The 72,089-nt window shown below is 41.6% G+C and overlaps 1 protein-coding gene, 1 long non-coding RNA gene and 1 pseudogene across 2 annotated transcripts; 2 read left to right on the top strand and 1 right to left on the bottom strand.

Annotated features, from left to right (window-relative positions):
• Positions 1 to 24,907: 24,907 nt before the first annotated feature.
• LOC131249727 (uncharacterized) lies at positions 24,908 to 33,243 on the top strand (annotated as a pseudogene).
• An 8,070-nt stretch (positions 33,244 to 41,313) lies between these two features.
• On the top strand, positions 41,314 to 56,982 carry LOC131249055 (uncharacterized). Its single transcript, XM_058249618.1, has 7 exons — positions 41,314 to 41,613; positions 41,727 to 41,758; positions 45,455 to 45,552; positions 45,714 to 45,796; positions 55,139 to 55,216; positions 55,314 to 55,421; positions 56,370 to 56,982. The coding sequence occupies exons 1-7, from the start codon at positions 41,530 to 41,532 to the stop codon at positions 56,667 to 56,669; spliced, it is 783 nt and encodes a 260-aa protein (XP_058105601.1). The 5' UTR covers positions 41,314 to 41,529; the 3' UTR covers positions 56,670 to 56,982.
• A 4,713-nt stretch (positions 56,983 to 61,695) lies between these two features.
• LOC131250132 (uncharacterized) lies at positions 61,696 to 66,185 on the bottom strand. Its single transcript, XR_009173086.1, has 3 exons — positions 65,963 to 66,185; positions 64,435 to 64,496; positions 61,696 to 62,513 (listed from the first exon to the last, which is right to left on the bottom strand). It is a non-coding gene; the product is annotated as an uncharacterized LOC131250132 (long non-coding RNA).
• Between the last annotated feature and the right edge of the window lie 5,904 nt (positions 66,186 to 72,089).

Here is a 72,089-nt window from a genome sequence, read left to right as displayed (position 1 = left end):
AAGAAGAGAGTGAAGGAAGGTGGTGTTCATGGTGGGGCCCAAGGGAGCTCAACCTTGCAACTCTCCATCTCTTCTCCAAGAAAACCTCCACCACAACCACAAGAATCGTCCGTTGGTCATATAGGTAAAATCCCTCCCCCCTTTTTCTTGAAATCCATGTATTGAGAAGGGGTTTGCATGAGATTCTAACATGCAATGCTTTGTTTTAGGGATTCCGGCCAATCAACCCAAAATCCACACTCCTAGGTCATTTTCCAAGTCTCCAACGATCCATAGGTGCGGACTATTGATCTTAGGTGGCCTAGCACCAATTCTAATATGAGATTAATGATTTTGGTTGCTTAGATATCATATTTGGAAAATTTAGAGAAACCCTAGGAGTTGTAGGTTTGTTGAAATAATATGGAATTGTTGCTTGACTCTTATGATGATTGATTTTGCCTCTCACATGACTTGATGTATGGTTGACAATATGCCCATGGTTGCTTGATTCTTTTCCTCACATGTGGTGTTGCTTTATGTGTATGATTCATAACCTTGTGCACATGATTTCTTGGGATGGAGGAAGTGTTTAACTTCCTCACACACTCACACACTCATACACTCACACGCACCTTAGTTATTAACAATGTATATTTGCTTGCGAGGATGTCCGTATTGTATGGATGGAATGCATAATTATAGGATACTATTATGCTTGATGATTTTTGGATAGTTGGCATGCTATGAATCCCCTCACCCTCCTTGGGTTGGTCAGGAATTTGAGAAGTGACGGTAGTCCCATCGGTTGGACTATGCTATGGCTAGACCCATGCGTTTGGGCGGGTGTGTTCGGGTGGTTGTAGTTCGACTACATGGGTCCCTTGTGCCCGATGTCACTCGCCTCATGCTCGCCCGACTCGGGTGGTCTAACCTACTATTTGACCAACCTTGTTTATTAACCCTGTTTGCTCACACATGTATGGAACCTGGAATACCCTACAACCGTTGTCGCTCATCAATAATCCACTTGAAATTTGGTCCACAGCCTCGTGAGCCGGGCATGGTGGAATGGGACACTATGTCCAAGCTGTCGGCCTATGCTGGGGTACCGCGCCTCCCCGTAGTGACTGCGAGCGATCCCTTTCTCTTGGCACTCCTCATGTGCTTGAAGTCGGGGATGAGGAACCCGACGGGATCACGGACCGCGGGGTCTCGGCCTCACGCATTGGGGGGTCTTGGCCTCGCAACCCGTTTAGGGCATTGATACGTGGGGTGTACCAGAATCCCCAATCTGCTGGATGAATGGACCTAACTAATAACTCGGCTAACACGATCATTGCATCGCACTAGTTAGGTGGCGACTCGGCAGTCGAGGTCGCACTGAGGGAGTGTTGGCATTGGCGATCGTTAGATGGTGTCGCACGAGGGAGCGTTGTGTGAGGGCATGCATCATGTCATGCTGCATACATGCGCATTAATAAGATTACTTAGACGTGTGTGATTGTTTTCCTTTCATTGATGTCATATTATAATTGATGCATGTGATAACTTAAGACTAATAGCACCCACTGAGTTGATCACTCACTCCCACTCTGGGACGGTGTTTTAAAACACCAACCAGACCCGTTTGTAGATGCAGGTCGTTCAGGGGCAGAGGAGCCTGGTGAGGCGAGCTTCGACGAGGAGGATGAGCTGTCCTACTTCCAGTTGATGGACGGTTCTTCGCCAGCTGGATCGGCAGGATTGGGTCACTGAGCGGGGGGCTTAGTCCTATTCTTTTGGTCTTACTATTCTTTTGAGATTTTGATGGGTACCGTCTTATGCAACCCATGTATTCTTTCGGTCATGTATATATGTATATATATATATATTTGTATTCGGTTTCTTTCATTTCAGTGGACTTGTGTGAATGTACTTCATGTTCCAGGAGATTCCAGGCTGCGCATTTAGATTGGATTGCATTTTAATGAAAATTGGCTATAAGTGACCTCGGGAACTCGGGAGTCGACTATATGCACGACCCCCGATTTTCAGGGCATTACACTGAGACTTGTACCCTGGTGACCGCACCGTCGCCGCGGTTCCAATGTCGCATTTCGTGCACCGAGGCGATGCCCGGGCCGGGAGATGCGAGCCCACATTTGGATCGAGGAAAATGTTGCTCGTTGCTAAACCCAAGAGAATCTCTACCCAATGTCACATCCACCAATCAATCAATCCCATCATGTCAAGTACACCATTACCTCACACCCATCCCCAAGCAACCCCTAAAGTCAAAAATTCTTACATAGGCTCATACCCTTTCTTACACAATCTACCTCAAAGTCAACAAATCTCTCACCTCACCCATCACTCACCATATCCATCACCCATCTCTCTCTCTCTCTCTCTTTACAACCCTCTCTCTCTCTCTCATTTCTCAACTCACTTTCCCAAGTAAGAAAAAAAAACCACACGTCCAAGCTCTTTCACCCTCCAAGAGAGCTTTGTGTGTGGCCCACTTCTACCCTCTCATCTTCCATCTCAACCATCTAAACTTGATCTCTTCCATTAGGATCGAAGCTAAGGAGCAAAGGAAGCCAAGGGAGCAAGAAGAAGACGGTGGGTGATCTCGGATATTTATTTCTTTATCCTTTTGTAATGTAAGGGCCCACTTAAGATGAGACCCACCTTGATGTAGGCTTTGTATCAAAGAGGGGCCTATAGTGACTGGCCCCCTCCATCCTCGCCGATGTCTCTCTCTCTCTCTCATGTATTGTGGACCACACTATGATGTTTGATCCATGCCGTCCCATCCGTAGGGCCCACCTTGCTGACTATCTTTGGGTGGGCCTGGATGTAGGAGAAACACAAATATTGGAATCAGGTGGGCCACGTCCATGTGGGGCCCACATGATGCTTGTGTTGTGTGCACACTGTCCAGCGTCCAAGGACGCTGGACGTGGGCTAGCAATGAAGTGTGGACTGACGTGGACGTGGGGCTAACCAGTGGAGTGTGGCTGACAGTGGGAGTAGCTAACAGTGAAGTGTGGTTGACAGTGGGACTAGCTAAAATTGAAGTGTGTACGAACAGTGGGTCCATGAGACCCATCCACGCCCTCCACCCCACATGTGGGGCCACACCATAATGTATGTGTTCTATCCAAACCGTCCACCACCCTGGATAGTGGGACCCACGTCCATGTGGGGCCCTCCTTGAGATGTTATCCATGCCCAGATCGATAACTCTAGTGGTAGGCTAAGTGAAAGGTACCTCATTTCAACGCAGAGGTCTTGGCATTTAGTGCCTGTGCAGGTGGCTAGCAGGGAGGTGTGTGCTAACGGTGGGGTCCATGGGACCCATCCACGCCCTCCACTGCGACTGTCCAAGCCGTCCATGGGCCTGGACGTCAGCATACATACATACATACATACATACATATGGTGGGCCCTACGTGGGACCCACCCACGTGTGATGTGTGGATGTCCAGGTCGTCCAGGGCCTGGACGTGGTTGGTATATTAACTATAATATTAATATATTATATTATATTATATTAATACATATAACATAATATATTATATATTATATTATAATATAATATACTTATTATATCTTGAAGTTGTGGTGGCCCTACGTGAGACCCACCTCTCCCTTCAATGCATAAAGCTGCATTGGCAGTACCTGTACTTTAAATATATATTATATATATTATATATTTTATAACATACTTAAGGGTGGGCCCTATAAGGGACTCACCCTTGTTGTTCTTTAAAGTAGCTTTAGCTGCATGTACCGCAGCTATATAGCTGCCCTGTGACGTGTAGACTTGCTGTTGTATATGGCAGCAAGCTCCGTGGGTCCCACCTACTACATCCATGCTGTCTATCTATGGGACCCACCATGAGGCGTGCGTTGTATCCAAACCGTCCAACCATTTGAGATATTATTCTGCGGCATGAGCAAAAGAATGGGTCAGATCTAAAGTTCAAGCGGACCCCACCATCAAAATTTAATGGGGACAGTAACATCCACTGTTCAAACTCCTAAGGACCTCAGTAGTTTCCAATTAAATTGATATTTATTTTCATTTCATCTATCTCTATGTTAACTTATGAATAAGTCGGATCTCAAAAATACATAAGGGTGGGCCCGATTTGATATACATGAGGCCCATCGATGCGGCCTATTTGATATACATGAAGCACATTGGTGCAGCCCAAATAATGCGACCCATGTGATGTGGTTCACTTGACATATGAAGCCCATGGGCGAGGCCCATTGTGATATATTCGAGGCTCATTGTAATGTATTCGAGGCTCATGGGCAAGGCCCATTGTGATATAATCAAGGCCCATGGGCGTGGCCCATTGTGATTCATTTGAGGCCCTTATATGAAGCCCAATGCGATATATGAGACGCCCATGAATGGGGCCCAACGTGATGTATGTGTGACCGATACGTTGTGTATGAATCACTAATGTGGGTCACTCCTTGGGAGCAATGTTGGTTAGATGTCCACATTGATGGACGATGATGGTTGGATGTCCATATTGTGACCTTCCCTTAGCCGTGTTAGGCCCATTCTCATCATTCTCTTAGTGGGTTAACCCAAATAAGTGGGCCCCATTCACCATGGACGGATGACTCCGTGCTACTGGATTCGATATAACCACGGCCGATGGCCGATCTTTATATTATGGTTGATCGGCTGTTCATCTATGGACCTCGCCTTGTTTATGTGCTGGTTATCGGTGTCGATTATTGATGCTGATTATCGGTGCCGATTATCGATGCTGATTATCGGTGCCGATTGTCGATGTCAATCATTGGTGCCGATTGTCGAGGCCGATTCCAATTATTGAGGGTCGAGGCCGATTCTGATTGTTGATTACCGATTCCGATTATCGAGGGTCGAGGCCGATTCCAATTGTAATTATCGATTTCGATTATCGGGGTCGAGGCCGATTCTGATTGTGATTACCGATTTCGATTATCGAGGTCGAGGCCGATTCTGATTGCCGATTACCGATTTTGATAATCAGGGTCGAGGCTGATTCCGATTGCCGATTACTGATTCCGATTATCGGGGTCGAGGCCGATTCCGATTGCCGATTACCGATTTCGATTATCGAGGGTCAAGGCCGATTCTGATTGCCGATTACCGATTTCGATTATCAGGGTCGAGGCCGATTTCGATTCCCGATTTCGATTATTGAGGCCAATTTTGATTATCAAGGCTGACTTCGATTGTTAAGGCCGATTGTCAAGGCCAGATATTGAGGCCGATTGTCGAGTCCCATTGTGATGTATATGTGACCCGTATTTGAGGCCCATTCTGCTGAGCATTCAGCCTCGACTTGATGCATTTGAGGCCTATGTAATGTATGTGAGGCCTATGTGATGAGGCCCATTATGGTGCATTTAAGGGCTAGGCGATGGAGCCCATTGTGATGTGTATTAGGCCTACGTATGTGGCCTATTGTGATGTATTTTTAGCCCATTTGATAAGGCCCATTATGATATATTTATGGCCTGTATGGCGAGACTCGATATGGTGTATATGTGACCCTTGAGTGAGGCCCAATGCAATGAAGGTGCATACCGATGTAATGTGCAATTTCACTATAATGTATGTAATGATATTTATGTGGGCCACTGCTTGGGAGCGATGTTGGTTAAATGACCACATTGATGGACAATGATAGTTAGATGTCCACATTGTGACCTTCCCATGGGCCCATTATGAGGCCCATTTTTTTATGAGTAGGCTGTCTAGGCCTATCCTCGATATGAGGAAAGTACATCATTATCATATAACATGCTTAGTATAGCTTCATGACCCATGCCATGCCCATCACACCATCATCATATAGCATGCTTAGTATAGCTTCACAACCTATGCCTATGTGTATCATATGTATGCCTGATATGAGGAATGATTGATCATAGTACATACCATTAGGTAAATTATTATGGAACTCCCTGAAAGGAGGAGTTGGTCACATGAGCGCGTGGTACGTGCAGGGTTGATGCATGACCGGATGGTATGACTCATGTATCTCGCATTTTGTGATATGACCACGGTATGCCCTAGCGACATCAGGGCCGTAGCCTCCACAGGCATAGCGTGGATTGCCAGATAGGACACCGAAAATCCGTTCTATATGGGGTGCTATAGATATCCTTGGGTGAAAGTCCCAGAACCCTCTTGGTTCCAGAGGTTGTTATAACGTCTAGACCGAGTGGATGCATGAGCGTATGAGGGCCGTATACCGTTAGGTCGCGTCTCCCAATGTGTCGTGGTCGGTTGGAAAGGGGTACGACCTTACCTGCCCGAGAGGAGGCGACAATGCTAGGCTGAGTCTGACCAGCTCGAGGAATGGGTCTGCTATCGACGAGCTGGGCCCAATATTGGCAAGCGGATAGTGAAGTCTCTTCCACTCACCTTGTTGCGCGCGATGAGGCGACAATCTGGTTTAGAGTGTAATAGACCCCGATGATTTTTCAGAGAATAACTGTACTGATATGTGGACTTGTTGAGAAGGAATTGTATATTCATTCATTCATTCATTCACTATCCACTCGGGTTTGTGGTGCGTAACTATTTGTTACATGTACCTTCGCGTGGCCAGAATTTCGGTTGAGCGCGTGACTAACCTGAGATCAGGAGTTTATCACATTGAATCTGATTATCCAAAGTTAGGTATGAGACTGGTTTGGATAAGAATCCCTTATGGTGGACCCCGTAGCCTGCGATACTACGTACTATCATCCCAACTTCACACCCTAGCATGGTTATTTCATTCGCACCACATATTATATTGCATCCGCAGTACTTAGCATTTTGAGTTACTATGTTTTTGCACTTATATGGCGTAGACAGACTTAGTAGGATTTACATATTGTATTGTACCATCGGCATCTGATATTTTGGCTCTCTTTGACTCCTCATTTGTATAGTTGATCTGTATTGCGGACTCTGATATTGTATGACTCATAGACTTACCGGTATAATTCCGCTTACTCTGATATCGTATCTTGTCAGTATTTCCGTTTATTCCATTGTATGATTTATGGCATTGTATTGCATACTTGACACTTACCTTGTACACACACTTTCACCACCCTCTAAGCTTTCTATAAGCTTATGCACGATAGATGCGTGCAGGTGGCATCAGGTTGTAACAGTGTTGAGCTTGGAGCGTACTGCAAACTTTTGAAGCTTCGATTTTTGACATATGTATTTCCCTTTTAGCACTGTATTCAAATGTTTATATTATTGGATATGTGATGATGATGTTGCCTTTGTGATTTGAGTAAACTTGTGGTTATGCTTGTTATGAAACAAATGTACGTTAAAAATCCTCTTCGTAGGATCCTAGGATCGGAAATCTGGCGTATGAATGTTGGAAGCCGAGAATAGGATACTACGGAGGCTGTCGGCACCGGATTCGGCGATCGAGATTCTTGTGAATTCGATTTTCGAATTTGAGGCGTGACATATAATAAATACATCATTTTAAGGCTATTTAACTTTGATCTTATTTGAACCAATAATATGACTCGGAGCTTGAGGAACGTCGGCAATCTTCTTCGCACGACACGTACCCACACCATGATTGAATAGAATGTTAGACCATTTGGGCCTACCCATCCGAGCCGACTTTCATATACCATGTGAATTTAGAGGTTTTTAAGCATACATTTATGGGGTGGCTTACCTTAGTGTTGAGTTTAGTGGTATGATTTTTTAGATCAAAGATAAACAAATGATGATACACCCGATGGATGGAGTGAATTTTTATGCATGTTAAGTAGTTTACCACAAGTTGGAAAAGGTGCCCTAACTAGCAAGAGTTTTCCAAGGCAAGAAAGAATGACCCTATGGTACAGGGTTAGATAACTATGTTAGTTTTTCACTGTTAAAAAGGGGTGGCGAATAGTGACTCATCCTCGCACATGTGGCATTGCTGTACAACCAACCAAATATGCATCTCACAAACAGATCTATTGGAAATGTTTAAGTTATGTCTAGTGTTCCACATTTCCTTTCTTAATCATTTCCAATGTGACGTGGAAGACAATACAAAAGAAGTTTGAGCATAAGGTCAGAGCCATCTCAAACAAAAGTGTTGAAGAGTAGGTAACCTTGGAAATGGACGCGGATTGTGCCCTACCCCGCCAGGGGCAATTCTGTGGGTGGGCCCACCGTAATGTATCTATTTATTCAAGTTGTCCATCTCTTTTCTCATATCATTTTAAAGCATGAACACAAAAAAATAAAGCAGATTCAATGCTCAAGTGGACCACACCAAATAATAAGCTTGGTTGCATTAAATGCACAAAACATTAAATGCCAGTTGCATTAAATGTAAGAGTCATATGTGGTGTGGTTCATTTGAGCGTTAGATCTACCTCATTTTTGTGTTAATGCCTTAAAATGATATGAGAAAAGGGATGAATGGCTTAGATAAATGGATACATCATGGTGGGCCCACTTATAGAACTGTCTGATCGGGGCTAGAGACGGGCAGGGGTAGGACGCAATCAGCGTCTCCTAGGTAGGAGGTTAGTTGGGAGAAAGATGTGACACCGTGGAAATCTAAGGACCTAAGCAAAATGTATCTAGAGTCAACAGGGATGTTGACAATTTTAGGTTGAAGAAGCATATAACCTTGTGTTCAATAGCCATGTGCAAGCATGTTGTTGGATGTTGTCAATGTATGATAGATGGATTCAGTAGGATGAATTGTGGGTTAGCATGATACAAATGGAGTGTGTTGCAACAATATAAATTGCACTAATCTACACTAGGAAAACTACACCAGTGAAAACATTTAGGGGCTGTTTGATTTTTAATTTTCCTGATAAATACATGGAAATAAGTAATTATGACTTACTCCAAGTGTTTGAAATTGGCCAGGAATTATGTTTTGAATTTTGGTCCATAAAAACCATGTCATTACCTATTTAAATATGTGGGGCCCGTCATGATATATGTGACTTATCCACACCATCCATCCTTTTCAACAGCAGATTTTAAGCCACGAGGCTAAAAATTAGGCAAATATAAAGCTCATGTGGACCACGCCTTAGGGAACAATGATCATAAAGTTGTCAATGGTTGAAAGTTGTTTTCTCCCTAGGGGCCACATTGATGTTTATTTATCATCCAACCTGTTCATAAGGTCACACAGTCATGGATGAAGGGGAAACAAAAAGATCAACTTGATCCAAAACTCCTGGGGTCCTCAAGAAGCTTTCAATGACAGGAGTTCTCCAATTTTTTCCTGTGGTGTGGTCCACTTGAGATTTGGATCTACCTCATTTTTTGTCTCATGCACTAAAATGAACTGGCTAAAGTGATGGATGGTTTAGATAAGACATACACATCATGACAGGCCCCACAATTTAACATTTTCCTACTCAGGTGACGCCAGGAATGTTATAAATGAAGATGGCTGTCAACATCAACTTGGAAATCCAACCAGAAATACAAAGGTAGATAATCATTACCTATTTACCTATAATTACCACTATAATTAGAAAATCAAACAACCCGTTAGTCATTGGGGATTATGAGAGTTGGCACTCAGTCATTGGGCTTGGCACACCTATTGACTGAGGACCTTAAACGCATGACAACCGTTATAACTGCTTATAACTTTTTATAACAATATTCATCTCCTTTAAAAGATGACCCCAACACATTATAAAGAAGTCATGGGTGATTGTATCATGTAAATTACATTATCTTTAGGGAGAAATCATAAGGTTGGGTTGTTATCTGTAAACTTTGTGTTGCTTCATGTATGCTTTTGAGTTCCCTCCATTTCTTATCCTTTGTTGGGTTGTTTAACTCTACTAAGGATAAAGATTTTTAGATTGATCATAAAGTAGATTTTGTTTTCTATTATGCTTATGATAGTTCCCATGGTGGCACTTATATGAACCATCCATCATGCATGAAATACCTTGCTATTTCCAATTCAAGGCGGTAGAGAAGTGGCTTTAATTTGGGTGGGCAGATAATATGTTTTATATGTTGGAAGATTGAAGCCATGCCAACATGAGTGATACAATTGGGCATCTTTAGTTTCATTAAAGAGAATGCAAAAAATGAAAAACAAATAAATGTATAACAATTCTATAAAATGACATAAAGAAAATGCTTGATACAAGGTTGAAACATGCCATCAACAGAACTACCCTAACCCTTATTACAATTGTCTATAATCACACACTATTAGGGCCTATTTGGAATACAAAATAAAATGGTATTGAATTGCATTAGGTGGAATTAACAACGCCATTATTACATAATGATTACATGTGTGGAAATACCATAGTATTTTGACTGTCTGATCCCACATTTGAGATTAAGTTCTTCCTCCGAAAAAAAAACATTATATTAAAGAAAACTTTTGTTTGTTGGACCATGGAATTGTAATCAATAGAGTAGATTTAACAACTGAAGTCAATCACTTATTTGCATATGCAACTCAATTGTCATGTGTAAAGAGTGCATATGAATGGATGGCATGGATAAAAACACATGCATCAACATGGAGGTAGCTGTAGTGGATTTTGAGATCCACCATAAATACCGTTGTATTTCCTTATGGGACTAGATGATAAGATACCTGGATTAATGTAGTCCTTCCCATCAAGTTACTTGCACTAGAAGGAATTTACATTAGATCAAATGCGATTCTATAACACCTAATCCTACGTTCTAACATGCTTAAAGGAGATTTGAGTAGCCTCTCTCTCTCTCTCTCTCTCTCTCTCTCTCTCTCTCTCTATATATATATATATATATATATATATATATATTCATTTTTATATCCATTAATTAAATGGATGACTAATTAAGAGCATTCAATTAAAGTGGCTTGATGGGGCCATCAAGTGTAGGCCCCACATGATGGATTGTTCACCTTAATAATTTTACATGTTCCAATTAATCAATATAGATCATACACTTCCAAAATCATTCATCACTTAGCATCATCTAATTAGTGTGATTTAAGAGGGATGGGCGTTAAAGGTAGGCCTCACGTGATGGTTGGTCCAGGCAAATGATGAGACTTTGTTAGATAGTTATGATCATCCAATCCAAGTGATTGGGAGGGATGGACCGTGAAGGGTAGGTTCCAAATGATGGATGGTCAATGTCAATGATCAACCTTTTTCCATGAATCCATTTCCATAGCCATTAGTTGGATAGTTATGATCATCCAATCCAATGATTTGAGAAGAACGGCCCACGTGAACTCCAAAATATGGACGATCCATATTAATGATAAATTTTTATTTATTTATTTATTTATTTTTACAGTATTATCAATATTCATACCCATTTCCATAGCATTAATTGGATGGTTAGTATCATCCGATCAAAGTGATTTGAGAAGGGATTGGTCATCAAGGGCAGACCTCAAAAATTGAATGTTCTTACCAAAGATCAAACCTGTTCTAATATAATATTGATCATCGGTTTCCATATCCATTTCGTTGGATGGTGAGAATTGTATGATCAAAGTGATAATGGATGGTCCATATTAGTGATTTGACATTTTTTCTTATTATCCATATGTATCATCTATTTCCATAACCATTAATTGGATGATAAGGATTATCCAGTCAAAGTGATTTGAGAGGGATAAGTCATCAAGTGAAAATGGAACTTGAGTTAAGTTTCACTCGAACTTGATTGGACCAACCTTAGCCTGACCCCTTGGGAGAGCTTGGTTAATGGATTTTATATTTCCTGGCCTAATAATTCCTTGCTTCTTCATAAAAATTTTTAACGTACACTTCTTTTGTCTTTGCACTCCTCCCTAGCTTTTTCTAAATAATCTTGTCCCGATTTAAAATGAGGAATGAGAAACTTATATAATTAAACATAATTTTATGGCTTGTTTGATTATTAGCGATTTTTCATACTTACTATGTTTGGTAGGGAATGTTAGAGTTGACATAGTATTTCTTGAGGAGTGATAAATTCTGTTTGATTGATACACTGGTTTTCTAGGAAAACTCTATAAATAATGTTTTAATTCTCCAATATTTCATGGCAAGTTTTATTTTAATTTTTGGAAAAACTCAGGAATTGAATTTTTAAGGAATGTAAAAAATCACCAAAGAAGTGTGAATTGAACTTATTTTTCATAAAAGCTAAATAATAACTAAGTTGAGAAACATAAAAACTAATAGCCAAACACTTGAAACTTTTTTCAAAATTTCCCAAGAAAACATAAAATTGGGAATGAACTTCCAACAACCAAATGGACCATGTATTACACATATAATATAAATGATCATATTTAATGCATGTGTAGTATAATATAAGATATTAAATTGCTAATATTAGTACAGTGTGCCGGCTCAATTCTATAAACTTGACTCAACCCAACCAACTTGATTAAATATGACCAACCCAATCCAACCTAAGATGGGTTTGGGGTTAACGATATGGTACATTGGGTTCTTGATCATCAGTTAGGTCGTTCTTGATAATTAGTTAGGTATTGTATTGGTTGACCACATGTTACCTTTAGTGGCCATGTGTTAATTCAACTAGGTTAGGTTGGTCTTAGGTTGACCCTCAACTCGACCCAACCACCTGATTGCACTCCTACCATTAAGGGTGGCCCCCACATTATGGAAGACCCATGTTAATAATCATACCTTTTCTAGTATAATCATTATGGATGATTCGTTTCCTTGTAGCTATTAATTATATCATTTATGCTCATTTCCTAGATCCATAAGGTCAAAACCTAGTTTATTATTATTAACACACGCACGCTGACACCTTAGTGGAATTTCACCACCTATGGGTACTCGAACCCTTGACTAGGTGTTGAAACTCTCGAGAGTCTACCACCTGAGCAAGATTAAGGATCCAAAACCTAGGTTGAAATAGATTTGAACACTTGTGTACCTTGGTATAAACAAACGTGCGAGAATAACTTTCGTTGACTCTCTGCTTGGAAGCTAAATGTGTTGTCTCTTGCTGGTAGATTGAACCTTACCGAGGTTTCTTTATCCAATTTATCTATTTATTATATTTCTCTATTTCAATGTCCAAAGTCTGTTATCTTGAAGATTGACAAATTAAGTAGAGATTTCCTTTCGAAAGGTGGTGTTTCTGCTGGAAAATGCCCTCTTATAAAATGGAAGGAAGCATGTTCCCCTTATTTTGAAGGGGGTGCGGATATTAAAGATCTAGAGGTGGTAAATAAAGCCCTTTTGGGTAAATGGGTGTGGAAATCTGGAGTAGAGAATGATAGTTTGTGGCGCAAAATTGTAACTACTGAACATGGGGTTTATAATGAAAGATGGTGGACAAAAATTCTACACTATACAGAGCTTCCTTCCTTTTGAAAGGAATTGAGAGGATAGTTCCGTTTCTTTGAGATAAAATTCATTTCTCCCTAGGAAATGGTAGGAGAATTAAATTTTGGTTGGATATTTGGTGAGGCTCCCCTACCTTGTCTTAATCATTTATGGGCTTGTGTTTTTATCTGAATACAAATATCTTGGTCATTTAATGATATGTTGGGGATAATGATGGAGGGGCTCGGGCCCCCTTGAGAAGGAACCTTGATGATTTATAAATTACTGATCTCACTCTTCTTCGAATTCATATACTGACTTTTCTTCCTACCGTAACATCAAGATAGTCGCTGGTTGGGTCGAGTTATTTCTCTATGTGCTCGTTCAACAAATCCATGTTGGTTCCTGTAGTGACTAGATCCTCCTCTCACACGAGACCTTTATACATGGTCTTACGTGGTGCCTCCCAGAGTGGCAGCATTTGGATGGTTGGTGGGTCGGAAAAGATTATGAATGATAGACAATTTATGAAAAAGAGGGATGCTATTCCCAAATGCTTGCCTTCTTTGACTTCAAGTGAATGAATCACTGGACCATCTATTTATCAATTTCCCTTTTATCATAGACATCTGGGGGAGTGTTTTTACCTGACTGGAGTCTCTTGGCCTAGTTTAATGGAAGGCCTCCTTAGTAACTGGCACAGGGAATCAGGGGGAACAGTTAGCAAAAGAAAATGATGCATTCTTCTCCATGCGGTGTTTTGGGCTCTATGGGCAAAAAGAAATAACCATTGTTTTGGGAACATTGTGGTCTCAAGGGTGGGGGTTTTCTTGATGGTTTTAGTTTTCTTTAGAGATTGGGTCCCTAGTTGTTTTTGTTTAGGGAGTTGGGCAGCTTGGGAATGACTTTGTATTTTATTTTATGTTTTCTTTTTATTTTATTTTATTTTCTATTTTTTGGGAGTTTTTCTCTTTATGTGTTGTTTCGTTTCCTGTGTGATTAATAATATTCTTACGTTAAAAAAAAAAACTCATATTTTAAAAAATAAACCAAAATAGCAAATATCTTGAAAAACTTACATACAAAGGACACTATAATCATACATAGTACAAACAAATGCATTCAAAACTATTTTACAATAAGGGATGTTAAAATGCTTGTAAAATATATCTTATATCAAATCTTTACATGTGTTAAGAGTTTCATATGCAAATTATTATATTCTATTATATTGGGTCCATTTGAGCTGCCAACAATTTTGGAAGTAACTTTGAATAACTTTCTCTCTCCACATTTACTACAATTAGTTACTCCCTTAAGTTAACACTTTATGCCAGCTGGAGCAGTTTTCTCGAAACAAGGGGAGGCGGACGCCCGTCTTTGATTATTTACCTGCCCACTATGATGTGTACGTGAGATCCAGTCCAACCATTAGATGTGTAATCCTACGCCTAGAGCCTAAAAATCAGGCTGACCTGTGATTCAAGTAGGGTCTCACCAATGAAAACAGTTGGGAAAGAGACGTCCACCCTTAATTTTTACAGCGCCCACCATGATGAATATGTGAAATCCACTCAAATCATTAGATGCCACATTAAAAGGTAGGCTTGAGGCCAAAAATCAAGCCCATCTGTGATTCAAGTGGGCCACATCAAGGCAAACAATTTGGAGGGTGAACTTTTCCCCATAAGCCGTTTCTGATCTTGTGGTCCACCTGAACTATGAATGAGGACCACATGGGGTTAACCAACTTATGGTTGGGGTAAATTTCACATTAACACTATTGTGAGGCTCACCCAAGTGGTGGTTCCTTTTCGAAACTAAAGGTGAAACAAGTCTTTTGCCCGTATTTATTTACATTAATTAAGTCATTAATTATAGTAGCTAGGTGGACATATGTGAGCATATATGTACCATTGGGGACCGTTGGGACAACAAAAAGGGATTTATGCAAAAGAGGGTTTCTCACTTGCATTAGGGCTCATCGGACGCTCCAGGTATTTGTGGCCTAAAAAACTGTTATCAATGTTTACGTTGTGCCTAGGTGTACTCTTATTATTATTTATTATTTTTTTATTTTTAGCTTGTTAGTACACCCCACTATCAGTTCACACTTCACTGTTAGCCACCCCCACTAGGGAGCGATACCAAGACCTCAGTGTTGAAACGAGGTATCTTTTTGTAACGTCCCGTCTGACTAGCACAGTATCCTGGGGTGTCCACGTAGGAATTGCCGCAGGACCCTTCGTTTAAACCACTTGTGGTAGGGTACCACATGAAAAATTTATTAAGGATTAGCCAAATTGAGTGGACCAGACGGGTCATGGCAAGACCAAGTGCGGGCCACCAAGCCAGATGACCATTTACACTTAGCAACAGCCCGTGCAGGCTATACCGCGACGCGGGAAGGTTAGAAAAATCTAAAAATCTAGGGAACCATAAAGCTGACTGGGCTTGTGGACCATTGCGGACCAAGGACCCAGTGGACACCCAGAAGTGGGATCTAGCACTGAATAAATGCACCCCACCAATGCCAGGACCGAAATCTGGCGCTCGCAAATGAAACCGAGATACCAGGCTATCCAGTCATCGGATCTCTTCTACATTTTCGGTGGAGGCCTAATAAATTTTCATACACCCATCCACGAACTCTGGGACCCAATCGAGGAACGGTGACCTTTGATCACAAATCGGATCCGTACGACCAAACCCCATATTCGATCGTCTTTAAATTTTGCATGGCCCTTCATTGGGCCATGGAGTATCTATCCTATAAGTCTCATGGCCAAAGGGCCACCAAAACCGCTCCAATCACCAAAATGGACCCCACAGAACCATTTAAAGGTCGGGATCGCTTACTCAAACCCTATATCCGTTCATCCATTTATCCCTAAAATTTACACGGGCCCTAATTGGGCCATAAGACACCTAACCACCAAATTTGGTGGCCAAAGGAGTGTTAGGGCCACTCCAACACCAGTAGTGAGTCTTAGTAGGCTATTTTGAAAATTTGAGGAAACTTAAGGCCAAAGGGCCCAAGTCTAGGAAATAAATCCCTAACCCTCATCTCATAACTCCCACCACAATTACCATTGTCAAGGGAGTTAAGGGAGAGCAAAGAGGAGAAAGGGAGAGTGGAAGAGAGCTAAGGTGGACCCTAGATCAAGGTGGGGCCTAAGAGAATCAACCCTTTCAACTCTCTATCCCTTCTTCAAGGGGAACTCACCACCACAACCTCAACAATCGTCCGTGGGACATTTAGGTAAGATCCTTCACCCTCTTTTCCTTGAAGTCCATATATTGAGAAAGGATTTGCATGTATTTCTCACATGCAAGAACTTGTTCTAGGGATTCTAGCCGTTCAACCCGAAGCCCTCATTCCTAAGTCGTTCTCCAAGTCTCCAACGACCCATAGGTGTGGACTATTGTTCTTAGGTGGCCTAGTACCAATTTTAGTACGAGCTTAATGATTTTGATTGTTTGGATGTAATATTTGAAATTCTAGAGAAAACCCTAGGAAGCGTATGTTTGATGAAATTGTATGAATTTGCGTGTTCGTCTCTCTCTTGATGTCGTTCTTGCCTCTCACATGATTTGTATATGCATGATTACATAATTATGCCTTGCTTGATTTCTCCATGTATTGTGCCTCATAGTATGTATGATGTCATTTCTCTTGTGCATACGATTTCGTAATATGGAGGAAGTGCTTAACTTCTTCATAGACCCACACAACTCACATGCACATGTTTCACGATAGCAATAACTTGCTTGTTAAAAAAATTGATTCATATACTTGAGATGCATGAGAACATGATGTTAATATGCTAGGTGGTAACTTTGATAGTGGTATGTTAGGGATCACCAACGCACTATCGGGTTAGTCAGGAACAGGATGAGAGACGGTAGTCCCATCGGTAGGACTATGCTATGGCTAAACCCACGGGTTTGGGCGAGTGTGTTCGGGTGGCTGTAGTTCGACTACATGGGTCCCTTGTGCCCGATGTCACTCGTCTCACGCTCGCCTGACTCGTGCATTTAGCCTACTGACTGACTAACCTTGTTTGTTAACCCTACTTGCTCATACATGTATGGAACCTGGAACACCCTACAACCGTAAGCAGCCTACCAATAACCGATTACTACTGGTCCATAGCCTCGTGAGCTGGGCATGGTGGAATGGGACACTATGTCCGAGTTATCAGCCTACGCTGGGGTACTGTACCTCCCCGTAGTGACCGCGAGCGATCCCTTTCCTTGGCACTCCTCATGTGCTTGAAGTCGGGAATGAGAAACCCGATGGGATCAAGGACCGCAGGGTCTAGACCTCACACGTTGGGGGGTCTTAGCCTCGCAACCAGCTATGGGCATTGATACATGGGGTGTTTCAAATTTCCCAACCTGCTGGATGAACAGACTTAACTAAGAACTCGGCTAATATCATCACATTGCATCGCACTAGTTAGGGTGGCGACTCGGCAGTCGAGGTCACTCTGAGGGAGTGTTGTCATACGCGATCGTTAGATAGAGTCGCTCGAGGGAGCGTTGTGGAGAGGGCACGCATCATATCATTTATCATGCATGCGCATTAACAAGATTAGCTAGGTGTTATGATTGACTGCTTTTCATTAAGTTCCTATTAAAATTGATGCCTGTTATAACTTGAGGTTAATAGCCCCCACTGAGTTGATCACTCACTCCCACTCTGGGACGGTGTTTTAAAACACCAACCAGACTCTTTCTTAGTCGCAGGTGACGAGGAGCACGAGGAGTCTAGCGGTGCGAGTCTCGATGAGGAGGACGAGTTCTCCTATTTCCAGCTGATGAGCGGGACCTTATCGGATCAGTAGATGGGCCGATGGATCGCTGAGCAGTGGGCTCAGGTCTATTCTTTTGGACACATTATTCTTTTACGATTTTGTTGGGTGACGCCATGTGTGACCCCCTTTTTTCTTTTGGACATGTATATATATGTATATTTGACCCCCTTTCATTTCAGTAGACTTGTGTGCTTGTGCTCATGTTCCAGGAAATTCCAGAATGCGCATTTAGACTTAATTAACCGCATATCAATGAAAACTGGTCATAAGTGACCCCAGAAACTCGGGAGTTGAGTATATACCCGACCCCCGATTTTCAGGGCGTTACAAGTTGGTATCAGAGCATGGTTTGGAGGTAACTGGGTCATGGGTCATGAGCTCGCTAACGCGTCCGCTGACTTGAGAGGATACGTATTAGATAACGCAACAGGGACTTAGGACGCTAGGAGCCATCCCGAGCCTTAAACCGAAAATCTTAGATGAACGGTAGAGACTTACTAGGAAATAGGATTGGGTGGTGAGAGAAAGCATGGATGCGAAAAAATGAATCGGGGAGTCGGGCAAGACCTCAACCCATCGGTAGGAACGAGCAGGGAATCGAAAGATTTGAAGGTTGAAGCCAACATCCGCATACGAATGATCTAGTTTCGGGCCAAATTTAATAGTTCCGACCCACTTGAGGATAGAGACTTAGGGGTGAACGAGATTTTTCCAAAATTAGTGGAATGGGGGAAACTAGGATTTTGGCCGTAAACCGAGGGGAAACTCCCGAAACCACTTGGCCCATTACATAGATTAGCTTCTCCTACCCCAAATTCATATATGGCATGTCTCAGGAGGCCTTACTGGCGCCCGACAAGTCGAAAGACAACGGGACCCAAATAGGGCACCGGCGTGGCCACGCCCAAGAGTCCAGCGTGCTGGCGTGCCCACGCCCAACCCCAATCCACTGCCCACACCCATCGGCGTGCCCACGCCCACTACCCACGCCCAGCCCCAGTCCACTACCCACGCCCACCGGCATGCCCACGCCTAAGCTCCAGCGTGCCGGCATGGCCACGCCCAGGCCATATTCGAGCTCTCTCTCTATGTACACCTTGTACTCGTGTGGGGCTCACCTTCCTTGCAAATAGAGGCTCAATAGCCCTATTTCCTCTCATTTCCTCCCTCTCTACTTCTCCCAAACATTAAGAAAAGCCTCTCCCTTTTCCAAAATCTCAAATCCCTCATCTCTCCTTCATCACAACCCATCATCACCTCTTCCACATCTCCATCTCTTCTTCCTCATTCCCAAACTCTTTGTCTTAAGAACCCATTATCATTCCTCCCGTTCTCATTTCCAAGAACCACTTCATTCTCACTTTGAAAACCCATTCATAAGCCTCCCTCCCCAAAATCCATTCGAGAACCCAATTCTCCAAACCGCCTTCTCCTCTTTTTCAAAACTCATTTCTTTTTGTTTGTTTCCATCTATTTACTCTCAACTCATTCCCCAAATCCCTCTCATCACCCATATTTCCTTTTAGACCTATTCACCAAAACCCCACTCCTTTCACTCTCTTCTTCCTCATTTTCGAATTCCACTTCCCAAAACCCTTCTTACCCATTTCTTTAAACCCCCATCTCAATTCCCATTCTCCAACTCCATTCCTCATAGAACCCATCTCAAAACCTTTCTCAAAGCTCATATCTTCAATCCATCTCCAAATTCATTCCTTCAAATCCACATTCAACCCATTCCAAGACCATTCAAAGCCCATTCCTAAAACAAACTCCCAAAACCATTCCCTCCTCATCCCTAAAACCCTTGCAACAAACCAATACCTTTCTCAAACATTCTCACCCAAACTCGTCTCAAGCTCCTATCACAAAACCAACCCTAAACCCATTTTCCTATTTACTCACTCTCAACAACCATCCCTCTCTTTGCCAAAGAAATGGCGTTTCTAGCTACCATCGACGCCTTTTTCTCCATCCCGGTGATTCTTTCACTTATGGGGAAGAAAAGACTGGTAATTGCCGAGCTGGGGCCGAGCCGAGAGAGGCGAAGCAAGCAAAAGGCCGATCCGAAGGGAAAGGAAGTAGCAAAAGTCTGATCCAAGCGTAAGAACGACTCCCAAGGGGCTCCTGCGGCCCAAACGTCCCGACCATCCGTTGAGGATAGGGGAAATTTTCGCGTTCGCAGTTCACCTTCGAAGCCTCTGTGGAGGAGCATCTGTTAGATAAGTACGCCCAACTCGGTCGGCTTGTGCAGAAAGGATGGGGTCCAGTGTTCTATGGAGACTCTCAGGCAGATGAAGGTCAAGCTAGGGCCTTCTACTTGCGGATTAGAAACCCTCAATTCAAGCCATTGGGCTTTGATCTAGTAGTGGGAGGCAAGAGGTTCCTAATTGGGGTGGAGGTCATTGCTAGCATACTGGGAGTGCCACTAGGGAGGTGCTAATCGACAAGAATGAGTTGGATGCGAGTTAAGCCTGTAAGGAGAGGACCCGCTTTTTGTGTGGACGGTTGCCCACTGGAAGAGGGGGAAGCAAGAGGTCAGTCTGAGCTCGACCAACCTTAGGCCAGAATACCGAGCGTTTCACCGCATTTGCACCCAAAATGTGTATCCGTGGCTACTGAACTGCTTTGAGTGCTCCCGCTATATGGTAAAGTGCCTATATCAGGTAGGACGGGGAACAGATGTGTGCCTCTCTAGCATAGTACTCCACCAGATTGTACGGGCTGCGAGGTCTATAAGGAAGAGTTCGTGCCTCCCATTTAGTCGCCTAGTTTGTCGGTTTGCTCAACAATATGGAGTAGGCGGATCAGATGGGAACCTGTTACCGACTTAACTACTGGGCGATGGCATATTAAATAGGATGGGAATAGGCCCGAAGCAGCGGCAAGCCCGCATCGACAAATATGGGGATGCTGACGAAGAAGAAGAGGAAAGTGATGGGGGTGACGAGAGCAATGATGAAAATGAAGGTGAAGACGAGGGCGAAGTAGAGGGAGTTGAAAGAGTTGGAGGTGGGTCCTCTGCCGCTCTAGGCATACGTGAGCGCTTGGATGCGCTCAAGGCAAAGGTAGCAGAGATCAAGGAAACCCAAGCGAGGAACCAAGCGAAACAGGAGAAATGGAACAAGAAGATGTATCGAGCCATAAAGGCCCTGATCTGCTGCAGCAAAGGGGAAGAAGCACTCCCGCTTTCGCCCGACTCAGACGAGTAGCACCACGACTCTATTGATGATTAGTAGTCGGTTTTAAGTTGTTTAGGTCTAATCTTATGTACTGATGGATGCATATGACTTTTGCTTAACAAGCTTGTTTTTCTTCTTCGTTTAGCATATCTAGTAATCTGTGTAATCCATGTTGTAGCATGTAACTGGCCATGTTAATGGCATTTTGAAATTAATGCTAATGTATGGATCGTCATGAAGTTCTCTTCGCTAGAAATGTGCCTTGCCTGTGTTGCTATTATAGTCATGAATAACAGGCTATAGGTCTAGTATGCCTAGTGTACGCGATGTTCTAGTGACTAATACTAAAAAAAAAAAAATTTATCCAGGAAATGCCTCCGAGACCAAAGGGTCGATACGTCTACCTTCCTCACGACAGCCTAGTCGATAGGGACCTCCTCCCCGACAATCAACAAGGCCCCCTAGGTATGAATGGATCCCAGAACAGGGGTAGTACTACCCAAGAGGAGGCCCCGATTGCTCCGCCACCGCAAACCGCGACACCCGAACCTCCTACGCCACAGGTTATGAATCGAGTAAACCAGATGTTGCTTCTCATACAACAACAATAACAGATGACGGTCACTAATATACAACAATAACAGCAGATGATGGCCATTATAATGGGGGCCATGGCCCAGAACATGGGTATGCCGCAACCGGCGCAACCCGGCTTAACTGCACCCGCCAACAACATGAGTAACCTATTTGAGCGGTTTCAGCGGTACAGACTACCTACGTTTGCAGGCACCCACCGCCACGAGGAAGCAGAGTACTGGCTCAATCGAGTCACCAAATTGCTTAGGCCCTCCATTGTACAGAAGCAGAGAATGTGGAACTCCTCTCCTACCTCTTTGAGAAAGAGGCTGACCTATGGTGGGAGAGCGTCCTCCGCTCTATCCCCAAGGACCACGTGTGGACGTGGGAGGCGTTTGAGGCCCGCTTCAATGAAAAATATCTCCCTCAGACATACCAGCATGAGAGAGAATGAATTCCTCCGCCTCCAATAAGGAGGAATGATTGTAGCACAATATGAGAATCGGTTTACAGAATTGTCGCGTTACGCTTCTTAGATGATCGCCAACGAGGCGATTAAGATGAGGTGATTTTCAGCGGGGTTGAGGAGCAGCATCCGCTCCAAGATGTGTTGTGCCAGCATCAGAATATATGCCAAGCTCGTCGAGATGTCGATACGGGCGGAATAGGATGAGGAGCGGGTCACATGGAACCGTACACAGCTAGGGCCACGAAATAGGATGGAGGGACCGTCCTCTTCTTTTTCGGGAAAAAGGCCACACCCTAACCTCCGCCCCAACTGGCAGCCACACCGGTCCCTTCTGCACGACCTGCCCAGACATGTAGCTACTGTAAGAGGGCGAGTCACTCTGAACCCTGTTGTTTTACCAGAATGAGGGACTTGGCTTCACGCCACCGCAACGCAACACCAGGCCCCCACAGCGGGCCTTACAGATTCCGCCCCTACGGGCAATGGGGCCTAGCCAGCAGTTTCACCGTCTACCACCACCTCAAGTTAGGCCACCACAACGGCTCATGCAGCTGCCGAACTTTCCATAGCAGGCACGGGTGCATGCCTTAGCGGCTAATGGCCAAGATATAGTTATTCCCAATCATATGGCCTTCGAGGTGACGGCTCATGTTCAAGGTACTCCCATATTTCTGCTAGTGGACATTGGAGCTACTGTTTCTCTCGTATCGCATGCAACCGTCAAGCACTTAGGCCTACGCCTCACTCCTATCATAGGGGTGAGAATCATTGCCATCGCTGGAACTATTTCTGAAGCGACGAGGATGTGTTGTGATTGCCCCATAGACTTGGGGGGCAAGGTGGTACTCGTCGATTTGATCGCAACTAAGATTTTCCATTACGACGTCATCTTGGGTATGGACTGGTTGACATCGATGAAGGCGAAAGTTGATTGTGAATCAAGGACAGTGATAATATACGAGGGTGACTAAGTTCCCTTCACGTTCCTATTCCAGGTCAGCCACTAAGAAAAAAATTTGTGTTATGCTTCATTGGAGGAGGGTTATGTTGGACCCTCGATAACGGACACACCCATGGTCCACAATTTTTAGGACATGTTTAAGACTATACCTGGACTTCTGCCTCGATGTGAGATAGACTTCACGATTGATCTGGTTCCGAGTGCCAAGCCCATCTCCTTGCCTACTTACCGCATGCCCCCATGTGAGATGGAAGAACTACGGACTCAAATCGACAATTTGCTAGAGTTAGGCTTCATCCGACCCAGTGTGTCGCCATGGGGAGCCCCAGTCCTATTTGTAAAGAAGAAGGACGGCTCTTTACGACTATGTGTGGATGACAGGAGATTGAACCAAGTGACAGTTCGGAACAAGTACCCGTTGCCCAGAATCGACGATTTATTCGACTAGTTGAGAGGTGCTCAATATTTCTCAAAGATCGATCTACACTCAGGGTACCATCAGCTGTGAGTTAGGGACGAAGATATACAGAAAACGGCCTTCAAGACTTGTTTTGGTCATTACAAGTTCCTGGTTATGTCGTTCGGGCTCACCACTGCCCCAGTGGTCTTCATGGACCTCATGAATAGAATCCTTAGGCCATTCTTATACAGATTCGTCATCGTGTTCATCGATGACATATTGATTTATTCAAAGAGCCGTGAAGAGCATGAAGAACATTTAAGGGCAGTCTTCGAAACCCTAGAGAAAAATCGACTGTTTGCACAATTTAGAAAATGTGCCTTTTGGAAGAATGAGGTTAAATTTCTGGGACATGTAGTGTCCAAGGAAGGGATATCTGTGGATCTCGCCAAGGTGGCAGCGGTACAAGATTGGAAGTAACTGAAGTCGGTTACGGAAGTGCGAAGTTTTCTTGGTCTTGCAGGCTATTATCACAGATTCATTAGAGACTTCTCGAAGATAGCCCGACCGCTATCCCAGCTAACTCGGAAGGACCTCAAATTTGCCTGGAATGAAAAGGCGGAGGCGGCCTTCCAAGAGTTGAAAGATAAACTGACATCGCCACCGATACTTGTGCTACCTGAGCAAAGGGTCAGGTATACCGTTTATACGGACGCCTCTCAAGTAGGGTTGGGTTGCATGCTCATGCAAAAGGATAGGGTGATTGCGTATGCATCCCGGTAGTTAAGGAAACACGAGGAGAACTACCTTACACATGACCTCGAGCTTGCGGTGGTAATTTTCACATTAAAGATATGGGGACACTATCTTTATAGTGAGAAGTTTGAGCTCTTTTCTAACCATAAGAGCCTCAAATACATCTTCACCCAGAAGGACCTGAACATGAGACAGCGTCGCTGGATGGAAATGTTGAAGGATTTCAAGTTCGATGTCTCATATAACCCTGGCAAGGCCAATCTGGTGGCGGACGCTTTGAGTCGCAAAAAGACAATCGAATTTGTGGCCCCGCTAATGGTGAGAGAGTGGGATATGGTGGAATTCGTTTGGGACTTCGACACAAAGCTAACCGTGGAGGAGTCGTACGAGGTCATAGCTCACATTTAGGCCCAGCCACTGGTTGACAGTAAAATCATGGAAGCCCAGGAGGGCGATGAGTTATTGAAGAAGATGAGGGAAAGAGCAAAGAAGGACGGGAAGTCTGATTAGAGGATCGGTACTGATAGGGGATTGCGGTACCGAGGCTGCCTTTGTATTCCAAACCTTCAAGGACTACGAGAAGAAGTTCTAAGTGCCGCTCACAATTTTGAGTTGGCGATGCATCCTGGTAGTATAAAGATATACCAGGATCTGAAGCTAACCTATTGGTGGGACAACATGAAGATGGAAATAGCGGAGTATGTGTCCCGATGCCTCACCTGTCAACAAGTCAAGGCTGAACACCGCCGACCACCGGGCCTATTGCAGCCCATGCGTATAGCAGAATGGAAGTGGGACTTCATATCCACGGACTTCATTTCCGGTTTGCCCAAGACAAGGAAGGGGCATGACTCGATATGGGTGATTGTGGACAGCTAACCAAATCAGCCCATTTCATGCCAATCAAGATATCTAGCTCTGCCGATGATTTAGCCAAGCTGTATATCAAGGAAATCGTGCGACTCCATGGTGTCCCGTTGGAAATTGTGTCGGACTGGGACACACGATTCACGTCGATCTTCTGGACTCGCATCCAAGAGGCCATGGGAGTGAAGTTGAAGTTTAGCACTGCCTTCCACCCACAGACAGATGGGCAAACCGAGCGTGTGAACCAGATTTTGGAAGACATGTTGCGGGCTTGTGTCCTGGACTTTTAGGAGAGTTGGGACGATTGTCTCCCATATACCGAGTTCGCCTACAACAATAACTTCCAGGCTAGCATCGGTATGACGCCTTACGAGGCTTTATATGGGTGTCCGTGTCGAGCCCCGCATTATTGGGAGGAAATTGGCGAGAAGAGTTTGCTAGGACCGGATTTGGTGCGGATCACGACTGAGAAGATTGGAATTATCTAACGCCGCCTCTTAACGGCTCAAAACAGGCAGAAGAGCTATGTCGGCACAAGGCGGAGGGATTTGGAATTTGAAGCTGAGGACCACGTATTTCTCAAGATCTCCCAAATGAAGAGCGTTTTACACTTCGGCAAGAAGGGAAAACTCGCGCCACGGTTCATCGTGCCATTCCAGATTTTGGACGGAGTTGGTGCGGTTGCCTATCGCTTGGCCCTACCTACGCCCCTCGCTGGAGTGCATAACGTCTTCCACGTATCAATGTTGAAGAAGTACGTCCTCAATCCTTCACATATCATTAAGTGGGAGCATGTGGAACTCAAGAAAAATGCCACTTACATTCTCCGACCCACTCGAATGCTTGATAGGAAGGAGCAGGTCCTAAGTAACAAGGTCATCCCATTGGTCAAGGTACTATGGACCCATCACGATGAAGAAGAGGTCACTTGGGAGACGGAAGCAGAAGTTCGCAAGCATTACCCAACCCTACTTCAGCAATACGAACAGGTACAAATTTCGAGGGTGAAATTTATTTGTAAGAGGGGTAGATTGTAACTTCCCGTCTGACTAGCACAGTGTCCTAGGGCATTCACGTAGGAATTATCGCAGGACCCTTCGTTTAAACCACTTGTAGTAGGGTACCACATGAAAAATTTATCAAGGATTAGCCAAATTGAGTGGACCAGACGGGTCATGGTAAGACCAAGTGCGGGCCGCCAAGCCGGATGACCGTTTACACTTAGCAACAGCCCGTGTGGGCTATACCTCGACGCGGGAAGGTCAGAAAAATCTAAAAATCTATGGAACCATAGAGCTCACTGGGCTTGTGGACCATCGCAGACCACGGACCGAGTGGACCCCCAGAAGTGGGATCTGACACTGACTAAATGCACCCCACCAATGCCAGGACCGGAATCTGGCGCTCGCAAATGAAACTGAGATACCAGGCTATCCAACCATCGAATCTCTTCTACATTTTTGGTGGAGGCCTAATAAATTTTTCTACACCCATCCACGAACTCTGGGACCCGATCGAGGAACGGTGACCGTTGATCACAAATCGGACCCGTACGACCAAACCCCATATCCGATCGTCTCCAAATTTTGCATGGCCCTTCATCGGGCTATGAAGTATCTATCTTATAAGTCTCATGGCCAGAGGGCCACAAGAACCGCTCCAATCACCAAAATGGACCCCACAGGGCCATTTAAAGGTCGGGATCGCTCACTCAGACCTTATATCCGTTCATCCGTTTGTCCCCAAATTTTACACAGGCCCTAATCGGGCCATAAGACACCTACCCACCAAATTTGGTGGCCAAAGGAGTGTTAGGGCCACTCCAACACCAATAGTGAGTCTTAGTAGACTGTTTTGGGAATTTGAGAAAACTTAAGGCCAAAGGGCCCAAGTCTAGGAAATAAATCTCTAACCCTCATCTCATAACTCCCACCACTACCATTGCCAAAGGAGTTAATGTTGAGGGTCAAATATTATATATTAGACCCCATTTATTAGCTGGATTTACGAGCATGATACTGTTTAACGCTTTATTTTTAATCATGTTGTGATGCAAGGTGAATCTACGAGCATGGACTGGAAAGGACACTAAAAATATGGATTTAACTCACTCGCATCACCAAGGTAGTGGATGGAACTTCCTGGGACCAAGATCAAGGATTTACATGCCAGAGATCTAAGGAAATTGAGAAACTGAAGCTCAAGTGGCCTGAAAGTGAGCCAGAATGCAAGATCACAACGTTTCCACCGTCCGTTCACCTCAAAACTTCATACATGGCTAGGGGCCCACAAATTAATCGTACATGTCGAATTTCAACCCTCAGATCCCTTCAAAAGTAGCCCAACGGACAGATCAGTCCCTTTAATCGTTATGTGGGGCCCGCCTGATATCTAGATATGCTTTAAAATTGGTCTGGACGGTTTAAATGATATGACAGAATGGCTGGATGGAACGGATTTCATGAAATATCAAAGTGGACCCTATGCTGCAGTGCGTGTACACCATGTACTTGAAGACTCGCTGTGCACCAAGAAATTGAAGTCGGTCAACAGGGTGTTGGCCGATTACAATTCAAAAACGGCAAAGTCGTTCGCTGTTTGCAACAGAGAGTTGCGGTTGAAGTCAGGTGGGCCACCATCATCACAGATATCTCTAATCCGGACCGTCCATTTGTTTCAGAAGGTCAAACCGACCGTACACATGAGGTTTTTCCAAATCTATGCTCGCATACACAGGAAAATACCGTTCAAACGCAGGTTAAACAGCAATATGGAAAATCAAGTGGGCCGCTTCAGCGTCAATCCAAAACCGACCCTATCAGAACGGTTTTTTGAGTAGAATGTAGTGGACATCGTGGATTCCTCGAACCAGCAGTAAAGTGGGCCCCACCAGCAGTACAGCGTCCAGACGTGCATTGCCTCTGTTCGCGCGATCCGGACAATCCGGGACGATGTGGTCCACCCCTGTTGATCAGATGGTTGATCCGATCCGTCTAGTGGGAGTGCAGGTCAGCCATGATCCTAGCTATGTCGCCGAAATTTCGAGCTGAAGGGATCAGCAATCCAAAAACTTCAGCCGCAGCTTGATGCGTTTGCCCAAGAAATCCCAAAATTTGCAAACTGGTTGTGAAACGATTTCGTTGCAGCCATTCCGCATCGTCTTACACACTCCTAGCCGATGGAGGTCGGAACCACCATATAAGTAAGAGAGAGAGAGAGAGAACAGGGGATCGTTTTGAGGAGGAAAAGGCTTTTGACGTGAAGCTTGGAGACAGTAGGGGGAGAGAAGTCAGGGACGTGGAAGGTGTGGCTGCACGTGAGCAGAGGGAGAGAGATCTGGTTTTTCTCTTGTTCTTTTTCTTTTTATTTTGAATTTAGCCTAATCATGCCCGTGATCGGCTAAACCTCTTAGCTGGGGCTAAGAGGGGAAGCCTGTAGCGAGATGGGAGACTCTATTGTATGCTTTTAATTTAAATTTATGAACTGAATTTGATTGATTATTAAAGGAATGTTTTTTTTTGTCTTTAATGGTCTGTTGTGACTGAAATTACAATGGATCTGCAATGGCTTTGAATATCTCCTTTTCCCTTTTGATGTTTAGGACGTCAGGAAGCCCTGTTGTTTACCATCGTCTCCTGGGCATGGTCGGATGATGGTACCCTTCCTAACTTTCATGTATTGTTGATTGGTTGGTAATTAGTTTAATTCTGTTGGTTGCTTTGCCTCCTGGGCATGGTTTGATGATGAAATCCATTCTAATTCATATACCTTTCATCTCTTTAAGACTATATTAAAAGAAGTTCAGTTTAATTTTCATGGTGATAGCATAAGATCTCCCTGATCTCTACAAGTGGATCCTCTGAATCCCCAGTTTCCCTTCCCTGAATTGTTTAAGTTTTAGATAATTATTCCACAATTATTTCTTAAATTCTAATTGATTTGGATTACATCTTAATCTAGTTCTAGTTCTATTTAGTTTCAGATTACGTACAAGTATCAGTCCCTTGGGATTCGACCTCGGTCTCACCGAGTTTATTACTACATCACAATCCTATACTTGGGGAGTGAACAGATAGCCATTGAACGCTCTCTGAAATTAATTAGGTTTAGAATTAGTTTTAGATTTTTTTTTGAACTAATTTGTTTTCTTGTTTTGTAGGATTCTGACATAAGTCTCTAAATTGGTAATTCCTTCCTAATATCTCTACTTTTTCTACTTTTACAATTAGGGTTTAAATTTTAAATTTTTTTCTAATTCTAGTATTTTCCTATTTTTAGGAAATAGATTATTTTTAGAAACTTTCCTCTTTTTGTGAAACCTCAAGGTTTTTTCAATCAAAATCCAAATCAAGTGAAACCTCAAGAGGAACCGGTTTAAAATTCCATACAAGAGCTGGCTCAGGCAATGCGGGGAATTACAGATTTTATACAAAAGATAGATTCTCGTATGACAGTTATAGAAAAGGGGATGCTTCTTGCACAACCTCTCCCTAATCCTAAACCGCAGTACGAGATTAGTGATCCCAACTCTTCAAATCAGATGGGGCGCGCTAAATCCATCACCACTCTTAGGAGTGGAAAGATCATTGATAAAACTCTTCCGGTTAGGCCCGAAAAGCCTCAAGAATCAGAAGAGGACAATAATGATGGATCTAGTGATGCCCCACAAAAATTAGACCGGAACTTCTAGAAAAGCCAGTTGCTCCGTTCCCCCAACGGTTGGTTGCACCAAAACGTCTTTCTAACTCTCAGGATATTCTGGAGGTGTTGAAACAAGTGAAAGTTAACATTCCTCTACTTGATGTCGTGAAACAGATTCTTTCATATGCCAAATTTCTGAAAGACTTATGCACGACCAAAAGATGGCAAATTATTCAAAAGAAAATCTTCTTGACTGAGAAAGTGAGTGCTATCCTGAAGCAAGACGTGCCGCAGAAATTCAAGGATCCCGGTAGCCCAACTATATCATGTGTAATCGGGAACCATCGAATTGATCACGCACTTCTTGACTTAGGAGCGAGCGTAAATCTAATTCCCTACTCAGTATACAAACAGTTACATTTTGGTGAGATAAAACCCACCCTGACCACACTACAACTTGCCGATCGCTCTGTTCGTGTACCAAGAGGGATAATTGAGGATGTGTTAGTCTAGGTCGATAGATTTTACTACCCTGTAGATTTTATCATCCTGGACACCGAACCCATCAATAACATGAGCACTTAGATTCCCGTCATTCTTGGTCGCTCATTCCTTGCCACGTCAAATGCAATTATCAATTGCAGGAATGGTGTCATGACTATGTCTTTTGAAAATTTGACATTGGAGTCAAATATCTTTTTCAATAACGGCAGCAACTCAGAGGATGATGATGATTTCCACGACATTAACATGATTGACTCTTTCGTGGAAGATACAACACCTCTAACCTTATCCTTCGACCATCTAGAGATGTGCCTGGCCCACTCCCATGATTTTGATGATGACATGATTAGGGAGACGTGCGCCTTGCTTAATACTGCACTGATACTTGAAGTTAATCGGTGGAGGCCACAATTTGAAGAATTGCCACAAACCGATGTAGTGCCTCTACCGTCTAACCTCAAGTTGCCGAAGCTTGACCTAAAACTTTTGCCCTCTGATTTGAAATATGCCTATTTAGGTCAAGATGAGACATACCCGGTAGTGATCTCTGCCCACCTGGAGAAAGAACAGGAGAGTATGCTCATATCTACTCTCATTGAGCATAAAGGAGCCCTGAGATGGACGATAGTAGACCTCAAGGGAATCGATCCCTTGATTTGTACTCACCACATATATCTTGAGGATAATGAAAAAACCGCTCGGCAACCACAACGTAGACTAAATCCAAACATGAAGGAAGTGGTTAAGGCTGAGGTTCTTAAACTATTGGACGTGGGTATCATATACCCTATATCTGATAGTCAATGGGTGAGTGCAACTCAAGTGGTCCCTAAGAAGTCCGGAATCACCATCGTAACCAATGCTAATAATGAACTCGTGCCAACTAGAGTCACTACTGGTTGGAGAATGTGCATTGACTATAGGAAGTTGAATGCCGTCATGAGGAAAGACCACTTTCCTTTACCATTCATTGATCAGATCCTGGAAAGGTTAGCTGGTCATTCCTATTACAGTTTCCTTGACGAATATTCGGGCTACAACCAGATAGAGATAGCCCCTGAAGACTAGAAAAGATCACATTTACATGTCCCTACGGCACCTTTGCCTACTGAAGGATGCCATTCGGACTATGTAATGCCCCTGCCACTTTTCAGCGATGTATGCTTAGTATCTTTTCTGATATGGTGAGGAAATATCTAGAGGTCTTCATGGACGATTTCTCTGTTTACGGTCCATCTTTCAGCAAGTGCTTGGAAAGTCTTAAATGTGTGCTGAAAAGATGTGAAGAAAAGAACTTGGTACTTAATTGGGAGAAGTGCCATTTCATGGTTCAGAAGGGAATTGTCCTTGGGCATATCATCTCGTCTAAGGGAATCGAGGTTGATAAGGTAAAAATCAATCTTATCTCTAACTTACCTCCACCCAAGAACATCAGAGATGTGCGATCCTTCTTAGGACACGCAGGATTTTACAGGCGATTCATAAAGGACTTTAGTCTCCTCTCTCGTCCTTTATGTAATCTTCTTCAAAAGGATGCTCCGTTTGAGTGGACTGAGCAATGCCAGGGAGCTTTCACCAAGCTTAAGGGCACGTTAACCACTGCACCTATCATGCAGCCACCCGACTGGAGCCTTCCTTTTGAGCTTATGTGCGACGCTTCTGATTATGCTCTTGGAGCGGTTCTAGGCCAGAGAAAAGATAAGAGACCATACGTCATCCATTATGCGAGTAGGACTTTAAATTCAGCCCAAGTGAACTACTCAACTACGGAAAAGGAACTCTTAGCTGTAGTGTTTGCCTTGGACAAATTTAAGTCCTACCTGATCGGATCCAAGATCATTATCTATACAGATCATGCGGCGCTGAAGTATCTTCTTTATAAGAATGATTCTAAGCCCCGCCTGATACTATGGATCCTTCTACTCCAAGAATTTGATTTGGAAATTAAAGATAAAAATGGAGTAGAAAACGTTGTGGCCAATCACCTTTCTCGCCTTAATACCTCTGATTCCCTTGAGGCGACCCATATCAATGACATGTTCCCTGATGAACAATTGTTCAGAGTCTCCCATTCACCTTGGTTCGCTAATATTGCTAATTATCTTGCTACAGGTGCCATACCGACACAATGGACTGCGCAAGATAAGAAGAAATTCTTCACCGAGGTGCACAACTTTTTTTGGGATGACCCTTATTTATTTAAATATTACCCAGACCAAATCCTAAGGAGATGTGTACCAGACGATGAGCATCAGAGCGTCATCTCCTTCTGTCACTCACAGGTCTGTGGTGGTCATTTTTCTGCTAAAAAGACCACGGCCAAGATCTTGCAGTGTGGCTTTTACTGGCCCACTATGTTTGGGGACACTCATGAGTTTTGCAAAGCTTGTGAGCGTTGTCAGAAATTGGGAGCATTGTCCCGTCGAAATATGATGCCTTTGAATCCCATCCTTATCATTGAAGCATTTGATTGCTGGGGCATCGATTTCATGGGACCATTCCCCCAATCGTTTGGAAATCTGTATATCTTGCTCACCGTAGATTATGTCACTAAATGGGTCAAAGCGATTCCGTGTCGAACTAATGACCATCGTACGGTTATTAAATTCCTAAAAGAAAACATCATTTCTTGATTCGGAACGCCTCAAGCCATCATTAGTGATGGGGGCTCACACTTTTGTAATAAACCATTTGAGAGCTTAATGAAGAAATACGGTATCTCTCATAAGGTGAGCACCCCATACCACCCACAGACAAGTGGGCAAGCTGAGATTTCTAATAGGGAAATTAAACACATTTTGGAGAAAATGGTTAACCCTGATCGTAAGGATTGGTCAATCCGATTGACCGGTGCCTTATGGGCATACCGTACTGCCTTTAAAACCCTTATTGGAATGTCTCCCTTTAGACTTGTCTAAAGCTTGTCACTTGCCTGTTGAGCTGGAACATAAAGCATACTGGGCGATCAAAAATCTTAATTTCAATCTTGACAACGCTGGCTCGCTACGCAAACTTCAATTGAATGGACTTGAGGAAATCCGGAATGATGCGTACGATAATTCAAGAATTTACAAGGACAAGATGAAAGCATTTCATGACCAACACATTTTGTGAAAATCATGCACGCCTGGTCAGAAGGTCCTTTTGTACAATTCTCGATTACATCTCTTTTCGGGTAAGCTTCGATCTCGTTGGACCGGCCTTTACATTGTTGTTACTGTTTTTTCTCATGGGGCCGTTGAAATAAGAGATCCCGACAATGACAAGGAGTTTAAAGTCAATGGACATCGACTGAAACCATTTGTCGGGAAATTTGATTTAGAGGACATGTCCATGCCCCTGACTGCTCCTGTTTACCAGGATTGATCTCCTAGTCTGATGGAGGTATAGGTAGGTTTATCGCTTTCATAGGACTAGGGTAGTTGCTTTATTTGTCTGGCTGAAGACGGTAAACTTAGCACTCCTGGGAGGCAACCCAGCTCTTCATTTCATTTCGTTTTTATCATTAGTTAGTTCAATGTTTGTGGGCAACATTACTGCAAACCCTCACGAGACTACAACTCGTCCACTAGGGGCAACCTAGGGGTTTAAAGGCTTGTTGCATATGCTAAATGCAATCGAGAGCACCTACGAAAGTGGTAGGTAGGATTTTATTTTTGTTATTTTTGTATTGCCTTCTCTCTCATGCTGATCGACGCTCATGCTGCGATCTCTTGGAAAGTGTCTCTCGATTCATCATCCAGGTACTATCTTCCCATCACTTCATATTTACTTTTCGTTGTCCCAAGTGCATTGCATGCTCATATCTTTTATAATGAGGACAATGTAGATTTTAAGTTGGAGGTGGGAGATTAGGTGACCTAATCAGCATTTTCTTGGTCTTGAACAAAAATTGTGGAAATTTTTAAAATTTTTTTTTTAGGATTTCTGATGAATTCGAAGTGATTTTAACGGCCATCTAAGACACTTAGAATTTCAAGATGCGTGATGTTGGTACTTCATGACTCATGGATTCAGTTATCTATTAGATTTCACAGTTAAATTTAAATTGTTAGTCCATCGTTAGAGGTTTTAAACATTGAATGAGTCATGATTTCACATGTCACATTTCGCTTACACATTAAGATTTCAGTTTGATACTGAAGGGTTAATTTGGTGATCAGTAAGCATGGAAGGAACCATCTTGAAAAATTGCCCGTCTTAATCAATTGAAAGGAAAAGATACCGTTGAAAGAGGTTAGGCAAGGACTCTTCACTATAGGATTGCTCCCTATACGTGTGGATTTCATTCCCTACGGATAATACGTAAAAAGGTTTGAGTACGCAGTCTTCACCATAGGTTTGCTCCCTATAGGTGAGGATTTGTTTTGGTATTACTTTTAATGAAAAAAATCAAAAGCTGAAGGAATGAAAAGATGATCTTCGAGGTAAGTTTTGGTTATCATGGACTCTCTTGCTGGTTACTAATGATATCCTGGAACAGAGAGTTGCGTATTAATGTTAAAAGCCGAGATTACACTATACACCTGTGGAACTCAGTGTTTAGGATTGTTCTAATTAAGGGACTAATACTTTGAACTCGACTATGAAGTTATCGTGCGCTCGAGTCCAAGAGATGGTAATGCCCAACATTCATGAATCTTAGATCTTTCGTATCTGAATCATTTTTTCAAAATATCACTCGATTTCATAAGAATTGGCTCGTAATTCTTAAACTTATTTTTTCGCATACCTTGCTCGGGACTAGCAAGATGCTGGTTGGGGGTTGTGTTGAGGGTCAAATATTGTATATTAGACCCCATTTATTAGCTGGATTTACGAGCATGATACTGTTTAACGCTTTATTTTTAATCATGTTGTGATGCAAGGTGAATCTACGAGCGTGGACTGGAAAGGACACTAAAAATATGGATTTAACTCGCTCGCATCACCAAGGCAGTGGATGAGACTTCCTGGGACCAAGATCAAGGATTTACACGCCAGAGATCCAAGGAAATTGAGAAACTGAAGCTCAAGTGGCCTGAAAGTCAGCCAGAGTGCAAGATCACATGATTTCCACCGTCCATTCAGCTCAAAACTTCATACATGGCTAGGGGCCCACAAATTAACCGTACATGTCGAATTTCAACCCTCAGATCCCTCCGGAAGTGGCCCAATGGACAGATTAGCCCCTTTAATCGTTATGTGGGGCCCGCCTGATATGTGGATATGCTTCAAAATTGGTCTGGATGGTTTAAATGATATGACAAAATGGATGGATGGAACGGATTTCATGAAATATCAAAGTGGACCCTATGCTGCAGTGCGTGTACACCATGTACTTGAAGACTCGCTGTGCACCAAGAAATTGAAGTCGGTCAACAGGGCGTTGGCCGATTACAATTCAAAAACGGCAAAGCCGTTCGTTGTTTGCAATAGAGAGTTGCGGTTGAAGTCAGGTGGGCCACCATCATCACAAATATCTCTAATCCGGATCGTCCATTTGTTTCAAAAGGTCAAACTGACCGTACACATGAGGTTTTTCCAAATCTATGCTCGCATACATAGGAAAATACCGTTCAAACGCAGGTTAAATGGCAATATGGAAAATCAGGTGGGCCGCTTCAGCGTCAATCCAAAACCGACCCTATCAGAACGGTTTTTTGAGTAGAATGTAGTGGACGTCGTGGATTCCTCAAACCAGCAGTGAAGTGGGCCCCACCAGTAGTACAGCGTCCGGACGTGCGTTGCCTCTGTTCGCGCGATCCGGACAATCCGGCACGATGTGGTCCACCCCTGTTGATCAGATGGTTGATCCGATCCGTCTAGTGGGAGTGCAAGTCAGCCATGATCCTAGCTATGTCGCCGAAATTTCGAGCTGAAGGGATCAGCAATCCAAAAACTTCAGCCGCAGCTTGATGCGTTTGCGCAAGAAATCCTGAAATTTGCAAACTAGTTGCGAAACGATTTCGTTGCAGCCATTCTGCATCATCTTACGCACTCCCAGCCGATGGAGGTCGGAACCACCATATAAGCAAGAGAGAGAGAGAGAGAACAGGGGATCGTCTTGAGGAGGAAAAGGCTTTTAACGTGAAGCTTGGAGACAGCAGGGGGAGAGAAGTCAGGGATGTGGAGCTAGACGTGGAAGGTGTGGTTGCACGTGAGCAGAGGGAGAGAGATCTGGTTTTTCTCTTGTTCTTTTTCTTTTTATTTTGAATTTAGCCTAATCATGCCCGTGATCGGCTAAACCTCTTAGCTGGGGCTAAGAGGGGAAGCCTGTAGCGAGATGAGAGACTCTATTGTATGCTTTTAATTTAAATTTATGAACTGAATTTGATTGATTATTAAAGGAATGTTTTTTTTTGTCTTTAATGGTCTGTTGTGACTGAAATTACAATAGATCTGCAATGGCTTTGAATATCTCCTTTTCCCTTTTGATGTTTATGACGTCAGGAAGCCCTGTTGTTCACCATCGTCTCCTGGGCATGGTCGGATGATGATACCCTTCCTAACTTTCATGCATTGTTGATTGGTTGGTAATTAGTTTAATTCTGTTAGTTGCTTTGCCTCCTGGGCATGGTTTGATGATGGAATCCATTCTAATTCATATACCTTTCATCTCTTTAAGACTATATTAAAAGAAGTTCAGTTTAATTTTCATGGTGATGGCATAAGATCTCCCTGATCTCTACAAGTGGATCCTCTGAATCCCCAGTTTTCCTTCCCTGAATTGTTTAAGTTTTAGATAATTATTCCATAATTATTCCTTAAATTCTATTTGATTTGGATTACATCTTAATCTAGTTCTAGTTCTATTTAGTTTCAGATTACGTACAAGTATCAGTCCCTTGGGATTCGACCTCGGTCTCACCGAGTTTATTACTACATCACAACCCTATACTTGGGGAGTGAACAGTTAAGCGAGAGCAAAGAGGAGAAAGGGAGAGTGGAAGAGAGCTAAGGTCGACCCTAGATCAAGGTGGGGCCCATGAGAATCAACCCTTTCAACTCTCTATCCCATCTCCAAGGGGAACTCACCACCACAACCTCAACAATCGTCCGTGGGATATCTAGGTAAGATCCTTCACCCTCTTTTCCTTGAAGTCCATATATTGAGAAAGGATTTGCATGTATTTCTCACATGCAAGAACTTGTTCTAGGGATTCCGGCCGTTCAACCCGAAGCCCTCATTCCTAGGTCGCTCTCCAAGTCTTCAACGACCCATAGGTGCGGACTATTGTTCTTAGGTGGCCTAGCACCAATTTTAGTATGAGCTTAATGATTTTGATTGTTTAGATGCAATATTTGAAATTCTAGAGAAAACCCTAGGAAGCGTATGTTTGATGAAATTGTACGAATTTACGTGTTCATCTCTCTCTTGATGTCGTTCTTGCCTCTCACATGATTTGTGTATGTATGATTACATGATTATGCCTTGCTTGATTTCTCCATGTATTGTACCTCATAGTATGTATGATGTCATTTCTCTTGTGCATACGATTTCGTAATATGGAGGAAGTGCTTAACTTCCTTATAGACCCACACAACTCACATGCACATGTTTCACGATAGCGATAGCTTGCTTGTTAAAAACATTTGATTCATATCTTGAGATGCATGAGAACATGATGTTGATATGCTAGGTGGTAACTTTGATAATGGTATGTTAGGGATCACCAACGCACTATCGGGTTAGTTAGGAACAGGATGAGAGACGGTAGTCCCATCGGTAGGACTGCTATGGCTAGACTCGTGGGTTTGGACGGGTGTGTTCGGGTGGTTGTAGTTCGATTACATGGGTCCCTTGTGCCCGATGTCACTCGTCTCACGCTCGCCTGACTCATGCAGTCTAAGCTACTGCCTGACTAACCTTGTTTGTTAACCCTGCTTGCTCATACATGTATGGAACCTGGAACACCCTACAACCGTAAGCGGCCCACCAATAACCGATTACCACTGGTCCACAGCCTCGTGAGCCGGGCATGGTGGAATGGGACACTGTGTCCGAGCTGTTGGCCTACGCTGGGATACCATGCCTCCCCATAGTAACCGCGAGCGATCCCTTTCTCTTGGCACTCCTCATGTGCTTGAAGTCAGGGATGAGGAACTCAACGGGATCAAGGACCGAGAGGTCTAGACCTCATACGTTGGGGGGTCTTGGCCTTGCAACCAACTATGGGCATTGATACATGGGGTGTTTCAGATTCCCCAACCTGCTGGATGAATGGACTTAACTAAGAACTCGGCTAATATCATCGCATTGCATCGCGCTAGCTAAGGTGGCGACTCAGCAATCGTGGTCGCTCTGAGGGAGTGTTGTCATACGCGATCGTTAGATGGAGTCGCTCGAGGGAGTGTTGTGGAGAGGGCACGCATCATATCATTTATCATGCATGCGCATTAACAAGATTAGCTAGGTGTTATGATTGACTGCTTTTTATTAAGTTCCTATTAAAATTGATACCTGTTATAACTTGAGGTTAATAGCCCCCACTTAGTTGATCACTCACTCCCACTCTGGGGCGGTGTTTTAAAACACTAACCAGACTCTTCCTTGGTCGCAGGTGACGAGGAGCACGAGGAGTCTGGCGGTGCGAGTCTCGATGAGGAGGACGAGTTCTCCTATTTCCAGCTGATGAGCGGGACCTCGTCGGATCAGTAGATGGGCCGATGGATCGCTGAGTAGTAGGCTCGGCTCTATTCTTTTGGACATATTATTCTTTTATGATTTTGTTGGGTGACGCCATGTGCGACCCCCTTTATTCTTTTGGACATATATATGTATGTATATTTGACCCCCTTTCATTTCAGTAGACTTGTGTGCTTGTGCTCATGTTCCAAGAAATTCCAGAATGCGCATTTAGACTGAATTAACCGCAAATCAATGAAAACTGGTCATAAGTGACCCCGGGAACTCGGGAGTCGAGTATATACCTGACCCCCGATTTTCAGGGCATTACACTTTCACTCGGTCTACCACTTGAGCTATGGATTAGGGTGTTGTCTAGATGTACTTTGCAAACACTAGTCTTATCTTTTAATTGATAGAATAAGTACTAGAATTTCAACTCGTTGTTACTATCCCAATAGTTTAATGAGCCTAGCTTGATGTGTTCCATTATTCCCAGGGCTTTTGACATATTAATTCGGTTCTTGACAATTGGTATTAGAGCCAATAACGCATCATATATTTGAGTCATGGAAAAGGTGAGCTGTGGAAAAGACAACCTGTTCAAGAGTAAAAGTTGCCATGACTTCCACCATACTTGAGAAAGGGTTACCCGAAGAGCCAAGAGTGTAGTTGGGATTCCCATGAAAAGGGCTAACTTAAAAACTAGGTTGTAGCCACCATGCTTGGGAAAAGGGCTATATGGAAAAGAGGCTCGAGTGAGTGTCGCCACGGAGTGGGTCACCGTGGACATTAGCTACAGAGCATGGTGGAATGTCACGATTCCAATGGTTTAAAGAACCTAGCTTGACATAGTCCATCAGTCTCGAAGGCCTTTGGCATATTGGTTAGGTTCTTAATACATAGTCAGTTTTTGCTGTCTTGAAAAAAAAGAAGCAAGTTTGAAACCCTTGATTTTTGGTAACTCTTTTTCGAGGAAGTGAGTCCGAACATGCCTTACTAGCTTTTGGTGAGTGGGCTTTTAAGACTTATTTCATCTATTGGATGGTTAAACATGGGTTTATAAAAGTGAATCCTATTCAACCTTATTGTCACCAATTCTTGCAAAAGTTAATTAGAACGTGTTGCGTGTAATCTGAATGAGATTTGTGTGGTGTATTTGGAGATTTTTGGTAATATACAAAGATGATTTTACGGTAATACAATTGGAGCACATCGAGCAACGCCACGTCATCCACTAAGTGGTCGAGTGAAGAATGATCGTGTTAAAGTAGTTATAGGACAAATGACAAGTTTAAAAGCATAGGTGATTAAGTTGTACTAAACGGTTAGAACAATCGTTAGAACATGAGAAGCATATAAATGGCCGAGTTAAGGCTATAAATAGTAAATGATTTTAGCAAAACAAATCATCTCATACCAACCCAATCAAATCAAATATATCTTTCAATTATCCTTATCTGTTAGTCATATTTCTTAGTGTAAACCTTTACTTTATACCAATCAATTACATTATTAAGTGTAATCTTTTGCTTTTGCCTATTGCTTATATTCATTAGTGTAATCCGTAGTGTTAATCAATCGGTTGTTAACTTTAGCTGCAATTTGAATCTACGCTCATACGCTAGATTCAGTTTGAGTATCAATTAAAACTCTCTATCTAGAAAGATGTTTTGCAGCTATTCTTCGTGACCCACTGTAAAAATTCTTTTCATGTTATTCTTTTATCTGTATGGAAAAGTCCTTTCGTACAGAAGATAAATGTGTAGCCAATTATTAGAAGACGAACCCTAACTTTTGACTATCACCTAATCGTTTTAACATATTGTGAGAGTGGCTAAATAGGCGATTGATCTTATTCGATCTTGATCTCATATTAAATATCTACTTATCTTGGCACTTAGAGTCATATATATTCCGTTTAAATTGAGTCACACATTCCATTATGACACCCCCACATTTATCACGTGGCCAAATATGTAAATCGAACCACGGCGCATCCAAACATGCAACACTAACACAACTCCATGTTAAAACGGCATTTAGGCGTCAATCACCTCTTTAGACGGTGCGTCCAGGGGGTTTAGTGTCTAACCTTTAAATCACAACTTTTCGACTTATTTTGGTGCTAGCATGGAGGCGATTTTTGTTTAACTCTTTTATTTTCTTACTTTGGGATTTCACCGAAGAACTTACACATGCAAATGAAATGACTTGCAGACAAACAAGCCTAAAATGAAAGGGCATTCCATTTCAGGATTAGATTAAAAAAAAAAAACCTGAAAGAAGAAAGAGAAGACGGTGTTAGCGCGGATCCCAAAATGAAAAGTAAAGATAATAGTAACTGACCAGATCTAAAATTCCCTCCCGGAGTATGAAATCATGAAATCGAGTTGGATCTGATTATTCAGTCAATTCCCATATCACATATCCAAACATGGCCACCAATCCTTCTCTTCTTCCCGAGATCGGACCCGACGGCCTTGCCCGAGAAGCCCCTGTCATCGCTTTAACTGAGAAGGTCTGTCTGTCTCTCTCTCTCTCTCTCTCTCTCTCTCTCTCTCTCTCTCTCTCTCTCCAGATCTATTGAAATCTGTCTGACATTCATTATATGACATTCATTATATTGCTCAGATCATCGAGGAGGAGCAGCTTCAATTGAAGAGGTAATGTATGAATGTATGCACATATGCCATGCATGTGTCTTATGTATGCATGCGTACCCTCTCTATCTGCCTTTCTCCTTGAAATTCGATTCGCCATTTCCCATTTCGAGCACCATCTGCTACAATTCCAATCCTTAATTTTCCGCAGAGCTAGCATTTCTTTGAGTTAGTGCTTGGTCATGATGTGCATGTCGAAGTATCTCTTCTGGACCCTTGATTTGGTGGGCCATTACACGGGTGGGTTGTGTTCCGAAAAAAAAAATCAAGCGGATTGGACTGTTGGAGGCATCGGATCATGTCTGAAGAGGGGATGTTTTGCATGAAGTGTGGGGATGGGCCAGAATCAATGGGAGAAGTTGATTGACGACTGGACTGTTGGAGTTGTCTGATCCGTGTAGTAATCCACCTGATCAACAGCCACAATCTCTATACATGTCTTTGATGTGTATGGTGAGGATGGTGCAACCTTCCATTGTTGGCCATTTGGGAGTGTGTATTTGGTGGTAATTGATGTGAATCAGCAAAGTTAGTGTGTTTGGGAGAGTGTATTTGGTGTGAAAGCCTCTTGTTTTGAAAACACAACAGGACCCTCTGATTCCAATTTGCATGGAATCCAATGCATATCAAGTACACTCTCCCAAACGACCCCTTACGCATGCGTCGTAGTACAATTTCTTTTTTTATGCAATCTGGTTATCGAATGAGTTAGGAATTTAATACCCAAATCACTAGAATAGAAGAACTAAACACATCACGAGGAGATTCAAATAAAAAGGGGTAAACAACTTATTGGAATTGAAATCTTTGTACTACTTACATGTCCTTGAAACTCCAGAAGACTCAGAAGTGTAATCCTCTACCTCCTAGAACAACTCCTATTTATAGACCCCAAAACTCTATAATCCTTTTAAATTTTTAACCAGGATTTCCCATCACTTGGATAGTTAGATTGATTCCAAATCAATCTAATCTATATATATATATATATATATATATATATATATATATATATATATATAAAATGACACTCTGTATCTATAATGATTTAGCTGAATTGTAATTATGGGTGCAACTCAAGTGGGTTCAATCGGGTTTACCTGAACCCAACCCAACCTCAAGAGAACCCAACCCACAACCTGATCCAATCTGTATTCCAACCTAGAACTCAACCTGAAGTCCTCTATACTCTCCCCAACCCAACCCAACCCAACCCGAACGCATGTGATTATTCCCAACCTGACCTAACTCCACCTGAGTTTGCTCAACCCAAAACCAACTTGAATTCAAATCGGGTTGGTGTTTTCCAACCCGTTCCCAGCTTGAGGACCTTGACAACCCCAACTTCAGGTTGACTAGAACCACTTGAAACTAAGTTGTAGCCCTAATTGTAATGGTCTAACATAGAATGCGAAGATCCAGATAATCAGGCTCCAAGAATAAAAATAATTTTTTTTATTCTTATAAGAACAGTAACTGTAATATAAAAAATTTAGCCCCTAAAATCAGCAGCAAACAGTCCATAAAAGTCAACACATGTTGGGCCCCTTGGTGGGCCATAGCTGCATCATTTCCCCTTAGGTTGGAGAGAACTCAGTGCTGTTGAGTTTGATAGTTTGTACAAGTAGTAGAGGTCTTTATACATGTTTTTCAATTATCGCCTATAATCCATGTGCATTTAGTATGGGACTTGATTTTCCATTTGACCAATTACTGTCTGCATTGGCATCGTTCTGTCGGTAGTCTTCATGCACAATACTTGTTCAACTTATTCCTTCTTGAGCACACGTTTGCCCATATCAGCAATGGCTTCACATTGTATGTTAGATACCTCACCATGATACTCGAACAAATCAAATTGGTTGAAGTTGAGAGTAGGCAAGATTGATAATAATACAAAAGTGAATGAATGTATCTTGTTTCTTTTCCTGGGAACATTTTCTTTTGTTGAGTCACCATTAGAGCTGGTGATGCGATGCCATTGGATTGGTTGAGTATTCGACCTAGTTACCCTTTAAATCCACTATATCTGTTAAGGTATTTCTAAAGGATTTTGGCTGCTGGATATGGTTTTGCAAGCCCAGTTCTAGATGTACTGTGTATGGGATCCAGATATGCAACATTAAATTATGCCAGACAAGTTCCAGATCAGCCCAACGATTTTCTCCTGCATCACTTCTTTTGGGAGTCAATGTCAAATGTCTGTGCTCATTTTATGGTGAGGTTTTAGCTGATATAATTTCTGGATTATTTTGGTTGTGTTTGGATGCACAAACAAATTGGATTCCAAACATTCCGTTAATCAAGAGTAATGGCAAAAACTAATGACGTTTACTGTTTCCTAGGGTTTACATTGATGAAGTAGCTGTCTATTCCATCTACGTTTCTTTCAAGTCCAAATCCTGAGTCTTCCCTATAGAGAGGTTGTACACCTAAGAACTCAACTCTTAACCTGGATGTGGAGGACTCTTTTCAGCTTTAAAAGATTCTATTACTCTAATATATGCCATTTGTTAGCCTAGATATTTCATTCGAAAAGAGTTTTTGGTACTGTTTATTTACTTTTTAATCCAGATATGAATCCAGCTGTGTGCGCCCTCCCTGTGCTCAGCTGTATGTCTAGCAACTGCCTCTCCACGAGTACATGATACTTCTTTACTCTCATATTCGGGATGTGCATGCAATAGTTGTGATGGGGATTAGTATTGGGAGGTGTTGTGTTGGCATGCGAGTACCATAAATGTGAGCCTCTGCAATGCCCGGTGCTAGAGACTGGATAAAAGAGGAAGGTTGATGTCCGTTGGGCAGCCGATCATAAAACTTTTGCCAATCTACCATTTAAAAGCTGACCCCAATTTTCTGGGAGAAAGGCTAAGATGATGATGATGGTGATGATTTTGGAAGTTAAGATGATGATGATGATGCTAAGATGATGATGATGATGATGATGATTTTGGAACGTTTTGCTTGGTGATCTTCTGTCCCTTTGGTGAAATACATCTTTTTACAATCAGAGTTTGCTAGGTCATTTTTGACATATGTCCCATGCCTGGCACCTACACGTTCATGTGCTAGTTCTCCAACTGCCAAGGAGGAGCAGGAGAGAGCACCTTTTAATCATTTCAAACATATAGTTAAATGATAAGGAACTTTAAGAACTCTAGGAGGTAGAGTTTTTTAATCATTCCAAAGAAGAAGAAGAAACCTATACATGGATTGGGGCACATTTAAATAATAACCAATCGAGTTCCTCATTTGTTTGGGCGGGGTTTTGTCCCTGTTTTTAGGCCATTGATTGGTCTAGCTGATTAGGGCACATTTAAATAATAATCAGTCAAGCTCCCCATTTGTTTGGGCGGGTTTTTGTCCCTTTTTTTGGGCTGTTGATTGGGCTAGCTGTTTGTGGCTGTTGTTGGTTTGTTTGTTTCGTTTTCCTCTCTTTTAGTAAAAGTTCTTCATTCATTCAGGTATTGCATTTTCTAGTAATGATTGTCTCTTTCTGGTTATGCTAACTTGTAATCTTTTTAAGTTGAATCACCAATAAAAAAAATAAATTAAAGATGAATCAAAGTATGGATGGCTGTATTCATTGCAGTTTTCTTGAATGCTTCTCCTTGTTCTTATTGATTGTTTGTTATTAGAATCCTGTAATTAGAAAGATGGGCCTTGATATTTGTCCAATACTCCATGACAACTCAGATATATTGAAGAAAATTATTCAAAGATCCGTGATGTTGAACGAGAGCTAGCAGGTCTTACATTTGAATTGAAACTCACTGCTGGGCCAAAAAAGGCAGGTTAGTTCATATTCACTCCAGCTATGAACTATTGCATCTCATTATCCTTTTGTGCACCTTGCTTATATGCTTTTATGAATTTTCTTTTATTTATATGCATAGATCATATAAACCAACTGATTATTTCCATTTCTTTTCTCTTTTGTGGCATGTAATATAAGCACTTGAACACTTGCGAAAGAAGATAGAATCATCAACTGAGAGAATACGTCTTGCCAAGCTAAAGGAAGATCAAGCACGGAAGGTTTGTTCTTCTTGCTTTGGTAGTTTTGAAAGTATCTGCTTTCCTGGAGGATGCATGTATTTTGCCTTCTTTAAGCTCCTATTAGGAAGAGCCTTATAAGCTTCTACCTACTTTTAAACTCATGCAATTGGCAGTTGAAACTTTAATCAATCCTCTCTCCTCTGATGTAAGATGCTTGCTAAATATTTCTAAGTTGCGACTTCTTTCTATTTGTAGTCTTGTCCACAATCTGGAAGTTTATAGTAGTGATTGAGTCTTAACTTATGGGCAGTGTTTGAAATATCGGTATCGCGTTACGTATCGCATTCTTGGGATATGGGTACTTATCGGTTATCGCATAGGATATATCAGTTGTATCGCGTAATGTACCAATGTTGTTGGAAACATTGGGAAATTGGTCGAATTTTTCAATGAAACTTCAGTGATTGTTAAAAACAGACATCAATACACACTTATAAATCAAAATATTAAAAAATAACTAGTGCACATAATGGGTATTCTATGGAGTAATCTATGCGTTGTCTAATTGAATTGATGCAAGTATATTGTCTATTCATATAATTTATAAATGTAAGAAAACGTGTGGAAATACAAGCAATACATTCAAAAATGAAAGAAGAATCACTAGATTAGGTTACATACATGTTTAAATTTATGTTTGGACACAAAGATTGCAACCGATTTGCAAGAAATTGAGAAATTTTGATTTTTTTTCAATTTTCATCAACTCGGCCCATCTCCTCCAAATCTCGAAATCGAAGCTCCAAATCTATGATTTTTCATACAAAATATGAAAAAATCATGGATTTATAACAATTTGATACTGATTTAACATGATTTACAGAAAAAAGGATTGAAAATCGAAAATGTTCACCGGATCAAACATGTGGGATATATTGCACTACTTGTGCATTTCGTATCGCACAGGGGGGATGCAAGATATATTGTGGGATATATCGGTTGATATCGTCAATATTTAAAACACTGGTTATGGGCAGTGTTGTCATGTCCGACCGCATATGCGCAGATCCATATGTAGGTCGCGTATGCGATCATAGCACATATGCGATCGCATATGTAGCATATGCGAAAATATGCAATGTATGCGATCGCATACAACATATGTGATTGCATATTGGCCATGGCACATTAAATTTTTTATTCTTATTTTTTGCAAAAAGAAAAACAATTTTTTTGCTTATAAAAAGGCTTCCAAACCTCCTCCTTTTGCAATATTCCCACCCCAAAACTCTGTTACTCTCTTCTTCTCTTACATTTCTTAATTCCAAGTGGTCTTAATCTCTCTCTCTCTCTCTCTCTCTCTCTCTCTTTCACATTTCCTATTTCTAAGTGGTTTTTATCTCTCTCCCTACATTCCCTCTATCTTGGAAGTTAGAAGATCAAGATTCAAGCACTTTAAAGTTTCAAGGAAGATAGCCTGTTGATTTTCTACAATAATAAATAAATAGCTTGTTGATTTTGTTGTTATTTCTTACTTGTTGACTATATTGTTGAATATTGATTACTTGATGTTTAATTCATTGTTTAATTGATTTTATTTCTCTCAAATGTATTTTAAATATGTCAAATTAGTTATCTATTAAGTTAGGAAAGTTCCCCTTAGTTTCTTATATTTTTTGATAATTTTCCTATTTTTCGATTTTCTTTAAAATTTTGAAATTTTTTTTAAAAAAATGTGGTCGCATATGCGATTGTGATATGCAATCGCACATGATCGCATATGCAATTCGACAACAGTGGTTATGGGTCTTATCATTGATGCAAGATGAAGTTTTCTATTCTAAGGTGATGATAAAATCAGATTTCCAGATTATATGAGCAATAAATCATAAATTTGAGCCACCTGCCTCACACAGGCCGCCCACCCCGAGTATGTCTCCGCATCCCACAGGATACCCGACTCGAGCCCGGTGTGAAAATGCCCCTGCATTAATCACCCCCAGTGAGGAGTCTCGAACCCGAGACGTCCCGCTCTGATACCAATTTAATGTAGGACAATTAACCACTTGCTCTAAAATCACATGGGTACCGCCTCACTCGGTTGATCTCCTGCTCCTTTAGTGGAATGGGGTTGCGTGTGGTAAGACTACCACTAGACTTTGGAGGATGTCTATTCTAGCGATTTGGTGGTCCGTGTGGGAAGAAAGGAATGGCAGATGCTTTAGAGATTATTCCAACTCTGTTCAGAAGGTTTCGTCCAGGGCCAAGTGTTGTATTATCGAGTGGGCCTCCATTGACGATAAGTTGAAAGACTGTGATCTGATGTTCCTGGGGATATAATGTTTCCTTTTTGCTCCTTTTCTTCTTTTTCTGTTTTTACCTTGTTTTCTGCTGTCTACCAGCTCGGCAGGCCTTTGTTTCTTTTGTTTTTCTTTGTTTCCTTTCCTCTTTCAATGAATTGAGTTATCTTTCAAAAAAAAAAAACCACTTGCTCTAAAAGCTCGAACTGTAAGAGCATGGCGAATCAATCCCCTTATCTCATAGCCCAGGTCCCACATCTCATAGGTTAGGACCTCGGTCAAACCCTCCTCGTGGACTCTAAATCACATGGTTACCGCCTCACACGGGCTGCCTACCCCAAGTGTGTTGCCGCATCCCATAGGCTACCCCACTTGAGCCCGGTGTGAAAATGCCCCTGCATTAGTTAGATAGCTCACCTCGGGGGTTGAACCAAGCAGAGATTATGGCCACATAATGTCAACAGGTTAGCCCGGGCATACGTTTGATGTATAAATAGGACTTGCAATGGATCAAGGACTGTATTATGCGTGTGGGTAAAGTAGTAGTAGTGACAAGTGAAGGCAGTAATGAAGATGTATGTGACCCTTTTAAATTACTAGAGGAAAGGTAAAAGTTGCTAAAAAAAGAAAATTGGGGAGCGGGTTTGGTAAAAACAACAAACAGGTAAGAGAGAGTTGCTTAGGCTTGACTCTTCGATCAATTACAACAAGGGGGGACTCCAAGGAACAAATGGAAAGAGAGGGTTGGTAGTTATTGTTGGAAACAACAGGAAAGAGGGGAGTTCAGAGCTATAAGGGTTAGGGGGAGCAAGAGTTATGCCAATGAAAGTTCTGTTGTGGAATGTGCAGGGATTGGGGTCTTTCTCTAGAAGAGGCCAAATGAAACAGTTATGCAGAGGTCAAAAGATCTAGTTGGCTGCTTTTAAGGAGACCAAGGTGCTAGCCTTCCACAGGAGCTCGGTGGCTTCCTTATGTCCTGGATCATCTTTCAATTAGGTTGCTCTAACTTCTAATGGGGTGCCGGGAGGAGTCGTGGTGGTGTGTGGTGATAGGAGTCTTGCTAAGATATATTGGTGCTTAGGTAGATTCTCAGTCTCTCATTTTCAAATTACAACCACAGGACAGGCTTGGTTGTTCTCTGTAGTTTTCAGATCCAATGACCCTAATCTTAGACCTCTCTTTTGGTCCGAGTTGGATGATGCTAGGACTAGATGGAGTGGCCTGTGGTGCATCAAGGGTGATATGAACATGGCGTGATATCCTTATGAGTGGTTGCCAGCAGCAGGTATGGACAGTGGTATGTGTAATTTTTAGATTGGGTGGAATGCAATGAGCTGATAGATCTCCCTCTACAATTGTCTCCCTAGAATTATTTTTGATCATTTCCCTATTATCCTTAACTCTTGAGAAGAGTTGTGGGGACCTAAATTGTTTCGTTTTGAACTTCTATCTGGAAAACGAGGAATTTTTCTCTGGCGGTGTCTGGATGGGCTAGTCACCTTCTTATGTTGAGACTTTTAATAGTAAGATAAAGGAGTGGCACAAAAACAGGTTCGGATCATTGGAAGAGGAGAAGTCGAGACTTTTAAAGGCCATTCAAAAGCTGGACAAAAAGGAGGAAGGAGCTTCTCTTTTCAATGAGGACTTTATCTAGCGTTAGCTTTTGAAGCAAGATCTAATAAACAGGTTCAAAGAAGATGAAGTCAAATGGAGGCAAAGATCAAGGGTAGTGTGGTTAAAAGAGGGGGATATGAATACTAGTTTCTTCCATGGTTTTGCTAGCATGGGAAGGAAAAATCGCATCTATAGCTTGGTGATCAATGTGGTAAGGATGGAGAGGAAAGGGGAGGTTGATGATTCTATTGTGAATTTGTACAAGAATCTTCTCTCAAAGGAAAGCTTAGAATCTAAAGAGAAAGGCGGTCTCAGAATAAGATGCTTAAATTCTTTAACCTAGATCTCTTAGTTAAGTGTTTGTGGAGGTTTGGGGTGGAAAAGGATAGTCGATGGCATAAGGTGATCTCATGCAGATATGGTGAGGAGAGAGGGAAATGGTTCACCGCCTCTTCTTCTCGCTATAGATTGTCTGTTCATGAAAAGTGATTTTGGGGGTGGCTAACTCGTTTAGAGAGCACATATCCTTCAAACCGGGGAATCCACTTTTTAGAAGAAACGCTTGATGGTGTGGAATCCACTTTTTAGAAGAAACGTTCTCAAACGCTTGATGGAGAAACTGCTTAATCAAGGAATTTCAATGGTGGAGGTCATTATGTTAAATTGACGGAGAAACTGCATAATTAAGGAATTTTAGTGGTGGAGGACAAAATGATTTGTAAAGTCTAGGGGTTTCTCGGTCAAGTCTCTCTATAGTACTCTCCAAATAAAACTGTAGTCCATGCTAGAGACCCCATTTGTCACATATGGAAATATTTGCGGTCCTCCAAAGTGGTGGCTTTTGCATGGTTGGTGGTAAGAATAAAATTCTAACCATCGACAAGTTGAGGAAGCGGCATATGACTCTCACTAATTGGATGCATCCTATGTTTGCAAGATGAGTCATTGGTGGACACCTCTTCATTCATTGTGAATTTATGAGGGTGATTTGGGCAAAGTTCCTTGCATCTTAGGACACTACCTGGGTGATGCCTCAAAAAAAAATGAGGGACCTTCTAGCCATGTGGCATTTCACGGGGCAAGAAGGAAGAGGAAGTTGATTTGGCGCCTCTCACTCTTAGCCATCATCTAGGCAATATGGCTTGACCGCAACAGTAGGAATTTTAACAACAAGATGGCCTCTCCAATGCAAATGTTTTTCAAGGCAAGATGGATGTTAGTGGAAAGGGCTAGACCTACTGAATGTTCTAACGATTGTCTAATGGGGCTTTTCCAAGGGAGCTGGGGAATCTTTTCCTCTTTGTAGTACTAGCTGGATGACCTCTTATCATCCTTTTTGTCCTCTTTTTCTCTTTTCCTTTTTAATACAATTTTGAGCTATCCTTTGAAAAGAAAAATTAGAGGAGTTATTCACATAAAAGAATCTCTGCATATATATTATTCGTTAAATCACTTTCCACATCTTTTTGAACTTACCCAGCCTTCACAAGTGTCATAAATTAGTATAGTCAAGTATATGGTATTTTGGTCATGGGCTTTAATGGGTACCTGGACCTGTGGGTACCTGATGGACCCAACCTGATTTTAATGGGTGGAGGTCCCTCTTTATTCTTTTTTTTTTTTTGGGCACCCGTTAACAAATTGGTTCGGGTCTCACCTTTTTTGGACCCAGTTTAAAATAATGTCTAGTTGGGTTTGGATTGGGCCATCAACTTGGAACCTGTTAAAATTGGGTGGGGTGGGTGAGGGCAATGTTTTCCCTATCGTTATCGCGTAATGTATCGCACCTTTGGGATATGAATACATATTGGTTATTGCATGGGATATATCGGTTGTATCGCGTAATGTATCGTTGTTGTTCGCAAACATGAGGAAATTGGTTGAACTTTTCAATGAGCTTCAAGGATTGTTAAAAAAGACATCAATACACACTTAGAAATCAAATCATCACAAAAATAGGTGCACATCATAGGTTTCCTTTGTATGGGGTCCTAATTTACGTGGTCTGACAGAATTGATGCATGTATTTTCAAAGTCTATTCATATAATTTATAAATGTAAGAAATGTATGGAAACACAAGCAATATATTCAAAAGCAAAAGAAGTAGAAAACTAGAAATACACTTGTGAGTAATGTGTGTGTTTGTGGCTTAGACTCACATAGAGCTATGTGGTAGCTCAAAATCATCATCTCTATCTCAACGGGATTGGGCGTGGTAATATTGCTCCACAAACCAACAATACTATACCCATGTTATAGTAGAATAATACCAGTGAGGATACTTTCTACCATAATGTTGGTACTCATCCTCTCCGATTTGAGAAAATATGGAGAAATTTCAAATTTTGCTCAAATCGGCCCATCTTCCCCCAAATTCCAAAATTAGAGTGTATGTGATGATGATTTCATCAAACACTCCTAAATACTTTGAAATGGGGGGCCAATTGACCACTGATCAAAGTGGAATTTTGATTTTTAAAAACATTTTTAATTAGTTTTGAATTAAAAAATCCCAAATTACCAAGAATCACTAGATCTGGTTACATATATGTTTGATTTTGTGTTTGGACATAGATTGCAACTAATTTTCAAGAAATTGGATTTTTTTTTTTTCCATTCTTCCACAACTCGGCCCATCTCCCCCAAATCTCGAAATCGAAGCTCCAAATCCATGATTTTTCATGCAAAACATGAAGAATCATGGATTTATAATCATTTGACATTGATTTGACATGATTTATAGGAGAATGGATTGAAAATGCTCATCAGATTGAACATGTGGGACATATAAAAACTACTATGCACCTTAGGTGAGAACTCGTGCGCACCTTTGCAAACATGTCATGGGCACAAAAACTGAACGGTCCATGTGGTGTGGCACCCCATGAAACCCCTAGGGCCGAAATTTTAGCTTGATCTAAAACTCTGGGGGGCCATAGCAAAGGGAGAGGCAAATGAAGGGAGGAACCTGTTATCCTTTCTTATGGCCCACCGATGTTTTGGATCAGGCTAAAAGTTGGGCCCTAGAGGTTTCGTGGGGTGTCGCACCACATGGACCGTTTAGATTTTGTGCCCATGAGACGTGTGCAAAGGTGCGCATGAGTTCTCACCTAAGAAGGCTCGAAGGTGATCATTTCTCTATATGCGCGCGCGTGTGCGCGTGCTAATCATTAGACTAACATACACAAGTTGCCCTATCCTCTCTCTCTCTCTCTCTCACACTCTCTCTTTACACTTCCTCTTGCAAATTTCTTTTCCAATCAACTTCCACTTGGTATCAAAGTGGTTTGTAGATGTGATCGCATCCTACGATAGTGGGGCCTGCCGTTGACGCTATCCGTATGTATGGATGACGTCGGTAGGGTACAAATAGGCAGTCATTTGAAGCTGAAAATTCTGGGATATGAAAGATAATGTTTTTGGAGGAATATTGGTGATTTATTTATTTGTTTATTTATTTGTTTTTTCGCATTTTTTGGAGGAGAAGTTTTTTGGTAGTGTTTCAGCGAAAATAGAGAAAAATCGAAAAAGTTCATATTTTGATTTTCTTGTTGTGTTGTTTTTCTAAAAGTTTTTTGGGTAGATTTTCCACATGGGGTAAGTGTGGATGATCACATGCTATCATCAAAAACAATAATCATGAAGTTTTGTAAAGATTTGGGTGTGCTATGGCAATTTTTTTTTGTGAGAAATGGGTGTCGTTTGCCCTTGTTTTTGGATTTTTGCTAGAATTTCTTTATTCCTCCATGTTATGGTGTTATGGGTTTGTGAAATCCGATGTAGAATCATGTTGATGGTGATTATGTAGTTGATGTTCTTTTTCCGTGCTTAGAGGTACTACGTCCACAAACTTTTCGACGTAATGCTTGACTCAACTTGAAATGGGGGATTTTTAGAAGTAGTGGAGCTTTCCTTTTTTGTTCATCATCTTTTTCTTTATCAGGCCCTTGTTGTTAGTTGTGAGTGTAATTCACTGACATAGTGTTGCACATGTCCTCACTTGCTATTGTGTGTATATTCTCTTAAGTGTTGTGAGTGTAGTTCACTCATTTATTGTACAGTGTTGTACATGTTTGTGAGAGGATTTTGAATGTGGATGATGAGTTAGTGACTTGATGGTTGTTGAGTTTGGTTATGGCCTCCTATTTGAAGAAAAGATTCAATGAATGAAGAAAGTAAGCTACATTTTATAGACAACCAACAATTGAAGATCTTGCATCTTTCTATGTTGTATTTGAGGGGGAGCAACAACCCATGGTGATCATCATGATCTTCTTTGTATGTAGTCCAAGCTAGGCATGATTGATATCCATGCTCCATCTTGAGGGGGAGTGGAAATACATGTAACTATGTTTGTGTGTGTGTTTTATATTCCTGTGGAGCATTGCAATGTTTCTTTCAAGTGTATGTGTGTGCGTGCGTGTGTGCGTGTGTGTGTGTGTAAAATGCGTGCGTGTGTGTTAGTCATCAAACTAACAAATACAACACAAGTTGCCCTAGCCTCTCTCTCTCTCTCTCTCTACACTCCCTCTTGTAGATTTTTTCTTCAATCAACTTCCACCGTTGGTTTATTTGATTTTGTATAGCTTTTTGTGTGGTATGATAAATGCCCTGCCCTCTTAGGTATGCAGGCTCTTTTCCCATCAATGCATTTCAGGTGTTGTGCTCCCACCTTTTCTCCAAAGGAAAAAAAAGAAGAAGAGAATGGTGAAAAGGGGTTTCAAGCTGGTAGAATTGTATTCTTTGGCTTGATGATATGTCTAGCATCCTCGAGGATTGAGTCTGTACACATGGAGACCAAGGCCTAATAATCCAGACTGTTGATCTGATGGGTCCTCCAATGTGTAGACCTTGCCCCAAAATCTCCCAGATTTGAAGGTCCTGGCCATCCAATCTTTGACCTTTTATCCATCGAATGTGCACTGTTGCAATACGTTTTTCTTAACTGTTTACTTGCAGACTGTTGACCGAAGCATTAGGATTGTCCCTTCAGGGAGGTTTTGGGCATGGTCCATATGTGGGGTGTATCAAATCAACAGTCTAATCACCATACCCACTCATACAGACTAAAGAGTTGAGGATACCATGCATATATCCCAGGGCTGAGGATCATTTAATTCCTCTTCAAGTTGATAGCAGAAGATTTACTTCTTGTTCATTCTTTCCCAATTCTGTCCCTGTTTTCTTCACCATCTAGAAAAAGGAGGGTTGCGTCAAGTTGGCAGTGGCACCAAACTTATGCATAACTTCCAACATGAATCCAAACAATAATGGCGGGAAAAGGATTCATGTAGCTGACCCCAATTAGTTGGGATAAGGCTTAGATGATGATGATGATGATGATCTTGAGCATGATTGTGTCCTGGAGGAGAGGTGTCTGTGTGAATGTTTTGTGGATGAATTATAGAAGTCACTGCTTCTGGCCTACCAACTTGAGAACTTGATGGATGAACCAATGCATTTCAGGTTTGGGAAGAAGCATCAAAGGTTGTAAAGGATGAGGAAGAAATTAAGAAGAAGCTCTGTGACGATCTAAACAGTCTGGTACATGGCTTTTTTCTTCTTTTTTTCCCTCCACGAAGTGGTTTTGGATGGGTGAATTGCACTTTGTAAATCTCACCACAATTTTCCCCTTGAATAGGTCCAAGAAAGCACCAACACTCAATTTTCCAGACTGGAGGAACTGAAACGGCGGCTTGAAGCTTTAAACCCAAGCAAGGTTTCTACCTGCAGTGTCCCTGTTAGTGAGGTACAACTTTCATCATTTTCTATGTTGCACTGTGCATGCGTGTGCACATGTGGCATCATGCATGCATGATAAACGGTAAAAATATTTGTTATTCCTCTTCATGGCACATGTGCATGCGGCATGCATGCAAGATCTGGGCTGTTCATCAAGTGGACAGCATCGTGAACATGCATCCGGCTGGACAAAACAGGCTGGTCCACTTATCAGAAGGGCAACACATGTATGTTGTATGTGGATCATTGGTAAACTTTTCTAACCATCCATTTTTATGTACGCATTGGCAAATGGATGAGTGGAGGGGTCTGGTTTGGGCCAGGGCATTAACAATGGAGCTCCCTTGATGAATGATCTGGATCTGCAAGGGAGCCATGCTTGCGGGTATCTTTGGTGGTGACTTCACATGCACACACATACCAAGCATAGTTCTAAAACTTGGTGGCTCGACTAGAAAATTGGTCTTAGTCAACTGGACAAGATTTTGAGCTGAGCCATCAGGAAACTCGGCCCTAAGACTCTGTTCCAACTCAGGAAGACTCACTGAGTCAGCCAGAAGACTCGTTCAACTTGTTAGTGACTTGAACCAAGTCACATGGTTTTTGAAGGCAGTTTTTTTCAAAAAATGCAAGAGGGGTGAATGTGAATCAAACCCAGAACCTATACCAAGAGAGGTGAAAGCCTTAACCAGTGCACTGCATGTCAGGTTCTTCCTTGTTTTTGTGTTTTATACAAGTTATAACAATGGGAGAAGCTGTAAGTAATTGTTGTGAACTCAATTATTTTTAATATTATAATTATTAACATCGAGTTGATTTGGGTCGAGTCTTCGAGTGAACCTGATCTACATCGAGCCAAGTAGAGTTTTTGAACCATGATACTGATTTCATATCATGTTCCTGGAAAATGGGTTAGTTTTAAAAGTTTGCAATTGTGTTCTAATTTCTGTATTAGGATGGGATATCAGTGCAACAAGCACAGGGCAACAAAATGATGCCAAACACTGCATCCCAACCTCATACAACAGAGTCAGCTGGTCAAGTGCCCGATAATGTACGCGCCGCTGGAAATGATGGCCATGCAACTAATGCAAATGGGCACAATCAATTGTCATCCATTGATGGTGAGGGGCGGGGAAAGAAAAGAGTTCTGAATCCTGGAAGAGGGAAGGGAAACATGATTTTGCCAAAGGGGAGAGGATCTCAGGGATCTGGCTGGACTGGGGCCGGGTTCGACGTTGATGGTAGATCATGAAGGCCATACTGGGGTCTTGTACATGAAGATAAAAGCTAAAGTGTACATGGATGGCTAGAGATGGAAATCTTTGGGGATCCAAGGGGCCTTATCAGCATCCATTTTCTTCCTTTTATATTCAGCAAATCTCTGAATACTAATATCATTCTTTCAACTGTTTTTCTTGATGTGAGAAGAAGACATGCCTGTTCCTTTGCTACTGTTTCAGACATACATGAATGATGATTACTTCTCTGTTGATAGACTGCCGATCCATAGGATGGAAATAAGAGTAGTTGCAAATGCCCATGTACTCCATTGGATCCATTTGGTGGCACGATTTGCATCTTATCTACACTCGAGGGTAAATGTTTACTATACCTTTCAAACTCAAGTTACTCCTCCCAGAGCACCTTGAGTTAACCTTGAGTTTGAGGGGGATGTTAGAGTATATGATATTATACATAGCTATTTAGATAGATTTATGTAATTTGTTTAGATCTTTTATAGAACTCTCACATCTTCCATATATTCCCGTTATTTTCATTAAGTTAAACTTTTACAATGTACTCTTGCGGTTTTGTAACGAAATGTTGTGAAAATTCTTCACCTAGTTAGACTGATTAATTAGGAAATATCATGATATTTAATGCAACCAGATGCACCTTTGGCCCAGCTGTTTGGTGGACGTTTAGTGGAGAAAGCGACGAGGGTGTTTAATTCAGTAAGCTAGTGGTTGGAACTGGAGGTCAGAAAATTTTAAACAAACTGATATTCACATGTCGACCTATCTATGGCATGACCTTAAAAAAAATAAAAATAATAATTAATAGCACAGCCGCTTTTACACTTGCTCAACATGACGTGCTTTTAAGCCCAAAAAAGTGTCTCTAAACACTGTTATCCATAGCGTGCCATTCAAGCAAAAAACTTCTTTCTTTTCTCTCTCTCCGTGTGTGTGTGTGTGTGTAATTTGTAACGAAATAACGATCTCATTTTTTGAAAACAACAGCCATTTTTCGAAAAAAAGATAACATGGAGCGAGTGGAGAGAAGCTGAGCCACCGCTGCAGGAGAAACATTGGGTTGAGGCGCGGATTAGGCTATGCTCTTTAAAATGATTTGCACTCATTTGTGATCAAACTCCAAATGAAATTGGTCTGACATGCACTTGGGACTAAACCTGTATGCGAGTAACATGCACAAGCACTTATTTAACTGGTTTTCTTGTTGGCTCGCCCTTTAGTAGAGCTCGTGTGCATATACGGAATTAAATATATGCTCCTGGTTAATTTGGTTAATTGGTTCTCTTGCTGATTAGCCCCTTATGTGTGTATACAGAATTAGAGTACTGCATTTATATATTCACAAGGCATGAGTGGGACCCACATTATGCATTCACATTATCCGATGGGTCACCTTATGTTACCGTTGGGGCCTAAAAATTAGCCCAAACCGAAACTCATAACACCCCCACCCTTGATTTCCATGCTAAGACCATAATTGCGTATATTGAATCTCAGCCATCCATGCCCTTCATCTGTCCCGGATGAAGAGTCTGGACAAAAATTAGGCTGTTCCGAAACTCATGTTGGCGATTTTTTGTTATAATTAGAATTTTATATGTTATGTATGCTTGAATTGCTTCATTATATCAACACTAATGTTACTTGTTGTTAGTAGTCAACATGTTTAATGAAATACTTGAAAAAGATGAAACTCTTACTGTTAAAACTCTTGTATGCAAATTGATAAGAGATGTTGATATACATTGGATTGTATTGATATAAATTAAATTGTACTGATTCGTACATATGTTCGGTTGATGTACCCTATTCCGGTATTAAGTTGTTTTGTGATTATGTCTATGTATTGATAATCTGATTTATAGTCTTATAAATCGAGCCATGCAAAATGTTAAGTGGATGACCTACTTCGAGTTGGTTATTTTGGACTTATACGATCAACTGAGGTTGCACATGGACGACCAATAATAATCGGAGCTACACAGAATGCTTTGCATGCAATGCTGATTTTGTCCTGGGTCTCATGTTGTCGATCGGATCAGTTCAATGCATGGCCTAATCATTCTTATGTTTGGTGGTTGTATAATATTCAAGGGAATTTGGGATACCACTGTTACCATTGATTTAATTTTATTAATAACCGTTAGTGTGTTACAATCCTACATAGACTCATGAGCCGTGCATGATGATATGGGATACCGTGTCCGAGTTATTGGCCTATGCTAGGGTATTGGTAAAAAATGAGGTGACAAGCCCACTATATTGGTATAAAATTGGGTGACGAGCCTCCCTATAGTGACTGTTGAGCACTAGTGAAGGCCACGAGCCTACTGTATTGTTAATGAAATTGATGTTGTGACTTCACTATATTTGTGTTTGGGTGACAACTCTTACATTATTTATAATTGTCCTTGGGTGATGAATCCTAAAATTGATCAAGGGACACCGGTGATGAGCCGCTACGTCTGCATTGAGCCTCGTGATACAATGACGGTATCTTGGTTTCGCCAAATTGTTGTTTGAACTAGGATTAATAATTATTGGGCTAATAATGAATATCATGACACTTATTAGGATATGTAGTTTGCGAAAAGTGTTGGAGTCACGTGATAAGAGAGTGTTGGCATTCCGCGAAATAGGCGTTAAAGTTGCTTGTTGGTGGAGTGTTGGATTGTGAGGATCATGCCTCGTCACATTATAACATTCATGCACCTAAAAGGACTAGATATGAAATTATTTGTTTTGTGATGCTATCATTACATGCGCATTTTGTTATGTTATCATTATATGCGCTTGATCGTGTTGATAACATATGAAACTTAAAAAATGGTACCATTGAGTTAGTTACTCCCACTTGGGACGGTGTTTTAAAACACCAAGCATGCGATATTATTGATGCAAGTACCACCGATGTATTAGACGTGCAGGCATAGATCGGCTCAGTTTATCGCGATGTTTTTTTGAAGCATTGGGTAATAACATAAAGCTTTACATTTTTATTTTTTCATTTTGGACATGTATATTGTGGCTTGTGTAATCCTCATCTGGGTGGACATCACTTTTAGAATTGTATATTTTAAATATTAGTCATATAGGGTTTAGTTATTTTTGTTTAACTTTTGTTACCGCTGATTTAAAGTTACTATGATTATCGATTATGGGGGAATGTTAATTGGACTGCACGGGTATGTGGAAACTCACCAACGTGCATTTTTGCTAGGTTCACACCCAAGAATTCAGGATCGAAGGCTTCGTACTAGAGTGCTAATTTTTAGGGCCTGACACAGGCAAAACGAAAACTAGCAGTCCCTTGCCTTACTTTGTAGGGTAAGACTTTAGATAGGTGAAATAAAATGGAAGACAATTCTTACCCTTAATTTATGGGGTTTAAAACCCAAGGTAGGTGAAAATAAAACAAAAGACAATTCCTAACCTTACTTTATAGGGTTTAAGACATCGCGTAGACAAAAATAAACCAAGAAAGAATATAGACATGAGAGAATGTTACAAAAAATAGAAAGAAAGTGGGTGTATGCTGCTGATGTGTTTGGGGATGTGTAAAATAGAATGCAGATCAACTTAAGATGTGAGAAGCATAAGGAAAAAGCAAACACTTTTTTTTCTTTCAAAAGGGATGGTTCGATGTCCCATCTTAACCTTACTCTTCCTTTACGTATTCTTTAATTGGGAATTGTATCTTAAGTCGGGGAGAGTTTTAGCACAGCTGAGAATCTTCAGACAGGTGTGACACGTGTATTCCGCATGCCAAAACCCTATAAAAACCCTCTTTCGTATATTCTCTCTGCCTCACACCTGATTGTTAACTACCTCCGAAGCTTGCTGCTGTGTGGTTTATATAGACCTTGATAGGTGGCCCTTGTAGGTTATAGGCTTTTTTTTTTCCGACTCTACCAATCAAGTAAAAAAAGCCTATAACGAAAGATGCTCTTTTGGACAAGCATCCCTTTAATGGCATCTTATCCATTTTGTCCATGTCAACTACTATGCTTGGAGGGTTTTTAGGACTTCGAGAGTTAGGATGAGTGGCCTCAATTTATTCTTCGCTAGATATGGTATTGGTTGATCAGGTCTAGTGATTATCTTCGAGAGGCACAAGGACCATTTCTACCTGATCATCTTGGATTTTTAATGTCTTTAGGGTTGGAAACATGTAGTTCATTTGGGACTGTGCATGGTCGAAGTTTTCGGCTATGCTATACAATCAGATGATATATGATTTCATTGAGTTGCGAGCCCACTAATTTGGTTTGGCAATCACTTTCAGGTCGTGCTGATGACATTTTTTATCTGATCCATTTGGATTTTTGAAGCTTTAGGATCGTCCGGAGACAGTTTTATTGGAGTGGTGCACGTTTTGAGTTTCTAAAAGGTCAATGAGGTTTGGTTAAGATTGGATTGATCGAACCTCCAATCTGCTGATCTGGTCCATTGGTTATTTTTGGGATCTACTAATTTAAAGATTTGTATGGTCTTTCAATGATTTCCCAGTCATCTAGAGATGTTATCGAAGCGTTGCTAAAAGTTAAAGAATAATTTATTTTTATTTTAGGTGGGGATGTCTACACCACTATTTATGGATTATATTGACTTGAGAATATACTAGCATTAATTAATATCTAGACATGAGGATATATGATGAGTTCGAAGTATCAATCACATGTGTTTTAGCTTGCTTTACAAGATTTTTGTGTGGCTAATAAAAGTGGGTATAACTCTATGCATCTATTAAGGATAGGTTGAAACTCACATAATCAATTAAGGGATTTATTAATTAGTTTCATAAGAATTCACTTAGGACGTGTTTGGTCGGACCGATCCCATGGGATTAGGAGGGATGGGATGGGTTTTAAGGTAATGATGGTGGTGTCAGTGGACGGTTGGACGTCTAATGGGATTCTTATATCCCGGGACCAAAACTCCTGCCTGTTTGGATTGTCACAGCCATCTTGGGATCACATGAGTGATCCCGTTTGGATGTAGATGGGATTGGATATGAAACCAACTGCAATTCCACCCTGTGCGTTTGGACGTCCGAGTGGTCCCTTGCAGACTGTGGGATCAGCCGTTCGCACGTACGGCTTTGACTGGTCCAAACCGGGTTGGCTACCACACCCAAACTAGTCCACCGTAGCTAGTGGCCGGTGCTCTGTGGGACCCACAATGATGTATCTGTTTCATCTGAACCGTCCATATGTTTTACTGGATCATTTGCGGCCACACCACATGATCTCATCTATACGCAACATTTGGTATGAAATTTGTGCATACGTGTGGAAGTACTATATCAAATCTGTATGGATGATTATGATATCAACTAATACTACAACACCTACCTTGAATATACTAATGTCTTGAAATCATCCAAATTAAACAAGCTGTTCAAAGTATTAGTTTTAGTAAAACATTCCCAACAATATTTATAATTTAATCGTAATATACAAGGCCAAAAAAACAACCATAATTCCAATCAGGAGTGCCAAAAATCTCTCTGCGGCTGAAGGGGGGAGATCATCAGTAGACGTGGTCCTAGAAATAGTGGCTTGGGCTGTGTGTTGGATAGACAGCGTTGCAGAATGATGGACATCAACTGCGTCCACTGATGTGGCCACATCTCCCGAGGGAGATCCACGTCCATGTGTCGGCGGTGCACTCGCCAGACTGAAAAAACTATTCCAGCATGCCGTAGCCTCTCTCTAATTCTTAAACACTCAATGGCCGCCCCCACAGTATCCCTCCACCTCGACTCGCGCATCATCCCATGTAAGATAAATTCTTGGCCGACGCCCAACTAGGACAACATAGTATTTTTCCTTCGCCATCTACAAAAAGAGGTCCATTGTCGCAATGAATAGTAACAAATTGAAAGTCATATGCATCTACAAAGAAAGAGACACATCCAATCGTATGAAAAATATATAATTTAATAAAACCATTTGACATATGTTTGGGGAGCGTACCTTTTCTCTATACGAAGTGTGGTCTTATTAGAAAAAAAGTTACATAACAAAAGCAATTGATCCAGAATTAGATTAAATAATTACATATCAAGGATATCATCCCAGGAACAGTCCAAGGCCAGTGTATAACACTGTCCTTACCAGATATGAGGAATCCAAAAATAGAAGCCGTAACAAAAAATATGTGAAAGTTATTACATGCCAAAAAAAAAGTTTCTTGTAGTAAATGTTTGACCACCTGAATTACTATATAAAGCGTACCCAACTTTCAAAGTTTTGAAATCCCAAAGATCAGCAACCATCAAACAGAGCCACCACCTTCATTACTCTTCAAATCGGATAGAGTTTTTTTAAGCCAATCAACATGACGTTCCGGCCGTAGAGTAACAAAAAAGGATACAAGCTTCTCATCCTTATTCAAGAGCTGACCAACCTCAATAAACTCAGCATTAGTTAGCCCCTAAACCTCTTCTAGTATGTCTAAGACCCTACTCGTTCGGTTGACCTCCTTTCCAAGTCCGAAGTTACGCATAGCCTCTGCGATACTCGTGAGAGACATGCCTACGACATCACAGGGTCGAGCAGGTCGCATCCTTTTTGTTGTCGCACTCCCACCACGACTACAATCGGATTCGGTTATAAGATTACGAGTGTCCTGAAACGGCCTATTTTCCCTTGCTTGACTGTTAATTGATCGGCCATAATTGCTAGGTGATTCATAGCGATTTTCCTTAGAGAGGTCCACGGTAGCATCCGTGTCATCGTCCAGCTCTCTCCACCACTCATTTAGGTCTCTATAAACACGAGACGAGGATGCCGCAGTGTTCCTACTTCCTTGCGCATATCTGCCTGTAGCCTGGTCCGACCCGACAATCACCACTAAATCATCCATCCGTTCAATTCGCTTGCCACGCAACCTCTCAGCTCGCGAATGAGACTACAAACATACGATAATTTTGAAAATCAGTAAATGTTAGTTGACTATCAATTCCCTTGGAGTGTGCTCACTTGAATCACACATTTACCTGGTTTTTTGACCCTGTATGGGCTAATATGGGTCATGCACTTGAAAGTGAATTGTAGGAAATTTAGAACCATACCATGGAAGAGCCCACCTGAAGCCCAAACCCTTTACTTTCTTGCAGTAGACCGTCAATCTTTTATGTAAGCACTCTTAAGGAAGGCAACGTGCCATGTTAGGGTCAGACTAAGCTCCAACCCAGTTATTACTTGGGAAGTAGGGTTGAGCCTAGCTCAGTTAATAATCAGGCCTTTGATTTTAGTCCCATTGTGTATGTTTCAATCTTGGCCTCCTGCGATTCACAGGAGGTAGAAACGTGAAAACATCTTGTAGATTATAATTAATCTGCTTTCAAGATACAATAAGCTAACCTGTCTAAATAAAGAGTGTGTGAAGTTTCGGTTTTAACATGAAAGCAACACTCCAAATAACACGAAATATAAACATGAAGTTGGCCTCAGGTGGCCATGCCAAGTAAGACCCTAGAATTACTTTAATTTTCATAGAAATAAAATTTGAAATTTGAACACATGGTCCAAACCTTCAAAAAATCATTTACTTTATTTTTGAAAACCCAATCAACAGAAGATGTATGCATACAAACTTGTAATTGGTGGCATCTGTTTATAAATTTTTAATTGCGAGGAAGTAAAAAAGAAGAAGAAGAAGTATCAAAGGAGTATGCACATGAATTTCACATATTACCCATGCACATTATCAACCTAGCAGTGTCCAAATTGAGTAGAATGTATTAGAACATACTGGGACTACGTGTTGCAGGTATATGAACGCTGTGTCGCTATAGGTGAATGTCTCAGTGTAATCTGTAAAAAGCCAATAAAAAATATTGAAACATTAACAGTGTTTAAACCAGTTGACCATCAAAATATATCTCAAAGTGAAATCAGAGCATTCACAATATCTGTTTGAAGACGTAGCACTAATTCTCCTAGTCAATGCATACATAACTGTATTGCTAACTGACTTAAAGCGCAAGATCAAATACAAATATGCCCATCCTACTCATTGGTCCACTTTTTGGATTGGATGAAATCACTTTAACATATACAATGAATCAATTTCAGACGGTGATTTTGTGATCACTGTATCAATACAAGTTTTCATATAGGTTCCCATACGAAACATACATCGAAACAGATTTTTAAAATAAAATCCCCAAATGACACAAACATCTTTTTTGCATCCACATGAGCCGAAAGGGAAGGAATACCCACTTTTGACATAATTAAAGAACTTATAAATCAAACTCTACTATGAGTTGCAAACTATTAAAACTCACATTAAATCCTTCTTATCCATAGAAGGATGAGAATCTCAAAAATAGTCCTAATATAGTAATCAACAAAGATTCAAGCCTCCAATCATCCCAGCTCCAACCCCATGATCCTAAATGAAACATGCACTACATGCATATTAAGAAGGCTATCCTGTACAACTGGTGATCATAATAATGAGAACTAGGAGACCTCCAAACAAATTTCAAAGTCTAAGCCATCTACAAAAACCGTCTCCAGATCCAATTCCACGCATTAAAATAGATAACTGGTGCTGGTAATAGAGAGCAGCTATCAGAACATTTTCACCAACAAAAAAAAAAACAAAACAAATTTTTTTTTTTATGGAGCATCTATCAAGTTTAAGTTCCAATAGATGTCCTTGGCCCTTCACGGAAACCATATTGTTCGGTTATGTGACAGCAGGACAAAACTAGAAGACACTAACATTAATCAAGTAATCTTTGAAAACTAACTGTAAAAAAAAAAGAAAAAAAAAGAAGCCTTTTTACTTCCTAATTAAACCAAATCCATTTTAAGGCACCACCATGTCCATCCGCAAGGTATACACCATAAATTTCTGCATCATGCAAGAAGTCGAGCTTAACAACATCCACTGGTACGGTATGAAATACCAACAGATGGAACAATTGTGTGTATAAGCCCTTTATGATGGATTCCATGCCCCAATCCATTTCCTATCCAAGTCCTCCTCTCAGCCAAAAGAGGCCTTTAACGTGCATGCATGCCAAGCTACAGCTCCAATGGCCGTAGCTTCACATTGCAATGCATGTGGGTGTCGAATGGATTTTTAGAACTCAACTCCTCCCAATCACACATGAAATTCATTCCAAACATGAATTCATGAGAGGATTACAAGTTTTGAAAAGGGACGACATCCGATCCAAGTCAGGATAACAATAGAAAGTCCTGAAACGGCCAATCCATATCTAGGACACAGATTGGGGGAAAAATCAGGGTATAGGGAGACATACCTCAATCACGAACAGTAACCCTCTTCGAGAGGCCGGACCTTACCTTCTCCCCTTGCTTTGATCAAAGGAGCTCCACAACATGCATCCATGGCTATATAACTGGAGATGGTTGTCACTGACGAAAGCCCATACCAGAGATCAGTCATCTCTGCCTTGTACGGGTTTGAAAGCAGGGACGGGCTGCTGCAGGAGGCGTCGTCGTTTCGTATCTCCGTACGGGTGAAATATCTAGCAAGAGATCGTATCCAGCAATCCCGCAGGATTTGGATGTTGGGCTCAAGGAGACGAGTGAGACGGGATGGGATTTCTCATCCTTATCCCACCGCATGAGAGTAATAACCGTGGGATAAAGACGGGTTGTCTGGATCCCAGCCGAAACAAACGTGCGCATGGGATGGGCACGTGGGATCGTGTGATCCCATCCCTCGTAATCCATCCTAATCCATCTGCCCAAACACGCCCTTATGAGCTTAGATTTTGAGTATGGGATGGTCATTAAGTTATTTTTCTACTTAGCCCAACACTTAAAAATATTTTAAAAGTATTTAGAAATATTTTCAATCATTAAATTTCTGTTTTAATGGTTAAAAGACTTTTAATTCTATTTTAACGTTAGAAAGGTTTTAATTAAACTTTATATGTTTTGATTGAACTTAATGATAATATGATTAGTTTTTATCGAAGCTATTATGCCAATGCTGGTGTGGGCCACACTGCATTCACATTGCACCCCATGATTTGGATATGCTTTAATTTTGGGCTCATGCTCTTAAAATGAGGTAGCAAAATAGATGGACGGTGGGAATAAAATACATATATCAAGGTGGCCCCCACAAGAATTCGGTCATCAGGATATCATGGAGTTGGGTCACCACTCAATCCACTTCCAAGATTATATTTTCAGGACGTGGATTCACGTGTTTCCGACTGTGGGGCCACCTCAATGTATATATGTGCCTTGTCTATGCGGTGCATTCATTTTGAAAACTCATTTTAAAGCAAGATTAAAAAATGAACCAGATCTAAATCTTAGGTAGACCATAGTCTAAGAAATGATGGTAATTAACTATTAAAACCTCCTTGTGGGCTACCAAACTTTTGAATGAAGCAGATTCAAATCTCATTGGACCATGGTATAGGAAACGGTGGTAATTAACCATTAAAAACTTCTTGTGGGCTACTGAAGTTTTGGACCAAGCTGATATTTGTATGGTCTCTTATCAATATGTTGGATGACAAATAAACATTCAAATGACCCTAATGGTGTGAATTAAATCATGACCATTTCTGTGGTGTGGTCCACCTGAGATTTGTATCACAAGTTGCGATAAAGTTTAATTCAATTCAAAAGTTATTGAAGATGTCGACCAATTACAATGCACCAAGCAAAAAAATTTCATTTGTGTTAAGTAGAGGATCCAAATTCTTTAATTCCAAGCCATTCATAAGATTGGATTGCCGGTGACCCCGGTCACATAGATATGAGTTGTGAGGCCAGGTTCGCATGAGATGTCCGTGACAAATTGACATGATTGGTACACCTGTTTTGGAAGATGTAACGCCTTGAAAATTGGCACCCGAGTACAAAGACTTCGAACCTGAGTTCCCGGGTGTTAACCAAATGAGAATGCACGTGTGTCCTTATTCAGATTCAAATTCATTTCACACAGATAATCAGAGTAGCGCAATTCGAATTAGCGGATCCAAAACGAGGTAGAAATAACAATAGATTGAGAAATATAGAGCTAAGAGTTAAAAGTACAGTTCCAATTGTGATGATCGCCCAAAATGGGATTATACAAACCACAATCCATAATATACATACCCAAGACGATTAAAGTGTAAAGCCTTCAGTTTACACCGAATTCTCAAAAACATAACAGCGTTGGCACAGCCTGAAATGAGCCTACTTGTCTGAGGCCTCGATAGAACATGCATCAATAATATGCTTGGTTGGTGTTTTAAAACACCGTCCCAGGTGGGAGTTAGTAGCTAACTCAGTAGTTCCATTAGTTCTAAGTTACACATGCTATCGAAACAATTAGCGCAGTTAATGATAAACACGAAATCAAATAATTTCTAAATATTCTTGTTAAATGTGCATATGAAGATATGACATGATGCATGCCCTTTCCAAATAACAATCCCTCACACGTGACTCCGACCACCCATTTCATAAATGACAACACTTCCTCATCACATGACAAGCACGCCAGTTCGCCACATTCTAATCTAATGCGATGTAATGAATAATCATGTTAGCCGAGTAATTATTAAGTTCAATTCATCCAGCATATTGGCGAAGCTAGGATACCGACGTTATATCACGAGTCCTTATTCGGATCACGTGGCTCGTTGCCACACGTAGCGGCTCCTTACCAGTGTCCCTTGATCCAAATTTAGGTATCACCCATTTATCTCATAAATCAACAATTTTAAGGGTACGGTATGATACCTAAATGTATAAGGATCAACCCAGTATGGGTCGTCACCCAAACTGAGTATGATCACTCAGTTCTGAGGTACGAGCTTGTCACATAAAACCAAATTACTACGAGGAAGCACTCATCACCCAATTCCATTTACGCCCATGTTGTTCGAACGGTACTCTAGCATGCAACCATCAGCTGGGTAATTTGACGGGGGCCGTTCGAACAATGGTCTATTACCTCTATCGGTGCTCACTGGTCACTATGGGGAGGCTCGTTACCCCAGCATAAGCGATAGCTCGGACACTGTCTCATACCACCATGCCCGGCTCATGAGTCTTAGTAGGATTGTATCACACTAATTTTTATGAGTGGACACATCCATTGGGAACGGGATATCCTAGATTCCATTTAATAGTATTATACATTGTAAACATACATGATCAGTCGCCTAGTGGGCTAATTTGATTAACCTGGGAGAACCATGACACAACCGGCATTGGGTGCAAGCAGTCTGTGTAGTCCAGCTATTGTCGGTCGCCCGTGTTCAACCCGGGTTGATCGAACAAGCCTAGGATAGTCGCTTTAACTCGGGCCACCCGTTGATTTGGTTGATTTATCGACCGACCCAACATCGTAGAAATTCTAAGCATCACTATGAACTAAACACCACATCATGTGATTATAGCATACATACTACTACGCAACGACCTATACATTTCATCGAACATATAAGCATTAATAGAGCAATACATTCACTTAGGCATTTCATCGAACATGTGAGCAACAATAGAGTAATACATTCATTGGAGTATATAATAAAAAACGTGAGCATTAACAAATCAACGCATTCAATCTAGATTCAATCAATCATGTGAGCATCATTAGAATAACAGGTTTAATCACTTAGGCATTTTATCAAACATATGAGCATACATAGACAAGCAATGACACGTATTACAATCAAATACGAAATATGAACATGCTAGCTATTTACAAATCATTTGTAACGCCTTGAAAATTGGGGGTCGTGCATACACTCGACTCCCAAGTTTCCGGATATCACTTATAACCAATTTTACTATTTTACGTTTAATCAGGTTTAATGAGCAGTACAAAATTACTTGAAACATGAATCACAATCACAACTAGTCTACTGAAATGGAAGTGACTAAATATATACAAGTTCAAAATAATATCAACGGGTCGCACAAGGCGTCGCCCATCAAAAATATAAAAGAATGATACCTCCAAAAGAATAGTGCGCTGAGTCCACCACTTAGCAATCCAAAATCCATCCGCTAAATTTATGGTGAACCGCCCATCAGCTGGAAGTAGGACAACTCATCCTCCTCTTTGATGCTCGTGCCGCACGGCTCATTGAACTCAGCATCACCTGCAGCTACTGAAGAGTCTGGTTGGTGTTTTAAAACACCGTCCCAAAGTGGGAGTGAGTGATCAACTCAGTGAGTACTATTAACCTTAAGTTACAACAAGCATCAATGCTATGATTAATTTAATGAAAGGCAAATATTCATAAATTTCTAACTAATCTTGTTAATGCACATGCATGGAATATGATATGATGTATGACCTCGCAACAACACTCCCTCGAGCGACTTCGTCTAACGATCATGCATGTCCAACACTCCCTCATTGCGACCTCAACTGTCGAGTCCCCAACCTAACTAGTGCAATGCGATCGTGATAGTGTTAGCCGAGTTTTTAATTAATTCCGTTCATTTAGCAGATTAGGAAAACTAGTACATCCCATGTATCATTGCCCTCAACTGGTTGCGAGGTCAAGCCCCTCAACGTGCGAGGCCAGGACCCCGCGATCCTTGACCCCATGATCCTTGATCCATCGGTTCAATAGACTTAATAAACATGGTTGGTCAGTAAGTAGACTAGACCGTGCAAGTTCCGGCGAGTACGTGATGGATGACATCGAGTATAAGCGAGAAGAAGGATCGCTCGCGGTCACTACGGGGAGGCTCGTCACCCCAGTGTAGGCTGACAGCTCGTACACAGTGTCCCATTCCACCATGCTCGGCTCTTGAGTCAGTGGATCGGTTTCAAATGGTAATTAATAGGCTTTAGTGGTTGAAGGGTATTCCAGGTTCTATACAGGCGTGAGCAGACAGGGTTAACCAACATGGTTGGTTAGTAAGTGGACTAGACCATGTGAGTTCAGGTGAGTACATAACGGACAACATCGAGTATAAGCGACCTATGTAGTCCAACTCCTGTCACCCATTCACATCCGTCCAAACCCGCTGGTTTAGAAGCAGGATGGTCCTACCAACGGGACCACCTTCTCCCACCTCAGCTCCCTAACCAACCTAGGGGTTTAATGACATTCAATAATATTCCAACAATTTAGGATTCATCTTCTACACAAGTGAAGTCATGCACTCATACATTAAACATAAAATTCAGATTTTTCAATAACGCAACTACTAACAAAAATATGAAATTAATGTGTATGTGTATTTTGATGGGTTACTGAAGAGATCAAGAGCTATACATCATTCATAACACAAACATACAACAAGGATTAATGCTAGCACTAACATACGACAAGGATTTATGCAAGCACAAACATACAACAAGGATTTTATGCAATCATACATGCCATAAGGAAGGTTATACTAGAATCATATATGAGATGAATATGCCACTCCAAATCAAGCCCAATCATGTTGAAGAATAAATAAACAACACTCAATCATCTCATGAAATTTGGGAGGACCTATCATGTAGGGTCTTGGTAGGTTCTTTCTAGATTACTCAAGTATATCATCATAACATTCATAATCATAAATTCATAGTAAAATTGGTGCTAGGCCACCTAAGAGTAATAGTCTGAACCTATGGATCGTTGAAGACTTGGGGAAACGACCTAGAAGTGTCGAACCCACGGGTCGATTGGCCGGAATCTTGAGTCAATGATTTGCATGTTAGGATTTCATACAAATCCTAACTCAACACAAAAGATTACAAAAATAGAGGTGCTTACCTCCCCAATCGGATGGAAATCACTTGTAGTTGTGGTTGTGGGGTTCCTTGAGGACAGGGAAGAGGGGTTTGTAGATTTCACCTCCCTTGGGCACCACTTTTCTCTCCGTTCTTCCTTTCACACTCTCCTTCTTTCTCTTCTTCCTCTCTCTTTTTTACTTCTCTCTTTTGTAGTTGGAGTAGTAGTGAGAATGTGTGAGAGAGAGCTTTATGGCTTTATTTCCTATGTTTGGGCTAAATGGCCTTAAGTTCTAATAATTTCCTTCAATGGCCCTCTAGGACTCCCTTTTGGCTTTGGGGTAGCCCTGTCACCCCTCTGGCTACCAAATTTGGCGTGTAGGTGTCTCATGACCCGATGAGGGGTTGTGCAAAATTTGAAGACAAACAGACGTGGGTTTTATCATACGGTTCCGATCTTTAAATGGCCCTGTAGGGTCCATTCTGGCTGTTGGGGTGGTTCTGATGGTCCCCTGGCTATGAAATTTATAGGATAAGTGCTCCATGGCTCGATGAAGGGCCGTACAAAATATGAAGGCAAACGGACGGAAATTTTACCATACGGGTTCGATTTGCGATCAACGGTCACTGTTTCACGATTGAGTTCCAGATTTTGTGGATGGGCGTAGAAAATTATTTTAGGTCTTCACCGTAAATGTAGAAGAGATCCAATAGCTGCAAAG

This window comes from Magnolia sinica, chromosome 6 (genome assembly GCF_029962835.1).
Source record: "Magnolia sinica isolate HGM2019 chromosome 6, MsV1, whole genome shotgun sequence".
Classification (NCBI taxonomy): domain Eukaryota; kingdom Viridiplantae; phylum Streptophyta; class Magnoliopsida; order Magnoliales; family Magnoliaceae; genus Magnolia; species Magnolia sinica.
The sequence above is the reverse complement of the archived record's forward strand: the minus strand, read 5'-3'. Positions and strand labels throughout refer to the sequence as shown.

Coding starts and splice junctions, on each gene's coding strand:
- LOC131249055 (XM_058249618.1), top strand. CDS start 41,530: ATGGCCACCAATCCTTCTCTTCTTCCCGAGATCGGACCCGACGGCCTT. Junction 41,759..45,454: donor GAGCAGCTTCAATTGAAGAG/GTAATGTATGAA, acceptor ATGACAACTCAG/ATATATTGAAGAAAATTATT. Junction 55,217..55,313: donor GTGACGATCTAAACAGTCTG/GTACATGGCTTT, acceptor CCCCTTGAATAG/GTCCAAGAAAGCACCAACAC.